The sequence below is a fragment of the Drosophila mojavensis genome, unplaced genomic scaffold (assembly GCF_018153725.1).
Source record: "Drosophila mojavensis isolate 15081-1352.22 unplaced genomic scaffold, ASM1815372v1 contig_136, whole genome shotgun sequence".
NCBI lineage: Eukaryota > Metazoa > Arthropoda > Insecta > Diptera > Drosophilidae > Drosophila > Drosophila mojavensis.
In genome coordinates this window covers 9,582,144-9,654,232 of record NW_025318667.1, presented here as the reverse complement: position 1 = coordinate 9,654,232, position 72,089 = coordinate 9,582,144, and the positions used below count along the sequence as shown (strand labels likewise).

The 72,089-nt window shown below is 41.1% G+C and overlaps 3 protein-coding genes across 4 annotated transcripts; 2 read left to right on the top strand and 1 right to left on the bottom strand.

Moving 5' to 3' along the window:
* The first annotated feature begins 19,234 nt into the window (after window positions 1–19,234).
* Window positions 19,235–49,826, top strand: LOC6585075. Of its 2 annotated transcripts, XM_032732610.2 has the most exons (11): window positions 19,235–19,436; window positions 36,497–36,673; window positions 40,905–41,117; window positions 42,548–43,366; window positions 43,456–43,635; window positions 43,710–44,105; window positions 44,179–44,659; window positions 46,011–46,535; window positions 47,529–47,630; window positions 47,701–47,859; window positions 48,671–49,826. In XM_032732610.2, exons 1-11 carry the CDS (start codon window positions 19,334–19,336, stop codon window positions 48,882–48,884), a joined length of 3,369 nt encoding a protein of 1,122 aa, XP_032588501.1. In that variant the 5' UTR covers window positions 19,235–19,333; the 3' UTR covers window positions 48,885–49,826. The 2 variants fall into 2 exon arrangements, with proteins under 2 accessions (XP_032588501.1, XP_002010715.3); XM_002010679.4 differs by lacking the exon at window positions 46,011–46,535 and having other exon boundaries at window positions 48,671–49,823.
* Window positions 49,827–50,231: 405 nt separating this feature from the next.
* LOC6585074 (probable 60S ribosomal protein L37-A) lies at window positions 50,232–51,032 on the top strand. The gene is made up of 3 exons (XM_002010678.4): window positions 50,232–50,339; window positions 50,541–50,676; window positions 50,748–51,032. The coding sequence occupies exons 1-3, from the start codon at window positions 50,337–50,339 to the stop codon at window positions 50,888–50,890; spliced, it is 282 nt and encodes a 93-aa protein (XP_002010714.2). The 5' UTR covers window positions 50,232–50,336; the 3' UTR covers window positions 50,891–51,032.
* A 1,698-nt stretch (window positions 51,033–52,730) lies between these two features.
* LOC6585073 (nose resistant to fluoxetine protein 6) lies at window positions 52,731–63,837 on the bottom strand. Its single transcript, XM_002010677.4, has 9 exons — window positions 63,049–63,837; window positions 57,446–57,592; window positions 56,389–56,642; window positions 55,067–55,355; window positions 54,651–54,996; window positions 54,173–54,535; window positions 53,731–54,047; window positions 53,514–53,662; window positions 52,731–53,414 (listed from the first exon to the last, which is right to left on the bottom strand). The coding sequence occupies exons 1-9, from the start codon at window positions 63,536–63,538 to the stop codon at window positions 53,169–53,171; spliced, it is 2,601 nt and encodes an 866-aa protein (XP_002010713.2). The 5' UTR covers window positions 63,539–63,837; the 3' UTR covers window positions 52,731–53,168.
* Window positions 63,838–72,089: the final 8,252 nt, after the last annotated feature.

Genomic DNA, 72,089 nt, shown 5'->3' with positions numbered 1-72,089 from the left:
AAGCAATGCAATACAGAGAGAGAGAGAGAGAGCGAGAGAGAGAGAGAGAGGGAGAGATAGAGAGGCGCAGAGAGAGTCTGAGAGGAATAAAACAGCTAGAGAAATATTTTATTAAGAAAAGCTTAGACTAATGCCAAATTAGAAGTAGAGCCTCACACAGTAAATAGAGGCAGGCGCTAAGGCCAGAAACTAAGAGCGAAGATCAAGGTAAAGTTGAAGGCAGAAGCTAAGGCGGAGACTCTCTAGAGTATATAAAAAGGAGTTCGAGCTAAGAGCTAATGACAGAGACTAAGGCGGAGACTCTCTAGAATCTCTAGAGCAGAACTCAGAGAGACTTAATTAAGCCAAGCCGAGAGACTGAAGTGGAAGCTGAACAGGAATCAGCTGAGTCTGAGGTATAGGTAAAGGTAGAGCTAAGAGCTAATGACGAAGACTAAGGCGGAGACTGTCTAGAACCTCTAGAGAAATCAAAGAGCTTAAGGTAAAGCTAAGAACTAATAACAGAGATTAATGTGGAAATTCTAGAGTCTCTAGAGCAGAACTCAGAGAGACTGAATCAAGCCAAGCCAAGATGCTAAAGTGGCGCTGAACAGGAATCAGCTGAGTCTGAGGTATAGGTAAAGGTAGAGTGAGAAGCTAATGAGAGAGCAAAAATCAAAGAGTTTAAGGTAAAGGTAAAGGTAGAGTTAAGAGCTAATGAAAGAGGCTAAGGTGGAGATTCTAGAGTCTCTAGAGCAAAACTCAGAGAGACTGAATTAGGCCAAGTCGAGAGACTGAAGTGGAAGCTGAACAGGAGTCAGCTCAGTCTGAGGTATAGGTAGAGGCAGAGTGAGAAGCTAATGACAGAGACTGATTCCGAAAGCCTAGAGGCTCAAAATTAGAACAGAATCTGAGGCTAAGGCTGAGCTGGAAGCAAATGCGTATTATAAGACTGAGTCTGTGATGGAGGCAAACTTCAAAATTAATTGCTTAGCTAAGGCAAACAGTGAGGCGGTGCTCAAGCCTCGCGGCTGAAGCAAAGACCAGAGGCTGGCGCTGTAGCTGAAGCTGAGGCTGGGGCTGAGACTGGGGCTGACACTAAGACCAAACGCCAGTGGCAGAGCCATTGACAACTGAACAGCTGACACAGAGACTTGGGCTAGCTGCTCTCATTGTATTGCGCATAGCCAAAGGCGTCATCGATCTCACACCGCTGCAGCCGGTGAGCACCGCTGAGCCACCGCACTTTGCTGCGTAACGGCTCATTTTAATGTGCGCCACACACTTGACGCACAGCTTGGCTGAACTCCAGCTCCAACTGCAGCTGCAGCTCTGCCTGCTGCGCCCCCTCCCGTTCACTCTTTGGATATTTTCCACGCTTTGGCATGCATTGCTGAGAGGAGCCAATTGGCTGGGGCGACACGTTGACAACTGGCGTCGATTTATGCGCCATGCTTTGCCATGAGTTTTCCCGCTGCGCGTGCCTGCCATGCCAAATGCTGTAAATTCTCTCTTCATTTGCCATTTGCCCGATCGCCGATCGCCGATCGACGATCGCCAATCGCCGTTTGCCGCTTGCCAATCGAAACCGAAACGGTAAACGTGGCCCGCAGTCGACGGGGCCAGTCAAAGTCCAGCTGGATGCCGTTGTCAAGGCTCATCCATCAGCATTTGCCTGGGCCATGTGCACAAGAGCCGTAACTTCATAGCTCCAAGCTCAATGCTAAGCCAGTGCTGAGGCCCCAAACGCAGCCCAGTTGACCAATCATCCAGTCAAGCAGCTCGACTGGGTCAAGCAACTGCAACTGACAAAGCGACGGCTGCTGCAGCCAGTTCCAATTGGAGTCTAACTAGACGCAGCGGCAGCTGAAGCCTTTAAGAATATCAAATTTATATAGATCAAAGTAACTCTCACAGATCGTAAAAAGTATTCCAGTACAGCATTTGGGAAAGTCGAAATGGGGAAATGAGAGATGAATAATAAGAAGAGCAAATAGTTGCACAGCTGTTTTTCTCTAGGTATGTCACTGCCCCAACTCGAACTATGAGTTCCATAGATAAAAGACAAGATCATCTTTCCATTCTTGATTTGACTTTGACAAGCGCTGCCCCTATATGCCCTATATAGTCATAAAATATTCTGCAAAAATTTGTGATTTTCATTTTCTCCCATCTCTTTCCGCCTTTCGCTGTTAATGGACTTCATTTATTTTGTTTATTTGCTATAAGCTATCGCTTGTTATTGCTAACAATTTAGCATCATTTATCCAGGTCTTCATATCAACTCCTCGTATTTTCTCCTTTTAATATAAATATATTATATATAAATCATATGATATGATATGTATATCTGTCTTTATCTATATCTATAAATCACTTCCAACTTTAGTTTCTTGTCTCTTTGTCTGCTACTCTCCTTCACTCTTTCGTTCTCTCTCTCTCCCGCTCCCTCACTTTCTACCTTACCCTTCCATTTTCCCTCTCTCTCTATATATATAGAGATATCCCTATATATCTGTCTCTTTTTATTCACTCTTTTTCGTATTCTTTCTCTGTCTATTTCCCTCTCTTTCGTTTTTTCACCGTGTTTAATCTTATTCTCTCTCTCTCTCCCTCTCTCTATTATTCCTCTTGTCTCCCCTCCTCTTGTCTCTCGCTTTATTTCACACACACTCACACTTCAACACATTTTTCCCAGTTAATTATAAAAATTCCATACAAATTCCAAAATATCTCTCATACAAATCCCAAAAAGTATTCTTCTCTTCCATTCATCACTTTCCTTTTTCGATTACCTGTTCATCCGTTTCGCTTTCTTCCACTCGTCGCTTGACAATTTAAAGTTCCTATTTGGATATGAAATATCTTCCATATATCATATTTCTAACTCATCTGCCTTTTTGAACTGCCCCACCCCCGCTCAGCCCCAGCCAACAGCTGGATCCAAAGCTGTTTCGATATACATGAATATTTACATATATACCTGTATACATTTATAAAATCGGGTTGTTTCATCGATTTCCATGGACAACAAGCTCGTGTGAAAAATGCGATTGGGATCGTTAGCATTTGGTTTTATGGCACACTTATGCATACGATGAGCTCTGATGAGATGAATCTGTGTGTTTTATGCTGAGAGGTGGGCAATGGGCGTTTGGGGGAAGATTTCATTCAATTTATGGCATATGCGATAAGAAACTTTCGCATTTTTCGGATTTTTTGACGAAGTGCAACAAGCGAATTCGTTGTTTTTGAATTGTTTGTTGTTGTTGTTGTAGCTGTTGTTGTTGTTGTTGTTGTTGTCGTTGCTGTATCTCAATAAACTTTATGACTAAGCTTTGACCAATGCCTCGATAACTCGACGACTCGGGCGGCAAGGAGGCGTGGCATGTTGAGCTGTTCGTATAGTTGATTGAATCATCGTTTAGCAAGCGGCATCAATTTCACTTTCATTTCATCTTCTTTGTCGTCTTCGTCTTCGTCTTCTTCTTCTTCTTCTTCTTCTGCCTATGCGTTGCTCAATTTCTTTTCATGGGCAGCCGGCACGCCCATTGTTTCACTTTCTTTTGACTCATGCAGCGCCTCTGCTTCGATTTACGTGGGTGACAACATCCACAGAGCGATAAGTGCTGGACTGATCGGGTGTGAGCGAGAGGGAAGCGCGGAGAGCGGCACAGCACCTTTGGTAGACAATGCCCCGGCTCTGTGCCTCTGCTTCTATCTACATCGATTTCATCATCAGCTGCCAGCTGTTGGACATCCGCACTCCCCTACCTCCCTCCCTCTCTCCCTCTCTCCCTCTCTCTCTCTCTCTTTCTCTCTCTCTCTCCTCTCTCTCTGAACACACAATTAATGTGCATTATTGTCGACCCCAAAAAAAAAAAGAAAGAAAGACGGTAACAAATATATCAAAAGACTAGCAAGAAGTAAAAAAGAAGAGTAAATAAATATATATATTTCTTTTTGAGCTGTTGCCGTAGAAATTGTTGAGCAAATATTTTGCCTGGCCAAAAGAAATGAAAGGAAAAATACAACAACAACAACAGAAGCAACAAAAACCTGTCGTGAAATTGAGAAAATTGTTTTTGGGCTGCTTTTTTTTTTGGGTTGTGTGTATTTGCACAGTTGTTTTTGTTGTTGTTGTTGCTGTTGCTGTTGCTGTAGCTGTTGTTGTTGTTGTTGTTGTTGTTGTTACTGCTGGGCAGTGTTTTCGTTTTCATTATGGTTCGCGTTCGCATTGCCAGCGCATGACTCAAAGGCCAAAGCCAAGACAAAAAGCTCAATGCATAGCAAAGCGACTGAGCAGAGTAAACGACTCACAAATACCCTGTAGAGCAGGTATGAATGCTTGAAAAAGTTTACTCAAGGCGAAAATGCAATTTGAGACCTATTTGATATGAATGATGCGGAGGATTGGAGAACCCTTAAAATTGTTTATTATTTTACTTCTGAATAAATTAAATATATTTAAATTGAATTTATGAAACTTAAAAAAACTGTGCAAATTAAAAAAGCAAATAAATAAATAAAAAACAAGAAAAGTCGAATCTGCCTTAATTTGTGATTTATTATCAAACGAGGTTTTGTTTCAATAAATATTTTTTTTTTGTATTTTCAAAGCATATAAACAATATATCTAATATCCAATTACAATGTGCTTAGTTCCAGCTGTAAAGCTTGAATTTATGAAATGTGAATCAAATTAAATAAAAAAAAAAAAAATTAATAAAAAAAAAAATATTCTAAAAATATATTAAAATACTTCTGCTAAAAATATCGTTCAAGCTTAGCTCTTATATTGATATGCTCAAGTTTAGAGCTCTGCCTACCTCACGCACACACTATTTACAGGGTATTGTAAACAAAGTTTGTTGTTTTTGTTTTTGGTTTTTGGCTGCCTTTTCGCGTACGATGGCTGCAGCGAAATTCAGCAACGGAGACACAAAAATAACTTTCTTTCATCCGTGGGCTCAATTCTGGCGACAGTCACGTTCCTTGCCTGCCCTGAATTGTTGTTCCGCCCCGAGTTCATTCGCCGAATTCAATTGCTATTGCTGTTGCTGTTGTTGTTGTTGTTGTTGCTGTTGTTGTTGTTGTTGCTGTTGTTGTTGCTGTTGTTATTGGCTGAGCAAGTGGTCAAGTGGTTAAGCAGCCGCCTGCCTTGCCACAGAAATCATAATTTGCTAATAAATTTTCATTTCCATGTCGCGTCGTCGTCTTCATTTTTGTAAAGTGAAAGTTCCTCCGCTCGCCCCGCCCTGCCCCAGCCTAGCCCTACCCCGATACCTACCTCAGGCGCGCTCGGCCCTCTTGCAATGGTGCCAAGCGCTGTGTATAAGGCGCCGAATGCTGCGCTGGTCAGTTACCTCTGCTGTGCAGGCGCTCAAGAACAAAACAAAAGACTTAGAACACAAACTTGCTGCTGATATTGGCATTTCCGCTCGTTGATTTGCTGTGCTCACAGAGAGCAACACACAGCAGCCTCTAAGGCACGCCAACTTATTTATCACGAGCCAAACTGACGATTTTCTTCATATCCATATTCTCTTCCGTTCGCACTTGGCATGGACTCAATTGAGCATGGGATTTATTAGAGTCGGAGCGTGCAAAATTTCACTGCTAGTTGGCTATAGACGTTGCTTCAATTTCGTGGAAATTCGCATAGACTCTTGAGTCAGTTATTGGATTCAGCTAGGGAATATGACCATAGGGTACAGGGTGCACTCTACAGGACCTATCTGAGCATTGTCCATGATAGATTTGAGTGTGGGGTACTCTCTAGTCGAGCATTCTTTTTCAAATTGTCATTGTATTACACGATAGGTTTCAATAGACGAATCACATTTTATAGGGTATTGTCTAGTCAGGCAAACTCATTTTCAGTTGTCTTTGTTAATTATAATTCAATTATATGTAAGATTTAATGGGAAATACTAAACAGTAGTCGAATGTTGATCTGAGGCTATACTGATAATATACAGGGTATAGTGTAGTCGAGCAAGCTTACAAATCCCACTGCTTACGCGTACAATCGTATAATAAATATAATTTTATTACCATCACAAGATAGATAAATCAAATATAGACAATGCTATTTCAACGCAGGGTATCTTGTAGTCGAGCATGCTCACACTGGGTAGAATTAGCTCAGACGCTACAATAAATATGTGCTTGAGTATAAATATAAATAGGTACAACAGAATAACTATATAAAATGTGCACAGGGTATTCCCAAGTCCATCAACTGCCAAGCTCTGCCCATTTGGCAATAAAATGTTGCTCGTTTGTTCTTGCTGCCGTCTGAAACTACAAATAAAACTATGGCACATTGTCCAGCGTAATTTGCGGTGGAAGATTTCACTCTCGTTTTCCGTTTCGAAAATAACCAGAAAAGAAATGGAAAACAAGCTGAAGAAAAAGATGAAAGACTCAACTCGAATCGTCCAATTGTCGGAATTGAACGGAAACTAGTTTTGCGGTCGGCTCTGACAGTTAGTTTCACTTTTATTAAGTAATTTGAACGAACGGCAACCGCAGCAGCAGCGGCACTTGTCAATTGCTCAGAGAAACAGATAAATATATATACTTATATATATAATTATATATACATATAATATGCTATGAAGCGATATATTAGATACGCGGATGCGGAATGCTGCCAAAGATACAGCAACAATTGAAGAAAGCACGCGGCAAATGGCAAATGAAACAATTAAGCATCGGCCACACTCGAAGCGCAACAGAGGCGGCGGCACGGCTATGTGTGTGTGTGTGTGTGTTAGTCTTAAAGAACGTATGCCTCATGGCTGCACATTTGGCACACTAAAAAATGCCATCGCATTTGAATCAGGGCAGCAAAGCGCAGAGGCTGTGACAGGGCCAGGGGGAGGAAGGGGGGGGGGGGGATGGTGGTGCAGGCCCACGTGAGTCAGTGAGCTATACAGCTATTAAATGTACGTGCACTAGAGATAAATATCATCAGCATAGATTGAACCAATTTCAGGCCAGAGTAAATTTCTATGTGTCTTGCCCCCGTGCACTTTTCCGTCTCTTTGCCCCCCTCTCTCCAACCACCTCTCTCTCTCTCTCTCTCTCACACACACGCTCTTTCTGTCCGCTCTTGTCACAGCTACTCTGCGAACCACATCAAAGTATTTTTGCCGTTACAAACTCTCGTTTTCCAGCACTTTCTTTCGGCGTCATCAAGAGCCCAATCTTAACTCTTCGATCTGCAATCGCATTTTTTGTTTTCGGTATTCTAAGCGAAAGTTTGTTTTGTTTATAATTTCTAAGGCCTGCTCGACTCATAATTTATAGAGCATAATGGAATCAGTTTTGCGCACATTATAAACAAAGTATCTATATATTTGATCGTTAGTTAAATTACACTCAACTCTTTCTTTTTACGTGCTTTAATAGACATATATATAAGTCATGCTTAGGGAATTTCAGATGAACCCAGGCTATGATATGCTCCTATTTACTAGTATTTTAATATATTTAATACCTATAGTACTTGTTTATGATAGAGCTGCGACTCCACCTACATTCCACATGTTCCCATTTTCATCTCAAGTGCTTTATGGAATATAAATCATCTAGTGAGAAGTTCAGAAATTCCAATTTTGTGCCTCTATGCGAAAGAAAAATAAAACTTGTAGACAAATTTCTTTTAGCTAATTGTGGACTTAGCTTTTCACCATCCCTTCATAATTTATGGAGCATATTACGTTGGGGACCCCATGAAAAACTTATTTTTCTCACGCATTTGTCATGATGATGATTTTTTTTTTTTTTTTCATGTTGTTGTTGTGTTTGTTTTCGTTTTTTTTTTGCTGTGCTGTGCTCCCTCTTTCAGTTTTCCAGTTTCCAGTTGTTTCCACTTGTTCGGCTCGTTTTTGCTACAGTTTTAATGAGCGGGTCATCAAGGCGACATTTGGCCATGTCGTAAATTATATTTACTGCATTTCGCATATAAACACCAACACACACGCACACGGACACACGCATACACGCTTAGCAATTGTCACTTGCACAATGTTTTTTTTTTTCAGATTTCATTTTCAGTTTCATTTTTCACATGTGTATTTTGTGGCATTTGCCGCTTTTGTTTATCGCTCCACAGTTCCATCGAGCCCTTCAAAATCGGGCTAGTCCAAATTTCGCGTGCAGCTTGCAATGCCAAGGAGTTTGCCATATAAAAGTCAAATTTTAGCCAACAAAATATATATATATAGCAGCATTGAATTGAGGTCACTTGGCTGGAGACTAACCAGATGGATAAATTGACTACATATATAAATCAGCTATCTCATCCATGGATTTATCGTCTATGCATCGGCTATGGTCTAGGAACGATATATTACTTTATCGATATTGATTGAATATCTATTGATGACGTCATCTTGTGAAAATATAGATTATTATATAGATTGTTTTTCAGCTGTATGGATTATAGGCTGTAGCTTTTCTATTATCTGTGAATCAATATGTGTAATGTATTGATAAGCATTCAGCGATATTCCAAGATGACATCGTATTGCTATGTAATAGACTGAAAGGCGCCAGTTGCTCATCCAAACTCTGTGATAGATCTATTAGCTTGTGTGGCTCTTATCATATGCAAGGTATAACAGTATTAATATAATGCTCATTAATAGTTTGGGCGATCTTTTATTCGATATATCTAAGAAATCGATTAGTATTTGATAATAGTCCATAACCAGCAATTGATGTCGAAAGTCTCTGAATGCGTAGTATCGATATATGCCATTAATCGAATTCTAGTCATGACTATTATAAATTTGCTATAGCATTCTTTTGAATATACATGATTGAAATGACTTGATAATTATCGATAATTACCGATAGTTGGCTAAAAGACAGATATATGATATATGAGAAGAAGTGAATCAATTTATGTATATGTATATGTATATGCTCTTACACAGCTCCATTTGTATTCGAGGCACAGTTCTCGGAGATCATCAGCAGACATCTGATGTAATTCGTGTAGAGCATCCACTGTGCGTTGCATTCGCATTATTTCGTTTCTCATTTTCATCTCCATTTCGGCTGTTATTGATATTGCAATGATAAGAGTTGCAGCTAGTTAGTGCAATTGTTGGTGCCGTAGCTGTTGCTGTTGGTGCATTGTTGTCGCTGTGTTGTCTGTGTTTGTCTTTCCCAGCATTTAGGGTCTTCGAGGCGAACGTATGCGCAATTGCCGAGCGGTGATTGCGGCTGGGAATGGCCTGGCTGTGGCAAGGCGCTAAGCGAGGCCAGGGCGGAGCTGGTCGAAACACGTTGACATTTTGGCAACGGGATATTTTGCATCTGACCTTGCGGCCCATCTTCAGCTGCAGCTTTCACGGCTGCCGATGCGGAAATGTTGCAATCACAATTGCTGCTGCGGCTGCTGCTGCTCCTCCAGCTGGCTGCACTGGCTGCACTTCCAGGCCATTCGTCACACGTCTCGATTCGCTGACAACTTGCAATCCTCGGCGCAGCAGCAGCTAATCATAATTTTAGCCAATTTAGCGACAAGCAACAAGTGTTTGCTGTTGTTGTTGCTGTTGCTGTTGCTGCTGTGCAGTGACTTTCTCCCGACCTCGTTTAGTTCGACGCGATTCCAATTCCGATTCCTAAAATAAATTATTGACACACAAATTGTTGTCGCTGTCGCTGTCGCTGCTGATGTTGCTGTTGCTGCTGTTGTTGCTGTTGCTGTTGCTGTCGCTTGACGTGCGTCTATTGACCCGCAGCAACAACAGCGCCGAAAAAGCAGCTTTTAGAAACTCTGTGGCTTATGTTGTTGCTATTGCCTTTTGGCCAGGCCATAATCATAAGTTCCAAGTAGGCAGCAAGCAGCTAAGCTCGCCACGCACACACACACGCAATATCAAAATTATTTGCATATTTCTTTGTCTGCCCCCTTTTCATAAACATTTGAAATTTTACAGGGTATACTGATGCATATACAGATGCCCTCAGTTCCCTCCCAGCTATAAGCGCTCATTGCACTTCACCTACAGGGTACAACCTCGTCAGGAATTTGTATATGCCTTGGTACCTTTCTATAGGGTATGATGTAGTCGTACATATATAGAACTCAGTGTTTAGTCTATAAATAAATGAGCACTCAGTAGGCACGCTCAACAACACAGTAATTAAAAACTCATACCCAATAAATAAACTATACGGCATTGTTGAGTCTAAACACCCTCTAAACAGGGTATTTCTTAGTCCGTCTCATATTTTTCATTGAATTCATATACCAAATGCTTGTTTCGTGTTATAGAAATGGTCCCAGTCTGTCATTCATACATACAGGGTATGAGTTAGTCGTGCATACTCTGTCAGACACATTTGTCTTGATGACCTTTCAACATATATACATAGCTGTAGATAGCCTACATTCTTAAATTTCTTAAAGCTGAAGCTCATTATAGGGTATTACCTAGTCAGGCTACTCTATAAAACCAATATTTCTTATTTCTTGCCAGAGCTAAATTCATCCACGGTTACTCTCACTACATCTGCCACAGATTGCCAGCTACAGAGTATCAGCCCGTCATGCACACTCCGCAGAGTGCACTTGCTTTGATTTCATAGCGTTTTTAAGCAAATGCTGAGCGCTCAAGAGAAACATGGGCGGGGGAGGCGTGCCGGGCAGCCATATGGGGGCACGGGTCACTGGGCAATGCGTGGAATGCGTTAATTGCCCGGCCAGTTGGCCAGAAACCAAGCCAGAAAAAAAAGAAATATACCAAATAAAAAACGAAACGAAATGAAATGAAAAGAAATGAAGAAACAGAAAAAAAGAAATGAAAAACAAACAGTTAGGCTGCAGAGCTTGAAGCGCGGTCAGATCGCATCAGGTGTTGGCAGTCCAATAACTCAGCTCTGGGCCCAAGCACTTACCAGCCTAACGAACCATAAATTCTAACTAGGCACAGCAACAACAACACCAACTACAACAACAATAACAACAACAACAACAACAATTTGGCAACGAAAGTTCTTACAGAAATTGCACGAAAAATTTCTAAAATAAGTGAAAAATATTTTCATTCCACCAAATTGAATTAAACGAAATGAAAGTTTGGCCGCAAGTCGACCGATCCGCACGTAGGCAACATCAATAAAATTGTCAAATTGGCAACAGCCGTGGCGCACATAGGGGTTAAACGGTTAGCTGGCACTTTTTTGGGCGTGGCACACGTGCCCGGCATGAACAACCAGCTAGGCGCGCCACAAGGAAAAAAAAAATCAAAGTATGAAAATAACAAAAGACTGAGGCAACGAACTTGCGCGGAACGAGCCTACGCCGAACTCAGCTGGCCAGTTTCCTGGCCAGCCAAAGAACCGCAGCAATGATTAAGGCCAGTGCCAGAGCCAGAGCTAAGGCCCAAGCCCAGGCCGAAACCAATGCTGCTAGCAAATGCCTCAACTTGTTGCAAGTAACGCAAGTTGCATCGATTTTGCAAGCTGAGTAACGATTGAAATGTCAGAGAAATAGACGGACTATACAAATAGTCCATATTTATATATATATAGAGACGGACTATATAGTACATATATGCATGAACATATGTGGAGTTGAATCATCGAAAAGAGCAAACATGACTGATTCAATATTGGGGAAACTTTTTTTTATCGATAACTTTCTTTCAATTGTATATTAAGCAGCTTTTCTAAGCACTAAGCACTCCAAGTTTGAAGAATAATTTTATAAGATCTCAAAAACTCTAATGCTACATGGAGGAGAAGTCAATTATATAATAAACCAGGGAATGGGCACAGCGCACGTTTATCGATAAATTTAATAAGCAATAGTCAGGAACTTATTATATAGTATTTATAATACAGTAGAACTGAAATATATATGTATGAATATATGTATATATCTTCCATTTTTATAAATTTTATTCTGGCTTAAAGTATGACTATTTATCGATAACAACAAACATAATTTTTAATGAGCCGAAGTCATGAATTTATAATATAATATGTGTATAACAATATAACTAAAATATAATATATTATATATTATAAGTATACACCCATCTTCCACTTTATATAATTTCATATATTTCTCTCTTATAAAGGGCATACGCAGTGCGCTGTTTATCGATAACAAACATCAATTTCAATGAGCATAAATCATGAAATTTTAATATTGTTTATATATAACTAAAATATTATTTAATTGACATATGTATATATCTATGTATTTATTTCTGTTCTATACACAATGGCTATTTATCGATAACAAACATAAATTTTAATGAGCAAAAATCATAAATTTTTATTACATATAAATAAAATATATTTTTATATAATACATTTTTACATATACTTCATCCCTTTCTATCTCTTACTTTCTGGGTTAGGGCATACACAATGCGCTGTCTGTGATTCTTAAATGTGATTTATGTTTTTTTTTTTTTCTTTTTCGTATTTGTGTAAGAAAAACAAAAGCTAACAAAAACAGAAAAGAAAACTAAAAATAAAAAAAAATGTCATCTTTTTGTTCGAAATGAAATGAGTTGCTGTTACAGTTGCTTGGCCCATTATTAACTATGACACAACCAACAACTGCCAACAACAGCAATAACAACAACAAGCACTGCAAAATTTTAAGTCAATCTAGACTCCGACGCAACTTGTGGATTTGTCCAGCCGGCCGGTGGCTCTGCACCACTCTGCACCACTTGTTGCCTACTTTATTTTATGATATTTTTGCAATGTTTTGTTTATTGTTGTCGCTGTCACACGCAATTGTTGCTGCTGCTGCTGCTTGTTGTTGTTGCTGTTGCTGTTGCTGTGGTGGTTTATGTAACACTGTTGAATTCTGCGCTGGGCAGGCATTTCACTTGGGTGGTTTGCCTGCTCGAGTGCCGCTGTCCAAACGCTGAAAATGTTTGCAAATACTCACAACTGTAACAGGCAGCTCGAGTGGCTCAGTGGTGCAGTGGTTGCTGCTGTTGCTGTTTAGGGCCTAGCCAAAGGAAAACAAAAAAGCAAAAAGCAATAATAACATTTTTACTTTCGTTTCATTTCACTTGAATGTGCTTTGTGCAACAATTGCTCTTTAAAGTGCAGTCACTTTTTCGGGTTTTAGCTACACTCTACCCCCCCACCCCCTTCCCCCCTCCCCCTCCCACCTTTTATAAACTGTTTAAGTAATAACCACATTGAGTTGGCTCCACTTTAGCGCACGCCCAGCCACCGGGAAGCTGTGGCTCTGAATTTCAATTTTCATTTTGGCATTAGAAATTTGGCAACACAGCCACAATGCCAAAACGCTTGCCACACATTGTGGGCGCACCGTGGTGCAATGGATGTGTAGACTGTTTAGAGTATAAATTAACTCTTTCAGTTAAATTTGCGATTTTCTAATACAATTCTGAGTAGATATAGCCTGATAGATACCCTGTAACAGGCATAGCTTATGAGCAGCAACATCGATTTAATAGGCGGAAGAAGGCGTGGCAGACACCCATATAGTATATAGATCAAGACGTTGCTCAGTGTCGTTCTATGTCCATCAGTTTGTCCGTCTACCTGTCTATATGTATATGTAGATCCACCAATCTCTTTGCTGTCGGTCTTTCTGTCCGTTTGTTCATTTGAGTAATATCTGTTCTTTACAGTTCTGTTCTTCTATTGTTCGTTCTCCCATTCGTCCTACCGCCTAACCTTCTTCCTATCCTTCCGCCTAGCCTTCCGTTCGTCTTTGTGTTTGTCAGAATTTCTTACTGTTATTCTCTCTCTCACTCTTTCTCTCCCTTAGAGCTCTCTCTCTCTCTCTCTCTCTCTCCTTCTCAGCCACTCTGTCTGTCTCTCTCTCTCTCTCCCTCGCCTTGTCTCTTTCTTTGTCTTTCTATCTCTTTCTTTCTTTACCAGTCTCTCACTATCTATCTAACTGTCTTTCTTTCTTTCTTTCTTTTCACTCATTTACTCTCTCAGACTATCCCTCATGCTTTCGAGGCAGATTCAGGGTATCGTATAGTCGAGCATGCCTAACTATTTCGCTCTAATGCATATCTATCCCTGCTTCTTATTGAGTAATTGACTTTAATAAAACACTGAACACTGTCCATTCAGCATTGTTCAACACTAAAACTTCCATAGTAGATAGAGCTCTCTAAATAAATATCTAATATATATGCAGGAGTTCTTTCTTGCATTGTTCGCTATTTTAATAGCTATGATATAAGCTGCCCCGGGCATAATCTACGATCTATTTGAAATGCACCACAAAACAATTCACAATAGTTTCGATGAGTGTTTTACCCCCTCCCCGGGAATGGAAATGTAAATGGAGCAGACATTGTAAGCCCATTTTTTGTTGTTTTTCTCCGAAAGCATTTGGCTCGTGGCAATGCAGCCAGTGGAGCTACAGGGCAGCTGCTGTTGCACATGCACACATGGGAGAAAGACAAGCTAACAGTCAAGAAGAGCTAGAAGAAGAAGCAGATCTAGAAGCAGATCTAGTAGCAGAAGCAGTCGGAGTTGGGAGCTGTTAGGCAGCGACTCAGAACATTAATCTTCAGACTTTGCTCGAAATTAAAAATAATAAAGCACTAAATAGAAAATGAAGCGAGGATTGGTTGAAAGAGGGGGGACTCACTCTCTCTCTCTCTCGCTCTTGCTGTGTACAGAGGGAGAGAGAGAGAGGGATGGGTAGGGAGAGTTGTGAAGTCAAAAACGGGGCTTACTCTTAATTGAGCATCGTGAACGCAAATGCAGCAATTCGTTGTGCTTCGCCGGCTGCGGCAAAGTCGAGTGGCACAAGCTGGGGCAGGGGCAGGGGCAGGGACTGGGGCAAAGGCATGGAGTGTGCTGCTTGGTTAAAATTCTTAGCCAAAAGATGTTGCGTGCGCAGTTCACTTGATTTCCTGGGTGGGTGTCGATGGGCGCACGTGGTGGACTGCAGACAACCACAGTGACCAACCACTGACCACTGACCACTGAGCGGCACCACCAGCACCAGCAACAGCACCAGCACTAGCACCACCATCTACAGTATACCAAGCGTAACAATTGGGCGGTGGCACCACCAGCCCATCAACAGTGACCGCCCCTGCCCCCCTCAGCCACTTGACTGTTACCAAGACGTTTCCTCATTGTCTAATTAAATGGATCTGCAGTCATAGACACAGTTTGATTAGTTAACTGTTAACTGGGCACTCAGTGTGCCTAACCTCAACCTCAGCGGCCGACAACAGGTGGCGCCACGCACTAGAATCCGCCTAGAACTGCATGCAAATTTATTCCATTGTTCGATTCAATGAACAATCTTTGTTAAATGCCCCATAATCAGATTTTGAGCATAACAGAGCCAAGATAACGACGAAGAATGTGCCTCGTCTTCGTGTGTAAATGAGGTTAGGTACGACTGAAATTGAAATAATGTGATAAGTCGAGCAGTCTCTGTAAATTCTGAAAGAACTTAGATATAAGGCTTTAGCTGGGAAACGTTAAAGCGCCCAATAAGTGAGGTTAGAAACGGTTGAAACGATATGCAATGCCATACAGCAGGTATGATGCGAGTTGATATATTTGTGAAACGGATGAAGATGAAATGTGAATAGCAACATGGATAAACAATGTTTTCTAAGAGTTTGGTGGAGTTTATTGAAGTTAGGAACGATTTGAAACGAAACATTTTGTTGGAAAAGTTTATTATCAGAGTTTATAGAATGTGTTTTTAATATTCCATCGCATACCTTTTGTTTAGGTTAGGAATGCATGGAATGAAATATGTGCAAACTGCTTCATTTTTCAAAAGAAACTAAAATTTTTATTGAGAATTGATTGGCACATGTCAGCCTTATCGCATAAAGTTCAGCATGCTGCACTACAGAGGGCGCCACTTACCAATTGAGGTTGGGAATGAATGGAACTGGGGAACTTATAGTATGGCCCACAAATCGATTGCCATGTTGCTACAGCGAAAAAACTTAACCTTCTTCAATATTGTTCAGCTTAATGTACAACAGGTAGCGCCACTGCGCAGAATGAGGCTGGAATCGAATGAAGAGCAGTTTTTCTTTGTTTGTTTGTTGTTGCTTTTTTTTGTTTTTTTTCGTCGAACTTTAACACTGAAATGGAGCAGCGACTGCGCCCAGTTCTATGGGCAGTCGGACAACTTGATGAGTGGCTGCTGGCTAAACAAAATGTTGCAATCAACGAGGCGATTGTTGTTGCTGTTGTTGTCATCACCTGCGGCAACTTTGTCATTGTGTAGTTTTTATTTTTTCTATGCTTGTCTCGCTGCAGCAGCAGCATTTTAAACTGGGTTAAAAGCACAAACGACACGCAAAAATGTGATGACAATTCGCCAAGCAAGCGACTCGAGAGCTCCAGGCCGAGAGCCGCGAGCTGAGAGCTGAGAGCTGAGACACATCCAAGCGGAGCAAAACTTACTCGACTCAAATCATGATGTGGTTCATTCCTGTTATTAGAACAGATCCAGCAGCACAGAACAGAACAGAACAGCCCATAATATAAACACATTAGCACATTAGCTCAATCAAATGACAGATGATCTCTGAAGGGGGTATGAGTCGGCGCTTTGGCAGCACAAGAAGTTCTACTACGTTTCAGAGTTGCTTATATGGAGTAGCTGGAGTTGTGTGTGTTCTCAATGCGTTGAAGAAGAAGCAGGTGAGGTAATTTACTGTAGCTTGCGAAAAAAAAGAAAAACGACCTTAGACACACATACATATATGCGTCTTGTTTACTAAGTACCTGACAAACCTCCTTGCAAATAAATTAAGCATTAGACTTAGATTTTTCTAACTTGAGAGCATATTATTTAATGGAAGGTTATGGGCAAATAAAATGTTCAAGCTAGGCATATAATTGCTCCTTGCAAACTGACTGGCAAACTGGCTTAACAATATATCAATTATTATAAACATTATAAGCTCTGGAAACTCTGGAAGTGTAGAAGAAAGCAGCAAGAAAATTTAAAGTGTGTAGCATATCCCCCTATAAACTGACTGGCAAACTTCATGGTAAAATAACTAATAGATTGATAATGAAATTAAATCTCCTAAATAGATCGGCTGATTTTAATTGTATGTACATACATATATATGAATAAATGTGTATGTATATATATTTTGTTTTATAGCCTTGGACTAAAAGACGAAGAAACGCTGCAGCTTGAATACAATTACACAAAACTAACATCTCCATCTGCCTTGTAAGTTGTCTGGCTTAGTTACAAATTATCTTGCCAATTTTTCAACCAGTCGATGATTTATACGCTTTAACTGAGAGAAGACGAATCACTTAATTATTTAACTAAAACTTTAAAAGCAAAGGCTATACTATGTATACATATTAGATAATTTTGATTTTTAAATTTAATTTTTAATTTTTGATATAACTAAAATAACTACAATATTTTTTTATTAACTGACAATTTATTTCCAAGCTCAAGTCCCAATCATGTATATGGATATAAGAATATCTTTTCAAAGCAGGGGAGTAAAGACTCATATTCTCCTGTACCTCGAGTTTTAAAGAAAGATGCTCTGCTGAGGCAGCGAGGTAATTAATGGAAGTGTTTCTGATCTATCTAACCTGTACTTGTCTTATATCTTAATCAGTTCGCTTAAAGTTCTAAGCAGCTGCCATTGCCACACTTGAGCCCCAAAAGGCGCTACAAATGCAAGCAACCAAAATCAGTTTATATATGGCCATGCAACATGTTTGGCAACATGTTTTGGTTTTTCGACTACGAGGCGGGGGCATCCATATTAACAGAGGGCGGGTGGGCGAGGGGGCAGCTGGCCCACATACGACGAAAATTGTGCGTCGGTTGAAGCGGGATTTGTGGCACGATCCACTTTGTGGCATCGACGGCTGCTGCTCCAATTTGCTGACCATTTGGCATACTTAAAGCCGTTGTTGTGGCATGCAAATGCTTGTGCAACGGCATCACAGCATGCAGCATGCGGCATGCGGCATGCGGCGGGCAGCATCTGCTAGAGTCCAAGAATTATTTGAGCTGCAACTGCAATTTGGTGCACTTGGCGAGCCGCGGCCACAATTGCCACAGTTGCATAACCTGTATTAGTTGTTATTACCGTTTTGTGGCATCCACGGCAACTTTCTTTGCCAGCGAATTGCCATTGATCGATAGACCAAACGCATCGAAAGCCCTAAGCTTCGTGCTCGCAAGCTTTGCCACTTGCCAAAAAAAAAAAACACACAGAGACAAGACACGAAAAAAGCGCAGCAAGTGGCAGCGCAGCTGGCAGCGCTGCGCCTGCAGTCAGTGCGACGCTTAGAGCTCACAGCTTACAGCTTACAAGACGCACAACGCGACGGCGCAAACTTTCAGTTGCTTTCGAGCTGCACAAGACGACGGTTGGTTTTTTTTTTCTACCAAGCACTAGTTGCCAAACTATATAGAGAGAGCAAGCGAGCGAGTGAGAGAGTCGAGAGAGCGAAACGTGAAAAGTGAAAGAAATCGTCTTCGTCTTCGTCTTTAACTTCGGCTTCGGCTTAGCTGCGGTTGCGCGTGCGTCGCTTCGTCTTAGGCACGTGAAAGAGAGGGAGGGAGAGCTTGAGCTGAGAGCTGCGGCGAAGTCGCTTTAAGCTCAACTTCGACTTCGAGTTCGACTTCGGCTTCGACCACGAATTCAGTTGCCGTGCAGAACGCGAAGCGAACGGAACATCGCGGCTGTTCGATCACAAATTCCATTAATTTTTTTCTTGTTTGCTCATTTTTAACACGAAATTCAATCGCGTCTAACGGTCTGACGCGCCTAACGGTACGCGCCTGGTGATCTACAAATTGTGCTCATTTAATTGCCAATTCTTTTTGTTTTCTTTTTTTTTATATATATAAATAAAAACATCAATATATAAATATATATTTTTTAAATTTTTTTTTTTTTTTTTTTTTGTGTGCCAAGGATAAACGAGTTGAGCGCGAACTGACACACTTTCCAGGTGCGCGCGTACACCTGTTTTCCCAAATTGTACTCAATTTCGACTTATTCCTGTGTTTCTTCCATTTACCAATTCTCTCTACCCAGGCATGTTGAAACATTTATAACATTTGCACATTTAACAACGAGTTTCGTGTAAACAAAGTCAGCGAAAAGCAAAGCAAATTAAATTCTGCAAAGAAAATACAACAACAATAACAACAAATTCATGTGAAAACAAATTGCAAATTCTAAGAAGGAGAAAAGTTTCCCAAAAAAAAAAATTAAATAAATAAATAAATAAACCAAAAAAAAAAAACGAAACTAAAACAAACATCAGAAGAAGAAGAGGAGGACGCAGCAACAGCTGAAGATCAAGTGAAGTGAGCGACAAAATGCAACGCACGCAGTCGCGGTCGCTGCCGCTGCTGCTGCTGCTGCTGCTGCTAACGACAGCACAGACGCAGACGCAGGCACAGGCGCAGGCGCAGAATATAGGTGAGTGTGTCAAGCGAAAGACGAAAAGACGAAAAGCCGAGAAGCGGCGAGACCAAGAAGCAGCTGCCTAGACGCAAAATAACAAAAACAAAATAAGCAAAAACCAGCAACAACAACAGCAACAAAAATACAAAACAAATTTTCTCTTACGGCTGCTGCTGCTTTGGCTGCTTCTGCTGCTTTCGGCTTCATCTTTCTGTTCATTTTTGGGAAGGGGGACTTAAAAAGTCAATTTTTTTGCATACACTTTTGTCGCCGAGTTTTTTTGGATTTCCGGTTCTGGTCGAAACAAAAGCTTGTGCACCTTTTTTCCCACGTTCATAAACCGAGCAGCAGCAACAATAACAACAATAACAACAACAACACCAAGAGTCCAGTCAAGTGCCGGCGACTGGTCAACTTGTTGTTGCTGCTATTGTTGCCGCTCGCTTTATATCGGTCAGCTTTTGTGCTCGTTAATTGTTTCGTGGGATACGCGCGACAAATGAAACGGAGAAACGGCCAAAACTGCCCCGAGACTCATATGCATATTGCAAGTACAGTGGGCACACGCTAGCCTCAAAAAACTAAAAAGAGTTTCACTGAGAGGGAGAGAGAAGGAGCATTCCATTTGGTATATGCGTACAGTAAATATATTGTATAATATAAACATCCTGTAAAACTCAATGTAACTGTTACGGTATATTGACAATATATTGACTATGTTTTCATACTCACTCAAACATGCCAGCAAGTGAGAGACATATTATTTCATAACTTTCCATTCCAATTTGAACTTTTCTTTATATGTTTTATAATATTTCTTGAGTAAACTTTTTATTTAGTTTACTGCACAATTTTATCGAAATCAAATCACCAAAAAAATTGTGAAATTAGAATATATAGACACATTATCTGCAAAAATTAAACAGTGGGATACAAAGAGCTTCTAAAGGTAGTTCAGATGAGACAGTCCTTAGCCTATTTATATATAATATCAATTGAAGCATTTGAAAGTATTCTTTCCATATATAGTATCTCTCTATATGACCTATAGTCTATATCATATATAGTCTCAATTTTAGCAATTGCTCTTTTTTCATCTCTCTCTCTCTCTCTCTCTTTCTTTCCCTCTCTCTCTCTCTCTCTCTCTGTCTCGCTCGCTCTATTTCTATTCCATTGCATATGTAGTTTCAATTGAAATGATCGTTAGTTCTCCTTGCATTACTTTCATCATTTTGTCATTGATATTACGAGTCTCTTGACTGGCTTCTCCTGCCTGCACCAATTCACTTGTTTGTCATAGCCAGTGTATACTGTGCATACTACGTAAGCGCAGTCTGTTTGGCTAGTGGGCGTGCCCGGCAATGTTGACCGCAGGAAACGGATGTTTGTTTGGGTCAGCAAGCAGAAATAGCTGCAACAGCAACGACTCAGAGCTGGACAACCAAATGTGTCACAAGCGAAAGAGAAGGAAAAAAAACAAAAGACTTAGGCAACAAACTTGCTGCTGCTGCTGCTGCTGTCGTTGCTGTTGGTGCTGTTGCTGCTGCACGTGGCAGCGTCACCTGACTGAAAGGCAAGCAGCGCAACCTGTTGTGCCGTTCTTGTCTCCAATTACCAAACCGAGCTGCTGCACGTGGCAACAGATCGAGTTACAGTTAAACGTGCTGCGCGACAGGCAGGGTGGGCGGGGCGCAGGGCCAACGCCTTGAACTTGAGAACAAAGAACAACTTACGATCGCTTCAACTTTTACTGTTATCCACAAAAAAAAAAAAAAAACCTTTTGTTTTCTCTTGTTTTGTTGGGGAGGTTCGTAACGAGTCCATTAAGGCATAACTCAATAGCCGTGGCATCATAAAAGGAAATCAAAGGAACGCTAAGCACACCTCGGGCTGGAACAAAACTGTCCCAAAAATTTAAATGTTATCAGTGAGGCTGAATTACCGTTAGGGGCAGGGAAACGCACAAAAACTAAAACGGTGGGAAATGCTTTGTAAGAGATTAATTTAAATTACAAATCAAAAACAAGAGACGGAAAAGCCCGCAAGAAAATGCTAAAGCAATCAAGAAGAAACAAAAAGAGATAGAAATGAAAAATACAGTGAGCGTTAATAACAACAACAACAACAGCAACAATAACAAATTGTACAAGATATTAAAATAAAATTTACGACCAGCCAAAAAATTTCACAACAACAGAAAAACAGAAGGAAAGAAAAAAGCTTCGGGTTTGTTGTTGTTGTTTTTGTATTTGCCTCAAATGGGAAAGTTTTTAATGTATATGATATATACTAATACATTGATATATATATGTATATGTGTATCTAGTTTTTTTTTCTCAGCACAATTGTATTTCATATTGTGTTGACAATAAGAAAAGTAAAAGTGCAAACAGAGTGAAGTGAAAAGGCAAAAAAAAAAAAAAAAATGAAACAAACGAGGGGAAAAAACATTGTGGAAGAAGCTGCAGCCGAGGCGGCGCATTACGTACCTTCCACATTAGATGATGGGATGACTGGGCTGCGATGGGTCTGTCTATACGATAATGGCCAGGGCTGATGTACAACAGCTCATGCTGATCATTAACGTAATGATCATTAAATTGCATTGCGGAAGCTGTGCGATTTTAATTGCAATGCGAAAAGCGAAGCTCGCAAAGATACATAACTCACAAGAGCTATTATGTTGATGCTCCATGTCGATGCCACGGCTCATTTGTGCAACACACACCACACACACACACATATCGTCATCATCTATTTGGAGGCGTGGCACAATGTGCGCGCATGCGTGCAAGCATCAGCCTTTTGCTTTTCATCATATTATTAATATTATTTTTGTGGTCTGAGGCTAAAAACTCTCCCAAACGAGGCGGCGGCTGCCCGTTTGCCCTTACATAAGCGCGGCCAAACAACAAACTGGCCCAACGAGGAAGTCAAAATAAACAGAGTTGAGGAAGCCAAAAAGGCGGCAACCGTAGGCGTGTATCACGCACTTCAGCGAGACAAACCGCACTTGCGTCTCTCTCCCTCTCCCTCTCCCTCTCTCTCAGTCTCTGTCTCTGTCTCTGTCTCTGTCTCTCTGGCGGCCACCGCAACCCAGACGAGAGCTGGGGATAAGCCTCAGACCAGATGTTAGAGTATCCTTTACCTCTCATCCATTACCAACTAGTTGCTTGCATAAGCCATCTCTTATGCAATGCACAAATAAACATACGCAAAAGTATTAACTATCTGCTTAACATGTTCATAAATTACTATAAAAGTTTCAACAGTTTTCGCATACCGAATTACATGGCTATAACTCACAATATTCTTTCGTTCACTGATCCCGATTAAATAATTGAATCTGATAGAAAAATTTTCAAATTCCACTTAGTATGCATTGATATATCAATATTCAAAACTCTAAACTACAACAGTTTCTGAGTTTCTTGGAAACACTAACTTTTTATTATTAAAATCACAGTTATTATCTGTTTTTCTTCCAAATTATCGTAAAAGTTAAGTTAAATATTGAAATGATACGTCCTACTTTAATTTCCATAGCTTTAGCTCCGATATATGCAGAGTTTCTTGAGAACATTAACAGCTTCAACTGAAAATCTTAAGCAAAATGCAAAAACATCTCCACATCGTATTCACACAAACAAAATTTGATTGCTCCAGCTCAAATAGATGCTGAGTTCTTTGAGAACATTATTTATAATCTCGTGTATTATCACCTGTCCAATAATTTTACAGCACTAGTTATTAACCAATCTTTATACATTACTCACATTCCTCTTTTTCTTAGCTCTAGCTCAAGCAGATCCCGAGTTCTTTAAGAATATTATTGAAAATCATTATATTATCAGTTTTCCAATAAGTTGCTTAACTACATCTCTTTATACGCTATTTAAGTACCAATTTTGATAGCTGTAACTTTAATAGGTCCTCGGTTCCATGAGAACGAACTTGTGTTTAGCTCACTTTGCTCCCTCGTTAACCTTGCACAAGACTTCAGTGCTTTATTTGGGGGAGTTACGTTAATCAGCGCTTAATGAATTTGATTAGTGTTTTCATTGATAATGAGCTCATTTGGGGAGTGCGACAAAGTGTCGAGGGCACAAACATTGCGCAATTGTCGCGCACTTGCTCCATGGAATGGCTCTCAATAGTCGCGCATGTTCGACATCACAACTTTACGCAATTCGAGTTCATTTTTGTTATTTTTCGGCTTTTGAATAAATTTCAGGTGCAATCATCAGACGCCTTGGCACGTAGCGAGGGAGTGGGGCACGCTCTCTGCTGTGTGTGTGTGTGTGTGTAGAGCATGGAGTGTGGAGTGAGGCAAGTATGGAATGAAAATGGAAATGAGACACTGCACAACTTGCGCAAGCTGCAAAGTGGCCTTGCCAGAGACTCCACACCAGGGAAACAAGACGTCACTTATTTAGCTGACGTCTGTGTGGGTCGCTGATTGAGACGAAGAGTTCGTCGAGGGAGAGAGCGAGTGGGATTAGTCTTATGGAGGCTTACAGATCAATGCATGAGATGGCAGCAGGAAAACACTCTAGTTCAATCAAATAAATTTCAGGCTAGACTCTATGAGAAGCCGATCGATCGAAAAGTCAAAGATCAGCAGATTCGAAGATCAAAAGATAGGCATAAAGATCACATTGCTTTTTCGTAATATTCTCTTTTCACACCTGAAACAAACAAATACAAGTTAGACAATCAACGATGAAAGCCTATAAAAACCAAAATTGGACATAATGAAACATTGATCACCGATCAAAAGAATCACGATCAGTCTGTCAGTTCGACAAAAGCTATGCATAGAAATGGGTTAATAAATGAAAACTCGAGCAGTTATACAAATGTAGTCTTTGTTCATGCAGATCAAAGATCACACTAACGATCAATCTTACGTCACGATCCTCAACGGGCCTTTAGAAGATTATATAAACATCATATGTTAGTATAGTAAGACTAAATATATATATATATATATGCATAATTTATAGAATGTAGAAAATTTTTAAATTGACCTCAAGAAACTTTAATAAAATTGTAATTAAAATTTCCCATAAACATTGGAAGAAGAGTATTAAAGATGAACACATCCCGATTGCAAATTTGATAAACATATATAGATATATAAGATTTCTATAGACTGACTTAACGATTATGGAATATTTATAAATAGATTTTCATAGAAATTTCTGGCTTTCATATAATATATATAAACTATTTGCCAGATTATCCGGCAGAAATTTTCTACACAGCTGCAGTTACGTCAACTCTTTAGAGAAGAAGCTTTAATGCATATATATTACTTATATACATATATATTAAATCTGAATACATATAGACATACATTTACATATTTATATACATGAGTTTATGCATTTGCATTCCATCGAGTTTTAGGTTTTTTATTTTGTATTTTTTTGTATTTTTGTGAGGTGCAGCTCATTTGTATGGAATGCTCATTATAGCCATATGAAATATCAGCTGCAGTTGAATATTTATTTCGATGAGCACACACATATGCACACACGCACACCTGCACACAGAGCCAGTGACATATACACACGCATGCATAGTAAAACTTTCGCGTTCGTTGCCTAAGTCATTCGTTTGGCGCTGTGCGAAGAAATTGTAATGTGTGTCGCAGTGAAATGCGCGGAAAGTGAAACTAAGCATCTAATAAATAAATGAAATTGTTTGCTATTAGTAGCGCATTTAAATGACAACAACAACAGCAACAACAACAAGCAGCCATGCCAGCAACATGAAAGCTGAAAGGCAAAAAAGGTGTAGCTAATGTCTGGACGACAGAATTTATGCGCTTTTTAATTTAATTAATTGTAATGAATGTGAGTGTTGCTGTTGTTGCTGTTGCTGTTGCTGTTGTTGGCATTTTGAAATAAGCTGGCAACAATTGGCCCGCTGGCTGAGTGGCACCTGATTCATGACTCGTTTCGCAGCCATCAATGCCACAAGGCGAACGCCATCGAAATTGTTATAAATAATTGCCTTTTGTTAATAACTTTAAATGCTCGCTGTGCGTGTGTGTGAGTGTGTGCGTTTGTGTGTGTGCGTTTCGTCACTGGCCCACTAAAAACTAAAAAATAAAAAATAAATAAACACAAAGCAAAGCAAAGCTGTTGCAATTGCCATAAAATCGACTGCCAAATGCGTTGCAGCTGAAAATTGAACTTGAAGTTGAAGCACTGCAGCTGCCCACAATTATCGATATTTATCGATTGCAATGAATGCATGCACTTGAAGTAAACGAAATCTTGCTTCAATTACCAGCAGAAATTTGAGTCTATTTTTAATTTTTTTTTTTTCTTAACTTAATTTTAATTTTAACTAAAATATTTTATAAGCTGTCAACTTTCGCCTATAGCTCAGTCTCCATTCATTGCCTTCATCTCATTTTTTTCTGGAGCTCAGCTGAATTCGAAAAAATTATTTATATTTAAATCAAATTTTCCCAAACTTCATATTTATTAATGCAATTTTTTACTATGTCAAAATTAGTATAAAAACAAAGCTTTGTTACCTCTAATTAAAAAAAAATGTAGTTTAGCAAGATCCCGCTTGCCACGTAGCTTAGATCTTCAGCGTAAACGTTTAAAGCTCTGTTTATAATTTTAAGATAAATAGCTGTATCTAAATGGCCTTCTCTCTAGTTGAATACTAGTTCTACCTATTGTTTATATTTGTAGAAACAATCAAAACCTATTTCATTCAAAAAGCATTCAATTTCGAATTCGGCAAGAGCTGAGCTCGCCGTTTGTTTTTTGTTTTTTTTCGCATTGCTCAAGATTTTTCGATATCGCAACTTTCACAGCAACAGGTAGCAAAAAAAAAAATCAAATAAAAACAAAAATTATATATTTATACATAAGCACATATATACACAGAAACAATGCGAAGGCAGCGCCCACACTCACACACACACACACACACATGCCAGAAGAATGCTGGGCCGCACTTGTTGTGGGAGAAAGCCAAGCCCATGCCACAGAGCCACACAAACACACACTCACACACACAGAGAGTCGCACACATGGGACTATTATAGACATGGCCATAACTTGATCAAGCATAAGCCAATTGATTTTGCACCACTGTGCAACAGCAGCAGCAGCAACAGCTGCTGCTTGAGCAACTCGGGCTATAACAATAACAATTGCCATAGATTAGCGCCCGAATAGGACGTTGCCTTAAGAAGTGCATTACAGTATATATCTATGGGTATGTGTATAGGTGTGTGTGTGTGTGTGTGTGTGTGTGTGTGTATGCATATATGCCCATGCATGTGCCCGACTAATTGCATAGATGCTCTTGCACTTGGACTCTAGCTAATGCATGGCTAATGCTGAGCAATGGTTCTTGCACTGCAACATCATCATGATCATCCTCATCATCGTCATCATGATCATGATGATTGCTTTTGTTCATTATGTTAGCAAGTTCAATGGCCGTTGGCTTATCCACAGCAATCGGAAGTGTGGATGACGCTGCGCTTCCAATCAATAAACGCGGCAGCAACACTTGCCACACATGAGCAATTGTTGCTGCTGTTGTGGGGCGTTTATGCTGCTGTCTGTTCGGCTGCAGTCAGCCAACAGCAGCGTGTTGTTGTTGATTTCATAATGTTTGCTCTTGTTGCTGCTGTTGCTGTTGCTGTTGCTGTTATTGCTGTTGCTGCCAGCGGCAACTGTCTAGCGGTAAATAGCGAACGATTGGAATGCCAGCAACAGCATGTGGACACAGAAACTGAAGCGCCAGCAACAACAACAACAGCAGCAACAATGAAGACAGCGAAATAACATTTGTTTTATAATCAAAGCACGCCAGCAACACAAGAACAGCAACAACAACAACCACAACAACAACAGCAACAGCAACAGTGACTAAAGTGAAATTTTCATAATAATTCGAAACGCTGTCCGCTGACTGCTAAACTGCTTCTAATTTTCACTCCAAGGCGTTGCCAGTTGTTGCTGTTGCTGTTGTTGTTGCTGTTGCTGTAAATGATATTGCTGTTGTTCATTTGCATAGCGCGCGTTGACAAAAAGTTTTTACTTTATGAACTTTGCCGAGGAGAAAGGCCAACAGCAGCAACAACAAAAACACATTTGTTATATTTATGTTGCTGTTGTGGTTGCTGCTGCTGCTGCTGCTGCTGTTGTTGTTGCTGCTGCCCATTTTTTTCTTCTATTGTAATTCTTAATGCCTTTTGCTTGGCTCTTATGCAAATGATTTGAGCCAAGCTAAGCCAGTTCTACAGCCAAATTCATATATGTTGTTGCTGCTGCTCATTCCCACATTTAAGAAGAAAAAAAAAATAAGAGAAAAAATTTGTGCGGCGGCTGCCAAAACAAAACCACAAAAATGCCAGGAAAAAAAAGCAACAAAAATCAAGAGTTAACCAAAAAAAGTATCCAAGCAACAACAGCAACAACAATGCGAAAAAAATCTTTGCGGCGTGTGCAACAAATTAGGCACAAACCAAAAATAAATGCAAAAAAAAAAAAGACAGCAACATCTAATGATATATTGCTAGCGCGCAGCAGCAACAACAATGCGGCACACACAGCAACTGCAACGAGAACGATTCTCAACAACAACAACAACAACGTCACACACACACACATACATACACACACACACACGCAAAGCACGAGCCGTGAAGTGAGCTGAGCTTAGATATTGCTGCTTTGCTTGCACCGCATGTTGCTGCTGCTGCCTGCCTGCAATTGCAGGTGTTTTCGCAGCTGCTGCTGTCAAACACACACACACACACACACACAACAACACACATACGCGTGCATTTGGGCTCGTCTTGACCCAGTTTGTGTCAGAGAAGGACGAGTGCAGGCAGCAGTCGCAGCCACAGCCGCAGCCGCAGCAACAGTTGCTGCTGCCAACACCTTTCTTTCCGCGCTTGCACATTGATTTGTTGGCTTGACTTGGAATGCGGTCAACTGGCAAACGGCTGCGAGCAGAACCAACAGCATCAGCAACAACAGCAGCAACAACAGCAGCAGCAGCAGCATCAGCAACAGCAGCAACAGCAATCGAGCTTTGGTCAATGTCGTAGCCAATTGTTGCCGTTGCTTGGCCTTGCTTTGCTGCTTTAGCGGCAATCAAGCGTTTCCTTTGGCGGCAAAAGTGCCGCAAAATCGTATCGAACCTGTTATATGCCCATATCCCCATCTCTCTCGCTCTCTCCCTGCCTATCTCTATTTCTCTCTCTCTCTCTCTCTCTCTATCTATCTCTCTCATATTCTGTCTGGGCTCTACTTTCGAGCGAGACCTTGTCAACAGTTGTGGCACAGGTGAAAGATGTTGCTGCTGTGCTCGATGCTGTCATTGTCTATTGCTATTGCTATTGCTGTTGTTGCTGTTGTTGCTGTTGTTGTTGTTGCTGTTGCTGGTTCTTAGTCTGTGCGTTTTATATAACTGTTTAAGCATGAAAAGTTTATTGTTGTTGTCTGCGTCTGGCCGCCTCTGTTGCTGTTGTTGTTGTTGTGCGTACCGTTACATAAATGCCTAGAGCCAGCAGCAGCAGCAGCAACAACAACAATGAAGAAGAAGACGGCTAGAAGTCAAGACAAGTCAGCGCATGTTTATTTAATGCGCTTAACAGCTTTTAGCCGGACAACGACTCTTAGACATGCTACAAAGTGACTAGCTAGCCCTCTCTCTCTCTCTCTCTCAGTCTCTCTCTCTCTCGCTCTCTTTCTGTGTGTTGTTCTCGATTGATGTCTCAATTCTGAACTTGAGCGGAAGTACAAATCAAAAGACTTAGGCAACGAACTTGCAATTACTTGCGCACAAACACAAAGAGAAACAAAAGGCAATTGCGAAATGGTTTTTTAACGAGCTGCTGCTAATTTTTTTGCCCGCCAGCAACCAAATGCAGCTGCAACAGCAACAGCAACAGCAGCAGCACCACCAACCACCAACAACTTCTACTAACTGGGTCAGGCAGCGTCTGCTTCAAGAAGCAACTTAAATGAAATTCTCGAAAGCCGGCCAAGTGAAGCAACGCGCCAATTTATGTAAATCCAAAACCAATCAGCCTCAAACAGGCAACAACAGCAACTGCGGCAACAGCGGCATCAGCAGCAGCAACAGCAACAGCATCGTCATCATTATCATCATTATGAGCGCTGATAGTCTAACGGTTTAAACCGTTTCTGATTTGACAAACAACAACAGCAGCCGCATTCGAAGTGGAATGAATACACAAAGCTGAAGCGCGTAGGAAAATTATTTTCCATATACCCTATAGACTAGTTCTAGAAGGTCTATGCGTGACAGCAGCCGTGCCAAACTAACTTTGTGATATTCCGCCTCAAGCACATTCGACTCGTTAATCAGTTCGAGTTAACTTAATTCGCTCAGAGCCCATTGACACAATGTTCTTATATAACTCGCAGCAGTTAATGGAGAGCTCCCAGTGTTAACTGTCGTGGCAAGCCAAGAAGAAGAGTTGCCCGAATAATTAGGCCAATGAAAAAGGAGCAACTGGTTCGCCAGACTGCCTCATGGATGTATGTAGTATTATATAAACTGAAAGCTAGGGGCAATAATTGGGATGATAATGAAATTAGCAATGATGATGATAATCTCAATGGAGATAACAATGAGAATGATAATGAAATTGACTGTGAGAAGGACAATGATATGATATGGATATTGACAATGACAATGATACTGATAGATAATAATAATGATTAAGTTTGTGGTAATTATGACTTTGATGATTGTCAATTTAATAATGATAAACATATTGATAATTACCAATTATGCTAATAATGATAATGATAGTGAAATCCAGTCTGAGACAATAATAGATTGAAATTGACGATGATAATGACGCTGATGATAATGCCAATGCAAAGTATAATGAATTTGGAATTAATAATGAAAATATTAATGATTATGATAATGACTATAATAATGAAATTGACAATGACAATCGTAATCGTAGTGATAATGATGATGATAATGAAATAGCCAATGATATATCTTAAAGCTGATGATTATTAATGCTAATTAATCCTTTTCGTAGTTCTCCTAGGGCATCCGCTAGTCAGGCATGCCTGATGCCAAGCTGCTCTGCGCGCGCAGCTCAGCACGATATCTTAAAAATTAGTTGGCCCATGAATCATTGCGGCTTACAAGCAAAGCTCCCTCTGTTCCCTGGCCCGAATTCGTAGCTGGCCCCAGCTAAGCAGAGAGCCGACTGTGGGCAGCCCAGAAAAGAAAAGGGAAAACCTTTGTAATGAGCGCATCTTTTTGGACATGCTGCGCTTTTCACTTGCCGCCGCCGTTGCTGTTGCTGCTGCTGCTGTGTGTTACTGTTGCTGTGTGTTGCTGTTGTCGTTTGGCTGTTGCTGCTGAACTATCTCAATTGGGTCATCAGCCAAGGCAAATGTTTGCTTTCCTTTGGCCGCACTTGCACTTTTCAATTTCGTAATTGAAGCCAGCAGAGAAGAAACTGAAGCACACAGCGAAGAAAACGATAACAGAGAGACGCAGAAGACGATGAAGCTGAGGCAGCGGAACTGAAACTTTTTTGTGCTGCTTCTGCAGCAGCAACCGAAGCGTGGGCGTTGAGCAATCAGCGCATGACGCGACCTACTGCAAGTCGCACAGCAGTTGCCCTCAGTTCGACACACACACACACACCCCCCTCTCTCTCTCTCTTTCTCTGTCTAAGTGGGTCCCCTATCTTATTAGCCCGCGAGCAGTGTGTTGAGGTGGGCGTGGTCAAGCGAGCTGACAAATTCACACGCTAACCGAAGACAGCGGCCAGAAAATATGCTAATTGCAAAGCAGAGACAGCTCCACTTACCCCTAGCTCCCCCACTGCCCCTGCCCCCGCCCCCGTCCATTATGCACTCTGCAGGCAATTAGGCTGAATTTCTTTTATTGCTGCTGCTGCTGTTGTTGTTGTTGGAATTTAGCGACCCATACGCAAATTGTTGTCGTCGTCGCACGGAATGCGAATTGTTTTGTGCATCTCTGCCACAAGTTGCATTGCCCATTTGGCTGCAAATAGAAAGCGTCGTGCAGCCAGCAATTAGCTTATGAAGTGGTTGCTATAGGAGGGGAGGAGGAAGGGGGGCAAAGAAATTGGGGGATAAATGGCTCTAACCACACAGCTGCTTATTAAAGTTCAGCGTTCGTTGCTCAGAAAATGCTCAAAAATGCAGACTGAGGAGTGGCTGTTGCCTAGTCAGCTTGAGATAAAAGCTCAAATGAACTAGTTCATCTGCTCAATTCGTTGTGTTCTGAGCACACAATTACGCTAAATTGCTTATATTTCTTATACAGATTCGTTTTGCTTTAAAGTCGAACTGGAACTAGCTCATTATAGTAAGTTAGTGATAGAACTAGTTCATTAGTTACATATCCAAGCTTAGAAAGATCATGAACTACTTCATTTGCATAAATTTTGGTTCATTTGCCCAAACCAGTAAAGCTGCCAAGTTTTAATCTTTGGCTCATATGAACTAGTTCATTTGCATATACTCTTGGCAAACTAACTGTGTGGAAAGCTTGTGACTCTTCCGCTAAAACCTTTTGCCTAAACTAACTAGTATGCGAAATATCATATTGTTCAACTAAACTAGTTCTTCGTTCTAGCTCCGTTTTAGGTAGTCTGAACTTGGAGTGAGCTTAAGACATTTCATTGCTTAGACTGACTGAGTGAGTCATCATACAACTGGTTGTGTTTCACACAGTTGGGCGCATAGTTCATTGAACTAGTTCCACAGTTCACACTAATTGACTGACTGATCAACGTGCAATTCAATTCACATGCAATTAACATTTCACCTGCGAAAAGAGCAACAGCAACAGCAACAGCAACAACAACAACAACAACAACAACAACAACAACAATGGCAACAGCTATAGCTATACACACTAACAACACACCCTTTACGCCCCTTTGGCCACTCCCCCCCTTGCGACCCCATGTTCTGCTGCATTGTTTGTGGCCTTGCTGACCCGGCTGGCCGGTGTGCGAAGCTTTCGCTTTTTATTTGTGCTTCTCTAGCTCGATGAATGCTTTTTATCTGTAATTTGTTTAACTGACTGCCCAGTGCCCAACCCCCCCTCCCCCTATACCCTCCATCCCTGCCTGAATACTCACACACACACACACACGCACAACTTATTTTGGGCTTGTGCAAACAATTCGATAATTCGAAGCAACTGTTGCTGATGGCCAATTTGTAACAACAACAACAACAACAGCAGCCACAGCTGCCTCTAACTGTTATATTTTGATGGCTCATTATTATTGTTAGCATGATTAACATTATTATGACGTTTATTGTGTTTATTATGAATAATATGCGTTGATTTTTATTGCATTTACGAAAAACTCGAAAGAAAAACGTGGAAAAAGAAAAAACGTTGTTGCTGCGTCTTTTGTTTTCTACAAATTGCTCTTGTTGTCACTGCCCACTAGTGTGTGTGTGTGTGTGTGTGTGTGTGTGTGCCTGTTTATATATGTCTATATTTATATATAGTTATAGCTTTATATGCGGGGTATCACTTTCACTAGGCTGGCGCACGTAGAAAGCCAAACGAAAGCAAAGGCAACAAACGAAAACCAAACAAAAAGCTGACAACAAAACGTTGCACGTTGCGGCAGGTAACAACAGCAACAACAACAGCTAGCCCTATGAAGCACGTATATATGTATATATATGTAGATGTATTTATAAGTATGTATTGGTAGACATATATCTCTTCACAATTTCCATGCTTGGCTGACGCCTTGGCTCAACCTTTTTCCTAGCTCACATCGGGAAGCAGTTCACCGGCTCCAGCTTCAGTTCCAGTTCCAATTTCTTTGCGCTTTTTTGTTGTTGTTTTTCTCTTTTGTGTGTGTGTGTGTGTTCGGCTCGTTTGAGCGCACAGCGTGGGAGTTACAGTGAAGCCTGGCTGTGTAACTGAAACTGAAATTGAAAATTAATTCATGAACTTGATTTCTTAATTTTGTTGTTGCTTTTGCTCAGTTTCTCCCTCTCTCTTTCTCTCTGCCCCTCTTTCGCTGTATTTTCCGCTATATTTGGCTTTGTTTTGTTTCATGAATTTAAATTTAGCTGCACTGATTTGATTAGTGCCGCCAGCAACAAGCAACAAGCAACAAGCAACAGGCAACAGCAACAGACAACTTGCAACAGCAACATGCTGCATTGGGTAAGGGGCAGGCAAGGGGCAATAGGCAACCGTTATGATGAAATTGCTCGACATTGATTGTATAAGCAGCGGCTGTCCGCCACTTGCAACTGGCCATAACACGCCAGCAACAATTGCTGCTGCTGCGGCTGCGACTGCGGCTGCAGCTGCTTGGAAAGTTGCATTGGTCAAATGATGCTGCAGTTATTCGAGCATTTATGGCATGACTGAATGCCCAAGACTGTGCACAGTCCATAAAGCAAGCGCTGCCTAATGAGCTGCCAGCTGTGTGCAGCATGAAATGACATACACAGCAGCAACAGCAACTGCAACAACAGCAGCAACAACAACAACAACTGCTCAGAACTTCAGCTCACTGTCTGCATCGGTTGAATGATAATGTTTAGCTTGGAATTTGCAGTCGACACGACAGCAACATCTAACTGACTCACATATGGAGCAGCAGCAGTAACAGCAACAGCAACAGCAACAGCAACAACAGCAACAGCAACAACATCATGATCTATGGCCAGCGGTCAGCAACAATTCAAAGCCAAATGATGAACAGACGCCTCAGACGTCATGACATGCAAATGCGCCTGGGAACTAACTAAATTGAAAATATAATCACTGAATAGCAATAGCAATAGCAACAACAACAACACCAGCAACAATTGTTAGATATTTTGCATACATTACGTTGTTGGCAAATCTCACAGCTTTTAAGTTATTCAGGCTGGTTGCTGGCTGCTGCTTGCTAATGAAGTAAGAAAGGTTTTTATTTGTTAAAAACAGCAACAACAACAACAACAATAGCCATGCAATTTTAGCTTATAACACTTGATAAGACGCTAAGATTAATTGTCAGTCAGCATTAAAATTTACAATTTGCCAACAATAAAATTTGCTGAGATCAAAACTCTCTTGGACTTGTCGAACTACCACTTAAAAGCGTGGAATTCAAATGGAATTTATTACAATAATTTGGAAAAAATTTTTAATAGATATTAGAGATACCCTATATCTCTTATCAAAGGTCTTAGTAAATAAATGATTAGTATAAATTATTATTGGAACTCTCTTAGAATATTCATGCTGAATTTGAAGTGAAAATGAAACTCTTTAAAAATCCATTCAATTTCAGGTCCTTATTTAGTGCGAGTTTCAATAAGAAAAAACTTTCAAAGTTTAGCAAAAATGTGTTAAGATATTACAAGCTAAGCACTGACTATACTTTTAACTAACTAAAGCTACAGCTAAAGCTTCAGCTGAAACTATCGATTAACTGTTCTCATTGAACTTCTAAGACAGATGTGAAACTCAACTGATCGGAAAAACTCGAAATCAATTTCAATAAATACTTTATCACAGTACGGCATTCCCTCACAACAAGCCCAGTTGATCTCTCTTATTTTTACAGGGTATATTCAGCTTAGATCATTTCAATTCCACTCAAGTATCGTTCGATATGTGAATATGTTCAATGAAGTGAATCGAACACGAATATTTAATGTTTCTAATGTATGCAATCATAATTCGCTCCAGCCACGCCCACACAGCAGCCCTATTCATATGGTGTCTAACAGAGTACTGCACTGTTGGAAGCTTTCGCCTTGTGCTTGACAATTGTTGTTGTCACTGTTGTTGTTGTTGTTGTCACTGTTGTTGTTGTTGTCACTGTTGTTGTTGTTGTTGCAGCTATATTCTCACGCTTTGCATTGACAGCAATTGCAAGCGGACAGCAACGGCGAGCTGAGAATATTTTGCAATGCTGAATTGTTGGCATTTTTGAGGCGTTTCGCTAACGCCAGCGAGTCGGGCTACAAAATGCCCAACAACAACAGCAACAACAACAACAACAAGAACAGCCAAACTGGAACGAAACTTGCTTAATTGCCCAGCGCAAAGCCATTGGGGAGCTCTGGCCACAGTTAGCCAGTTTGCTTGGCCAGCTTGGCTAGCTTGGCTAGTTGGCCAGCTTGGGAATTTGACAGGTTGTTGGCCGACAAATGTCGACATCGTCGCATTTTATGAGTTACCCACAGCCAAGCTAAGCCCGTAGGATCTGCATTGGAAATGCATTTGAATGCCGAACACCTGTTGAAATAATATCCGCCATGAAATTAGCTTCGCACAACTTGGGTTTTTGTTTGAACGGCAACTGAAAAGTGTTAATTGATCTGCAGTTAAGACTTTATGCAGCTGAGCGGTCCAACGCGATGCAGTTTCCATTGAGCTGATTCTCATTTTGCATTTCAAATAACAAAGCTTGGTGAGGGTAGAGGCAGCTCTGCTGTGCTATTGTCTGAGATCGAAGTTTTCCTCGAAGATGGAATGTTAAATCATCCATGTGAAATATGCTTGAGCAGGCTAAGGTCTAGATTAGCTACTCAACTTGATGGGCTAACCTGAGGGTCAAGTTTAATGCCTGGCTTATCATATCAATCGCCCATCTAGATTAAAGATTTATATAAGAGGGATCTTATCTAGATGTGCTCTAGGCTGCCTGAAATGCTTGACCCTTGGGTCAATCAATCAATAATATCTGTTAAAGTTGAGCTTCCCTAAGTCTCCTCTATGATTCCCATAGTAATTTTAATATGAATTCCAATTTAAAATAAGGTTAAACCATCAACTAATCAGCTAAATCAAGAAATCAATCAGAGACCACTAAATGAAACTGTATAAAGACCGCAAGGCCCGAAGACCTTTTTGTTATTGATGAACTTTTAATATGCGAGCCGAAGTTCTCTTGCATAAATGAATATTAATGCTTAATCAAATATTATCAAAATATGCTTCAGCTTAACTAATATCCCCCTCTCTACCTATCTCTCTCCCTCTCTCTCTCTCTCTCTTTCTAGATGAAGGCTGCAGTTTTCCGGGCTCTCCGGCGCACAGCAGCGTTGTCTTCACGAACGCGAATCTAACGCAGGGCACCGTCGCCTCCTACAGCTGTGAGCGTGGCTTTGAGCTGTTGGGACCCGCCAGACGTGTCTGCGACAAGGGTCAATGGGTGCCAGAGGGTATACCGTTCTGTGGTAAGTACAGCTAGACTAACAGTTATCCTACAAAAACTCACGAAGCAACTCAAATAATATTGACTAGCGCTAAAAACTCTAAGACTAATGCAATAAGCCTTCAGCTCTAGGCTACAAATTTAAACTTTTTACCTAACAACAAGACAAGATAATCACTTACCCTATATTCAAGCATAAAGATCCATCAAACAACTAGCCAAGAGTAGACTGTATGATATTACCCCAAATACCTCTAACTTATTGATAATACGGATGCACAGTCGAGCATAGCCACGTATGCAAATAATACAGGGTATGCAGGAGTCTGCTACACGCTTACGTGACCCCACCCTCTAGGCCTTTTCAATTTTGTTAAAGGCTATTGTGAAGTGCCTGCTGTAAACAAAAGACTTAAGACACAAACTTGCCGCAGTCAATTGGCCCGTTGAGCATTTTGTAGCTTCAATTAGCACCTTCTGCTTCATCATCAACATCTTCTTCGACATCTTCAGCTTGGCTGACTGCCCAAAACGAAGGCACATGTGCTCTCCATATGTGCACACAACTTTCACCAACGACAACGACAACGACAACGTTCTCAATGATACACGCGCCATCGGAATTCCAATTTCCAAAAAACACTAAAAAAAAAAAAAAATACCGAAATCCAATTCCAAATGCAAAGTGAAACATGATTAACACGACGCACAATTTGGCCTGTATATGAGTGTGTGTGTGTATGTGTGTGCGCATGTGTGTGTTCTCGATGAAAGGCGGAACATACGGCAACAGCAACATGTCCGATCGAAATGCGAGTTGAACATTGAACGTAACGATTTGACCCACATTTTCAGTAGTTCGTTTGTTGATCTTTTTTCCCATTTTAACTCGTCTCAAACGACTCGAAAAATATGTATAGAAAAAAAACGAAATACAACAAAAATAATGTTCTAAGTGAATTAGACTAGACTGCAACTTCCGCCCGTTAGGCAAACAACGTGAAAATTGATTGACAGCAGCAACGGCTCACGCAAGTCGTGCTCGAATCGAAATTGAAATGGAATACAAAATAGAAATTTCAATTTAAGTCAAACTAGTTTCAAAAGTAGCTTAAGATCGATTAAATTTTGATCGAAACGAAAGCTGCAATTGAAATAAAGTTGAACTGAAATTGAATAAAAATTTAATTCAAATTCAAGTCTAGTGCAAATTGAATGAAATCTAAAAGCAGACTGTAAGAAAATTTTATGATGAAATATTAATGAAAATGGAATATTAATGGCGGAATAATTGTTTAGATTGACAAACTAGACTTATAAATTAAATTCAATTCAATTCAATTGAATAGAAATGTGATTTAATTGAATGACCATTAAATAAAAGATACAAAAAAAAATAAAAAAAAATAAAAACAAATAATAATATAAGCTTAACAGGAAATTTAAATTATGAAAATTAAATTGAAACTAAACGAATGTCGAATAGGTATGGAATTGAAACGGAAATCAAATTTAAAATTTATTGAAATTAAGTTTACATTGAATTGACTCTAAAAATTTCATTAACGCTTCATTTTAAAAATTGATCTATATTACTGTAGACTCACTAATTTAAGTGAGGTAAGAATTGAGTTCAATTTCAATGGAGCAATTGTCTGTCAGCCTTGGCCATTTCTATAGCTACTTAAGCAGCCCATCTGCTCCAAGCACGGGCTCTGACAAATGGTTCTTCACAAAGCATCGTTTAGCTACCGACGCCCACGCAACGTGAAACTAGTTTTTCATTTCCTCATGAATAGTTTACATAACTGTTTGGAGGCATATTTTTGGTCGTCGCTGGGCGAACCTGTTTGGCGTCGCGCTGCAGCTGAATGAAAAGCAAGGCAGGCAGATGATGCCGATGCCAGAGCTTAGAAGAACTAGGGGAAATTCTTTTGGATATCTGGATATATCTCAGCCACTAACATTCACATGTTTAGTCAAGCCAATATCAAGTTGTGCCTATCGATCATCAACTGAGTTGATTGCTAATAGAGGCGATTGGATTCGGTTTTCAGTGAGCTCAAAGTTCGATTTTGTCGGTATGTCAAATGTTGTCATTACGTTTCCCAGATTTGTAAGACTTGAGCGTTAACGGTTTTTTTTTTTTTTTTTCGTTACGTTTTGTTGACTTACGGCTGTCTCTGATTTTCGAGTGGTAAATTGCGCCCTGCAGACAAATTGGCGTTGCTTGCGGCAGCCGGCTGAATGATGGCAGCCCACAGCCGCCGGTACGAATCGTCGGTTTCATTGATTAATTGAACAATGGCTGGATTGAATGGGAATTGAAAGAGCATAGCGCCAAATTGAATGTGAGCGCAATGATTGGGAACCTGATGACACAGCAGGCGGTACTGCAAAACTCCAAAGCTAAGAGCCCAACATCAAATTGGAAATTGTGGTTAATTGAAAATTGAAATTGAAGCAGAAGTAGGGCGCACTTCTACAGGCATTTGTCACAGTTGGAAAGTGTTGAAAAGTGAGTTTAAAGTTGAAAGAGTAGCTGGAGAGGTTAAGTCTTTAAAATCGAACTAGGTCAAAGAATATACAAGTAAATTTAATTGAAGATTGCCGAAAAATCGAAGTGAAAATTAATTGAAATCAAATTAGTTCCAAATGTAAATTGAAATGTGAATTAGGCGTCGACTAGCACGATGAGTAAATTTAATTGAACTTAAATTGTTTACAAATTTGCAATTGAAATTGAATAAATATATAATTGAATCAGCAAATTCAAAACGAGTCTAAAAAAATCATAAAGAAATGAAATAAAATTCAATTTAAATTGATACTAAATTGAAATTGAAAGTCAATTAAAATGAAATTTTAAAAAATGCAAACTAATTGCGTGAGCCACAATAATTTTAAAAGTACTCAAATCACAATGAAATTGAAACGAAATAGTTCAACCAAATCGAATGCGTTTGTCAACAACAAACAACTCGCTTCAACTGGGCACTTAATTAACGCTGAAACTTGAACTTGAAGTTGAGGCTGAAGCTGAAGCTGACGCAGAAAATGGAGATAGAGATGGAAATGGAAATGGAAATGGAGCTGGAAGTGCCACCAAGAGCGGCACCTGCCAGCCAGATAAGCGTAGATAACTCGAAGCAGTTGCTGCTCACTGTAGAAAGTCTGTTGAAATAAAATACAAAATACAAAAAAAGAAAGAAAAAAATAACTACAGAAGATTTTTACGATCTGCGATCTGAGAGCGCGTCATGAGCCGCTGCCTGCCTAGCTGTGGAGCCAAGTGAGCCGGTGTGCCTTCTTTATCCGACAGATGCATCTGATTAATGAATCTCTCAATGCCGCCACACACACACTGACTCACACACACACACACACACACTCGCACACAGTGCGTAGCAATGTAATTAAGACCAGGCAACAACAATTACAACAAAAAGCAGTTGAAAGAAAAAGTTGGTAAAAAAAAGACCAAATTTCACTTTTGCTTAAATAAGTGTGATACCCTGTAACTAATTAAACCAACGGATAAACTGCATTTGAGCAGATGATTTAGCAAAGATTGAGGGCAGCCAAGCAGCGATAAGGAATATAGAAAGGGTAGCTCAATAGAAACGAGATTCACGCAACTTGATATATCTCTTCTTCTTTGATCATAAGAAAAGCCTATCGATATGCTCACATCTTTATACTATCGATAAGTAACGATTATCAAAGCAATGTTCTAGCAATGAGATATTATCGATGCATAAGTCAACCCACTAAATTTGATAGACAAAAGCCTATTTACCCCTACATCTTTCGGCTCTTGCGCCAAAGTCTATTCGATTCGATTCGAGGGTATTTTTATCGTTTGTTTATCTCTTACACACACACACAGGCAATTAGTTTTGGGCCTTGTAACACTCGCTGGGTTCTAACCACTAATTGGTTACTAGCCAGCTAGAAGGTCTGTCGAGTTTGTGACTTTAACTTGACAAATTTTGCAGTTAGAGAGAACTTTTTTATTCTTTTGGTTTTGTATAGGTCTTTGGCTTTTGTTGCCGTCCCGAAAGCGTGTCAGGGCCATGCACAGAGCTAGCCCTGGCCAAACTTCTATGGACCTTGTCTGGGTCTGGGAAATGACAACAATAAGACAAAAGGCTTTGATCTGAGTACCCAACGCACTCTTCGAAGAACCTATGAAATCTTAATTCGCCATCGCTTTAATCTCAACTATCTTGAACTGTTTCTCATCTCGTTAGTGCTAAACGTGGCCGCGGGCAAGGCGCCAATGCAGATATCAACAGAGGGCGCCGGTGCACCACAGAAGGCCATCGATGGCTCCACCTCCGCCTTCTTCACGCCGGAGACCTGTTCGCTAACGAAGCCGGAGCGCTCGCCCTGGTGGTATGTCAATCTGCTGGAGCCCTATATGGTGCAGCTGGTGCGTCTGGACTTTGGCAAATCCTGTTGCGGTAAGTTGTCTGCAAAAAAAAAAATAAAATTAAATAGATTTTACAGATGCGACATTACGACTGAAACAGTTAACGAGAGCTTTAAGCTTGTGCTAGAGACATATAGAAATTTAGGCTTAGGCAATCGAAATGTCATAGAATGATATCTAAATAAAGTTCTTAAGTGAATGGATAAATCTAATGGATCAATATATGATTAAAGCTTTTACTTGAAGTGTTTGCTGCATTTTAAGCATTTAGCTGAGCTTTTAGTTATAAGCTTTAATGTACTTTGGAAGCTTTTATATTTATGTTGAAGTAGCTGTAGAGTAAGAGATTATAATTATAGAAATATATTAATGGCTGATTGACATTGGGATTTTATAGCAGAAAGCTATGAAAGTAGATGAATCTATTTAATGAATGGTTGGTAAAGCCAAGCAACATATTATCAATCACTATATTTATTTGAGAGCTTAAAACATGCTCAAGACTTGAATGGGTTTTAAACCTATAAAGTAGAAGTGGCTTATAGAGCAATGAGAGTTGAGCTTAGAGTTGGAGTTGGGGCTATTAATGAAGAAACTTTCAACAAAGTAGAGCAGAGCGAAAAAAGAGTCAGACAACTGAGTAAGCTATATAGTTAAGCTGACTATATGAAAAGAAGAAAAACTATATGTATTTCATAGATAGATCATTCATCATGGTAGAAGTATATAATAGAGTAAGAAGTCCAGAAGTCTCAGCACTCTTTACAGAAGTAAAATGAGTTCCTTGGCAGAGAAGTATTATGTCTATTGCCACGATTAGCTCGATTAGAGTATTCTAATTTGAATTCAAGGCGAAATTGAATCAACTTCAAGTGGAGCACAGCCAGGCAGATTGAGTGCTCACTTAGCTGTCCGATTTCAGTTGGTTTTTTAGCCAAATGGCGAAGGCGAAGGCGAAGGCGAATGCGGCACGAAGTCGCCTGACGGGTTCGCAGGTTCCACAAAGGGTAGCCCCCAAAACCCACGGCTAAGGCAAACAACTGTCAGAGGTAGAAGAGATGGAAGCAGAGAGCGAGAGGGGGAGGGGCAGAAAGAGTGGCAGGGAGAAAGGGTAGACAAACAAGTCAGGCAAATGCTTTCACTTGGCTGCAACAAGTTGTGGCAGCCGCCGAGAAGACGAAGAAGAAGAAGACGAAAAAATGTGTTATGTGATTTTGCAATGGCTCAGTGGTGCAGCTGGCTGGCAGGGCCTGGCTGTGACGTAGGTAGGGGAGGGGAGAGAAGGGAGGTCGGTGGGGGAGGGGGGGGCCAAATGCAAGCCGAATATTTATGATTACTTTCACTGCGCACTGAACTTGGCTGACCCGCCACATGCTGTATGCCACATGCCGCATGCTGCATGCTGCATGCCACACACTTGCCCATCTGATTGTGTCTGCTGCTCTGCTCTCATTGCCACAGGCAACAAACCGGCTACGATTGTGGTGCGCGTTGGCAACAATCGTCCCGACCTGGGCACGAATCCCATATGCAATCGTTTCACCGGCCTCCTCGAGGCCGGCCAGCCGCTCTTCCTGCCCTGCAATCCGCCCATGCCGGGCGCCTTTGTCAGCGTGCATCTGGAGAACAACACACCGAATCCGCTGTCTATATGCGAGGCATTCGTCTACACGGATCAGGCGCTGCCCATCGAGCGCTGCCCCACGTTCCGGGATCAGCCGCCCGGCGCCCTGGCCTCGTACAACGGCAAGTGCTACATCTTCTACAATCGGCAGCCATTGAATTTCCTCGATGCGCTGTCCTTCTGTCGGTCGCGCGGCGGCACCCTGATCAGCGAGAGCAACCCAGCCCTGCAGGGCTTCATCAGCTGGGAGCTGTGGCGTCGCCATCGCAGCGACGTCAGCTCCCAGTACTGGATGGGCGCTGTGCGCGATGGCAGCGACCGCAGCAGCTGGAAGTGGGTCAACGGCGATGAGCTGACCGTCTCCTTCTGGAATCATCCGGGCGGCGACGAGGACTGCGCCCGCTTCGATGGCTCCAAGGGCTGGCTCTGGAGCGACACCAATTGCAACACTCTGCTCAATTTCATCTGCCAGCACCAGCCCAAGACCTGCGGCCGGCCCGAGCAGCCGCCCAACTCGACGATGATCGCCCTCAACGGCTACGAGGTGGGCGCCCAGATCAAATACAGCTGCGATCCGAACCACTTGCTGGTGGGACCGGCAACACGCACCTGCCTCGAAACGGGCTTCTACAACGAGTTTCCACCCGTCTGCAAATGTAAGTAGAGCCACACATCAGAATGGCCCTTCGCTGTCTGGTCGATCATGCCCGCCATACCCTAGACTCTAACACCGTTCACGTTGCAGACATTGAATGCGGTCTGCCCGCCAGCATTGCCCATGGCTCGTATGGACTGCTCAATGGCACCGTCGGCTACCTCAGCCTGGTGAAATATGCCTGCGACGAGGGCTACGAGATGATTGGACGCGCGCTGCTCACCTGCGACTTTGACGAGCGCTGGAACGGACCGCCGCCACGCTGCGAGAGTAAGGCTCATCTCTACCTCTACATCTGTGTCCCACTCACTCACTCTCTCTCTCTCTCTCTCTCTCTCTCTCAGTTGTCGAGTGTGATACGCTGCCGGGCAACTACTACAACACGATCATTAGCGCTCCGAACGGCACCTACTACGGCTCCAAGGCGGAGATCAGCTGCCCGCCTGGCTATCGCATGGAGGGACCGCGTGTGCTCAGCTGCTTGGCCACGGGCCAGTGGAGCAGCGCTTTGCCGCGTTGCATCAAACTGGAACCCTCCACGCTGGCCACGCCACCCGCACCGCCCTCGACGGCCTCGACGTCCTCGCTGCCGCCGTTTAGGCCCAAGATCACGGCCAGCACGAGTCGCACGCCCGCCTATCGGCCGCCCATCAGCACCAGCAGCAGCAGCAGCAGCGCCACGCCCAGCACAGTCGCCAGCTATCCACACAGCACGCCGCAGGTGGAGATCAATGGCGAAGGTGAGTGACAGCAGAGAACCAAAGAAAGAGAGAGATAGAGGTAGCATCATCTGTGCTTTTCCTCCCATTGCAGTCGATTCCGATGAGGACATTGTCAATGTGCCGGTGCCGGGTACTGTGCGCGAAGAGTTTCCGCCCCGGCGCACCATTCGACCCGTACTCATACCCAAGAAGCCCAGCAGCACGCCACCCACCAGCTACAGCACCAGCAGCTCCAGCTCGAGCAGCAGCAGCACCACCCAACATGCGCCTGGACCCGTGTCCACCTACGCCCCGACGCCGGCGCGTACTCGACCCACGCTGGAGACGACCACGCGGAATACGCAGCAAATCATCCTCAACTCGCATCCGCAGGACAATGAGATTGCCGACAGCGTCAACATTCGCCAGAATCAATCGCCCAATGTCAACGTTCCGTTTGCCGTCGACAATCCCGATCGCAAGGAGACCAAAGAGGCCAAGCTCAATCTTGGAGCGATTGTGGCTCTGGGTGCCTTTGGTGGCTTCGTTTTTCTGGCTGCTGTCATCACGACGATTGTCATCCTGGTCAGAAGGTGAGTGCCAAGACAGTCCATTGAAACTTGATTGAAATTCGAATTCGAGCAGAAAAAGCAGTCGAAATTGAAGGCGAAATTGAATAGATATTCAAGTTGAAGGCGGAAAGAAGACATTGAAGAGCAGAAACTAAAATACGAATTTTCATTTTGCAGCTCAAATTTTAAAGTCGAAATGGAAATTGAAAGCAGATATTGAATATAGATATTGAATGCAGAAATTGAATACAGATATTGAAAGCCGAAATAGGAGGCATAAATTGTAATGCAAATTGAGAGCAGATATTGAATATAGATATTGAAATTGAGAGCAGATATTTAATACAGAAATTGAATGAAGAAATTAAAAGCCAAAGCTGCATTTTAAAATTGAAATTGAAATTGAAATTGAGAGTAAATATTGATCATAGATAATGAATGCAGAATCGATAAGCATAAATTGAAAGTAGAAATTCAAATATTCACTTTTCAGTTAAAGAGAGAGTTGAAATTGAAATATAAATTGAATGAAAAGCTAAATATTAAAATAAAAACTAATTCAAATTTTAATTGAAATGAAAGTATGAAACAGCTTGAAATTCAACTTTTTGTAGATATTTCTGAAGAAATCTTGAGTCAATGAGAACAAGTTATATGAATATGAAAAGCTCAACTAACCTTAGCTTATTCCATATTATTTGACAGGTCTTACATAAGCAATAGAGAGGCTAATAGACTGCGCTTTGCTAAGATTTTAGATTAGTTTTATTAATATTTTAAGTTCCCTTTTAAAAAAAAAAAAAATTAAATAAGAAACACACAAAAATTGACACCAAACTATATACCCCATTTCCAACTGTATACCCTGTAATTGTAACTGCTTCCACTCCAGTGTTGTTCGCTCACAAACTCAAAATGCGATTTGTTGTTGTTGTCGTTGATGTTGATGTTGTTGTCTTCTCCACCTACTATAACTGGCCTTGCTCTCTCTCTCTCTCTATCTCTCACTCTGGCTGTCTGTCCCCTTTTCTCTCTCTATCATTCTCTATCTCATCCAGCTTTTAAGCTCTCCCTCTTTCCTGCACTCTCTTTCATTTGTATATCTCCCATTTTTGTACATATTCAAAGTGTAGAGCAGAGTTCCCTCTCTCACTCTCTCTCTCTCTCTCTCCTTCTATCTCTCTCTCTCTCTATTTTTCTGTCTCTCAGTCCAACGCACACTTGCACCACTCACACGCACACACATTCACACACACTCACTCACACACACACACATACATCGATACGCTTTCTCTTTCTTTTGTTGTACAACTCTCTTTTTTCGTTTTCGTTTTCGTTCTCTTCTGTCTCTTCGGCAAATATCATTCGTCAGCACCCCGAACAGCAAACGGCGCCACCTCGCCAAACATTTTACCAATTACAATCAACACAACCACCATCACCACCAGCGGCACCATCAGCTCCACCCGCATCATCAGCAGCAGTCGAGATCCCATCCGCACCACAAACGTCAACAACAGCCGCAGTCACAGTCGCAGTCGCAATCGCAGTCGCACCACCGTGCTGCACCACCCAATCGATTGCCCAGCTATGCGACAGCCACAGCCACCAGCGCCACCAGCTATGCCTCGACAGCGCAGCTGACGCGCTGCAGCAGCAAGGGTGGTGCAGGTGGTGCAGGTGGTGCCGGTGGCGGCCTGCTCGGCGGCTACCACATGCGACTCTTCGGCGATGGCTATGGCAGCATTAGCTCCAGCACGCGCTGCGAGGCGCCAGCATCGCTGTGGTACAGCGTCCTCGCGCTCCCCTTCGAGGACCAGAAGCTGGCGAGGCGGGAGCTGAGCACCTATGGGCGTGGCTATAGGGCGCGAGCGGGTCTCTTTAGCAGCAGTCACATGTGAAAGAGACAGAGCGACACAGAGAAAGAAAGAAACAACCTAAGAACAACGAGCGAGAGGGAACTAGCTCAAACCAAAGAAGTGAAATGATGAAATAGAAATGAAACGAAACGATGTGAAACGAAACGAAACGAAACGATGTGAAATGAAGCAACCAATACCGAAGACTACCTGCGAACGTAATGTGAACGTGTGCCAAAGACGAGCTACAATCAATCAAAGCAATTCAATCAAAGCAATTCAATCAATCAAATCAGTCAATCGAAACGAAACCGCAACACGGCCATATTAACACACAAATGTAAGCAGCCAACAACAAGAACAACAACAACACACATACTCTCCACACAATATACAAAACACGCTCAGTCAACAGGCTCAATCAATCAGTCAATCAACAATAGCAAACATGTTTGGAGCTTCGGAAATGAATGCTGTGAGGGCTGCCCGCTATCAGCCAATCATTAATCAATCAATCTATCAATCAATCAATCAATCAGTCAATCAAACTCAAGCTGTTGTCGGGCCACACCCACATATATACACACACACTCATACACACTCATACACTCGCCTGCACTTTCTCTCTCTCTCTCTCTCTCTCTCTGTCTCTGTCTCTGTCTCTTTCTATTTCTCTCTTCGGCTGTCTATCTCTCTCTTTCATACACTGCACGCACTTTCCGTCGTTCTCTTTCATCTCATTTGCATTGCTCACTTTGTTGTATGTTATTTGTATCTAATCTCCTGCACACTCTATTTCCCTCTCTCTCTATCTCACCTACTATCTCTCTGCCTCTCTCTCTCTCTTGCTCTGTCTTTGTGTGTTCTATTTTTCCTTGTCTGTTTTGTGTAACTAACACCCTTTAGTTGTGTTCCTCGTAGCGTCCTCTCGCACTTGTCGCTCTAACTCTGAACGTTAACTAATCAAAATATTTCTTCTCTTCTCTCGTTTTTTTTGTCTCTCGCTCTCTCTCTCTATCTCGCTCTCTTAGAAACCGCACCACACAGCATTATCGCCATCGCGCCTCACCCGACTGCAACACGGTCGCCAGCTTCGATAGCTCCACCTCCGGCTCCCGCAATGGCCTCAATAGGTTTGTTATTCAATCAAACCCACTCGAAATGCTCACCGCTAAAGCGTTTGCCATCTCTCTCCCTCTCTAGATACTATCGCCAGGCGTGGGAAAACCTGCACGAGTCCGCCTCAAAGAACAGCTCACACAATGCGCTGCGCCGCAAGGAGACGCTCGATCCGCCCAGCATGACGCGCTCTCGCGACAATTTGCGTGACAATATGCAACGCTCCCGCGAGAATCTGGATAGGTGAGTAGACTAACCAGAGCATGACAGGTGGCTAAACTGTCAAGACAGCTTATGCTCAGTGCTCTGGATGTGAGCGTTATAGAAGTACTTGCTAAAGTGCATATTAAATTTAAATTGAGGAAGATCTGTCAAAATGCAAAAAAGTATATGTCAAAGTACTTGCTAAAGTGCATGTTAAATTTAAATTGAGGAAGATAGATGATTATATATTTAACTATCTGTCAAAATGCAAAAAATTATATGCAAAGTACTTGCTAAAGCTCATGTTAAATTTAAATTCAAGCAGGTAGATGATATAAAGCTCTCCTACTGGTTTAACTATCTGTCAAAATTATTTTCTAAGTGAATTTTTTCCAAAGTATGTGTCAAGACGCTTACTAAAGCTCATGTTAAATTCAAAATCGAGCAGATAGATGCTATAATGCTTTACTACATGTTTAACTGCCTGTCATATTGCTATTCACACTACTACCTGTTCTTCCTGCACATCCTGTACTACCTCTAACTGCAGATTTAATGTGAATTCCAAAACTATCTATATTAAATTCAAAATGATCAGTTTAACGGCATATTAAATATATTATATTATATTATTCTACATATTAAACTTCATATTAAAATATATGTTAAAGTACATGCTAAGCTTTCAGTCAAGAACTAAATAATACTATCTAAAATAAACATTGACAGACTGGCAAATACCTAATCTGAATGTCAAACTGTATGTCAAAGTGCATGTTAAGCTCAAGGCTACGATTCACACTCATTCACAAAAACTAAAAACTAAATATGTATAACTTATCATTGACAGATGCGGCCGGGACAACTACGGCATGCGCGACAACTCGGAGATGGTCGTCTCGGATGTGTGCCTGAAGGGCGAGAAGAAGCGCCATCATCACCATCATCACAAGAGCAGCTCACGCAACGGCGACTATCGCGATAGGGATCAGTCCGCCGGGCGGCGCGAGCACCACAGGCACAGCGGCGGGGGCGGTGCCGGCGGTGGTGGCGGACACTATTGACCAACCATGATCATCACCATCAGCGTGGAGGAGCAATAGAAGCGATCGCAACTATCGAAGCTATCGTAGCAATCGCAATAATCGAAGCGAACGGAGCCTGAACAAATTTCTATTAATATAACTCATTTTTTTTTTTTTTTGCTTGCAATTTTCTGTCGGATTTCGAATTGAGCTTTAGATTGTAGTTCAAAACTTTCTGTTTATAGCAAAAAAAGAAAAAAACAAAAAAAAACAAAAAAAGGAAAAAGAAGAAAAGCAGAAGTGGGAGATGCATATTAGAGCCTAAGGAATTCTTGAAACTTTTGCAAAAGTCAATAGCTACTATATATATACATATTTATATCTATATATATATATATATGTACTCGAATATCCCTATATATAATCATAACTAGTTTTCGATTGAGTCCCCCCCTCGTTTTTAGTTAAAATTTTTTATGAATTAGTTGATAAAAAGAAACAGAAGAAGCGAAGGTACATGAAGGCGAGGCGAGACGTGGCGCGGTTTTTTATATAACTTAGTATTTAGTTGAAGAGCAGAGTAAGAAGAAGCACCGTAAATAATATACCGAATTCAACCGATCCTTAGACCACAGCAGGAATTATGTGCAACTTGGTTTAGCCTAAGGCGCGAAAGCAATTAGGCCAAATCGACTTGCGCATAGTCGCAACTTCTTACTTAGTTACGTAGCATACCCTATATAGATGCATATCCTATAAAACCCCAACCATAGCTCACAAATCACAAGATGAATAAATAATATTGTAGTACGCGTGCCATTGAAGGCAAGAAAAGCAAACGACAAAAAATATACCACTAAAAGATATTCAAAATCAATTTACATTTATCTCTGCACTTAGTTCCATTTTACACGCACACACATACATTTTCTTTATATAGTTTACTTTTTTCATATATGTAATTAACGTGTTTTGTTTTGAGTGTGTAAATCTTTTTTTTTTTTTTTTGGATTAGGCGAAAGATTTGTATTTTTTTATATATATATTGAATGCAAAAAGCCGCTGAGTATGCAATATTATTTGTATTTCGTGCATTATTTCCAATGTAAATAATAATAATTTATTTCATAAATAAAACAATGATCATTTTAACTAAATTGTCTGCTTGTTTGATTTCTTTTTTTTTTTTAATTTTGAATTGCGCGCCAGAAGCCATTTATCGACAAACAAGCAAATGCAAATTTGAATTGTGCGGGAAATAACACGCCACCTATTGTCCAGGAACTCAAAAATGCGTTCTGTGCTCCAACTAGACTACGCGCACTCATGCGTGCGCACTATCGATAAAAAAAAATATATGGCCGATAGGTGCCGCTCTCACGCTTGCAACCCTGTCAGCACGCCATGTTTATGCGACAGCTGCTGTCAAATTGACATTCGCTTGATTCGCCTCTCTTTCGCTCTTTCTTCTACGAGCGTTCGCCACACAAGATGGTGCGTCAACGAAAATTTATCCACGTTCAAAGCCAAAATAAAATCGTCAATTTCTTTATGCATCCGCGGATATTTTTTAATGAAACCCAAATACATATTTGGTGCAAAATTCGCTTCAAGTGTTTCTATTGAAATTGACGAATTGGCTCAATTACTAATAAAGTGCTGCAACATATTAATTCAACTCCTCTTTGTTTACAGACGAAAGGTACCTCGAGTTTTGGTAAACGCCACAATAAGACGCACACCCTGTGCCGTCGTTGTGGCCGATCCTCCTACCACATCCAGAAATCCACTTGCGCCCAATGTGGCTACCCCGCAGCCAAGTTGCGTTCATGTAAGTCGCACCCGCATCCCAACTCCCCCCACTCTCATATGCCAATACTAATTATGTGTTCATCTTATTAGACAACTGGTCCGTGAAGGCCAAGAGGAGGAAGACCACTGGCACCGGCCGCATGAGCTATCTGAAGGTTGTGCGTCGTCGTTTCCGCAACGGATTCCGCGAAGGCACCCAGGCTAAGCCCAAGAAGGCGCAGTCCGGCAAATAAGGGCAAAGCTAATTGGGCTAGCCGCAAACGCTCTATATAACTACAACAAATTAGCAGCAGCAGCAGCAGCAACAGCAAGAGCAAACAAAATTCTTACTCCAATCATCGGTTGGAGTTAATAAATTTACTTTTTTTTCATTAAGTGAACAAATAGATGTGCTTATTTTTTTCTGTGGATTTGTGTAAAAAAAATGAAATATATCAGGCTCAAAAGGCGCCACAACAACAAGTGAAAACAGCTAAAGACTATAGAAATGTGCTAATTTTATTTGATTAGTTTTTTTTTTTGTTTATATCGATTTGTTTTTTTATTGTGCTTTTTTTTGTACTGTGAACTGCAATTGCACTGTTGTTGCGGCACCCTTTTTTTACCATGCTACGTTTTAAGGGGGCGCAACCTTCTCTGGTTTACAGCTGCACTGGATTAGCAGTCAGAGCTTAAGAGCATGCAAGTTGTGACACGTTAAATAGGAAAACATTTGGGCTGCCTTCCCTAACTGTTGCTATGCCTGGAATGATCCAATTGGAGGCATAAACACATTGCGGCAAACTCTGCTTAAATGTATGTGTGAGCATGTTGTGGAAAGCGATGATGTTGCTTTCTCGCTCGCACTGCTTTAGTGCTTGGATTGCCTCGATTCACTAGGATAACGCCGACGAGTGTTAGAGGAGTGCAGAACGAGCTTTGACAGCATTTACTATAATTCAGTTGGTGCCTTTGCATTCTGATTCGTTGACAATACCCAGTTGGACAATTGCCACCCGATTTAATGGTTCCCTGGTATTTACATTGTAATAAGAGTTTGCCTAAATGGGCAAATCAAACTTACCATAAAAATGTTATCTATTTAGTGAGCTGTATGCCAATATGATGAGAGCAGATAGACGATATAATAATAGGCTGTTTTCTAATACTATATTTTATCAAATAATATATATATTTGAGTGTTATACATTTTTATTCTGTCTAACTACCTATAAACGTTCATGTTTCGATGTAGGTTACTATAATGTATAACTCATGTTTATATCGTAATTCCAATTTGATTATAGACGTGTTGCGTACGGTTTAGTTTTCTAGCTAACGTACGAGGCTAGATCTTTTATTATTTGCCGAGCTCCAGGTTTGTTTTTGGTAGGAACATTGTGATCTCGTTCTATATCCCTGATTTTCATGTACCAATATAACCCAGTGATCTTCCTCAGGCTTTTTACTTGTAGCACACGCAATTTGTTCAAGTGGGTCTTGGCAGCAATACGAAACATTTGGATGAATTCATATAGTATCAGCTTGTTTGTTCAATTTGGAATTGTGACATAGCCTCAAGCTGAATTTCTAGATCTCATTTGATTGTTTTCTTGTTGTATTTATATGCAAGTTCAATGTTATTATTATTTTCAGTTCGAATGCTATGGAAAACTTTTGTATTATATGAGGTGTAATTACCAATATAATATGAAGCTGTGGGCAGTTTATGCTAATATCCATTCGCTTGAACCACCCCTCTGATAACGAATGTGCCTTGGTTCCGAGACAATAATAGCAGATTCAGGATCAGCATAGATAGAAATAGTAGCTCCGCTGTACAAAGAATAGGGTTGATACTTTTATGTATATGCATCGTTGCTTCTCAGGTAGCACCAAAAGCTGTTTTGCCATATAAGAAAGAAAACCTTCAGCTTTACTTGAGAAATAAAGCAAATAAACGACTGCTTGCAAGCAGTGCAAAGTAATATGTGTATATATGTGCGTAAATATCGGACGGCAATTTATAAAATTCGCCCAAAAGTAGACTCCATTGAAAAAATCTCTCGCTTATAGTTAAAAGTACAGTATAAGTACGTGCTGCACGATTTTATTAGAGTAGGAGAAACAAAAAAAGTAAAAATTAAAGTACAATTAAAATAAAGCGCTTTCGACCTGGCTTACAATTAGGTATATCGTACATATATATATATATAGAGACTTTATAGCAAAAGCAGGATGATGGTAAAACAATAAAAAGCAGCGATCGGTTAATTTATGACTATGAAAAAAAAGAATAACAATCTATTGCTATCTCTCTCGTTCTCTCTCTTTTCGGAATGACTAAAAGTACAATTTACAACGTATAAAGCGTTTCACTATGACTAAGGGTAGGGTATTCGGGCAGTGGGTGTATGCGTACAGGAATGGGCGGTAGGGTGTACGGGCGTCGGCTTAGGCGAATTAAATACATTGCGACTAAATGCTAAGACAAATTTACAAAATACAAACACACGCAGATCGATTAGCTGGCTAATCGGCATGCGGATGCGGATGCGAATGCGAATGCGGATCTGTTGTTGGACGCTCCTGCGATTGTGGGGTATCCGTTAGCTGGGAGGCAGTGCTGGACGTCGTCGCCGGCGCCTTCGACTTGATCGCCGGGCTGCTTGATGGGCGCTTGATGAGCAGCTTCTTGAGATTCTGGAAGGGCGCATCGAAGAGCACCGTTAGCGCTACGGAGGCCAGAAAGATCGAGATAAATTCGTTGGTATCGAGCTGGAAGCATGGAAAAAGAGGAAGAGGTTAGTGACTTTCTGATTTTGAGTAGAGAATTGAGTTCAACTAAAAAAATAAATCGATATAGCATATACTCACAATAATCGAGACAAAGTTGTAATAGTGATGTATGTGACGCCTTCGTCCGACGTTGAAGAAGAAGACGGGGAATTGCGTGAGGTAAATGGCGTAGGACAGCTTCGTGGATACCTGAAAGCCGCGCCAGCTGAACAGTCTGGTTAGTTTATCTGTAATACGAGAGGCAGGGTATTGTTTAGTCGAGCAATGTGAGGTGGCTGCATGTCAATTCACTCACTCTTGTAGCCATTGTGTGAGACGAAGACGATCCAGGAGAAGAACAGGCACCAGGCAATCGGCGCAAAGGCTGCATAGATCGCCGCATGGGTCGAGTTGTAGACGTAGCTAATATGCCCCATCGGAGCGGGTCCCAACAGGGAGGCGAGCACACAGACGGTCGCTGCCAGCCAGCCCAGGCGCAACTGCAAACGACTCAGCTGGACGCCTTGGTACTTGCGCAGCGCATAGCCCAGCAGGATGCCCATGATGTAGACCGTCGAGCGGTGCGGGGGGAACGAGTACATGTAGTCCGCGGTACGGAACAGACGCTGAATGCTGACGTAGGCAAAGAGAGAAATGGACAGAGAGGGAGAGAGAGAGAGAGAGAGAGAGAAATCAATATATATAGAGCATAGGAAGGGAAATGATTAGCAATATATATAGGGTTAACCGTTACTCACTTGGTGCCAAAGTATATGTAGTTGGAGAGCTGATTCACAATGGTCGTATAGTAACGTGCCGCCGTGCCTATCGTGCAGAGGAACAGCAGGGCGAGCAGGCCGCGACGTGGCCAGCGCCAGAGCACGAAGATGAAGAGCGGCGCCACGGCGAACAGTTCCGTATCGATGCCCAGATGGTGGGTGTGGGTGAGACACATCTCGCTGAAGCCGAAGTAGTTGTGGATGAAGAGCAGGTTGCGCCACCAATGCTGCTTGCAAATGTCCGCATGGTGCCCCACCACCAGATTCCACTGCGGCCCGGAGCCCCACAGGGGCAGGACGTAGGTGCAGAAGAGTATCAAAGCAGCCAGAGGCGGTACGATGCTGGAGAGGTAACAGAATTACAATAATATGAAAATAAGCATGAGTAGTCGACTAGCAAACACCCTGCCATGCTGAGTACTTGTAATACCCTGTAAATCTTGTCTGCCCAACTTACCGCATCAGGCGACTGATGTACTCGTTCTTCAAGCGTATCGGCTGCTGCTTCATCAGTCGTCCGAACAGCGAATACGACGTCAACATGCCGCTGAAGAGTAGGAACGGGTCCGTGTAGAGGGAGGCGGCACGTCCAATGACCGTCCAGGGCTGGCCCAGGCTCTCCGACATGGCCGTGCGATTGTTGTACGGATTGAAGAACATGGCCATCGATTTGTGCGAGAAGATGAGCATCATGGCGTTCAGGAATCGAATGCCATGCACGGCTTCGATGTCGCCTGGCGAACTGTTCGTGCTGAACAGCCAGCGCAGATTCTTGTCCAGCGAGAAGGCCGTACACCACTCATCTGCACGGATATACGGAAGCCGTGTATATAGTATCAATGCGAATGGGATAGGACGACTAGCTGCACTTACTCTGCTTTGGCTGCGTCTTGGTGCTGCGATCGTACACCGTGGAGAGAACGGCCACGCAGAGCACCAGCACAAAGAAGCGCACCGCCCAGGTGGTGTTGCGGTCCCAGGGCTGGGGATCGCGCACCTGGCACATCTTCGGTTCGACGCGCACTTGGAACGTGATGCCCGTGGCGGTGGTCTGGTTGCGCAAATACTCGGCCACACTGTACTCAACATCGCGATGCGTGCAGCCCGATGGCACGCAGATGCCCCAATTGACCAATGAATAGCGAGGCACACGATGTCCAGGCTGAGAGAAAGAGAAAGAGAATGAAAGAGGCGGATAGTGAGTGGGTCTAGTTACATCCTGTTCACGATATTCAGTTAATCTCCTTTTGAAATCGAAATATTTGCTAATAAGAATGCAAGAGAGAGACATACATACATATAGAATATATGTATAATAATATAATATAATAATTATCATATATGTATGTATGTATATCATTAAGTTTATTGCCCAAGAATTTTTGGATTCTGCTGCTAGATTTACAAGAATTTCCTACAACGCAGAGTCGCAAAACCGTCATCAAATCAGGCTTAGTAAGAAATAGAAACCGCTCTATGAGGTTCACTGAACCTAAGCCGTTTGGCTGGTCGCTGATTAACATATTATGACAATCAGCGTTTTCTCTACTCTGTTTCTATTTAGCTTTTTTGTGTGGCGAAATCAAATCGAGCATTTCGCTTTGCTCGTACTTTTCGCCAAGTTCAATGTCGAACTTGCCGCAAAGCTGTTGCCATCTCGCTCACGCCAACGATGCGGCGAAATTGTTTGAACGAAAGCGCAACTAACTTTCCTGAGGTAATTTCTACCTACGTACATGCATACATATAAATGTCGCCGCACCTAGGCACACACGTATGTATGTATATGCAAGTAAACATACAAATGTGTGTATGTATGTATATGTATGAATGTGTGTATGTGTGCAACTGAGTATAGTCGCCATTAATGGCTTTAATCCAATTGCAATCGCAGTCACGTGCTAAGCGCGCAACTTCGAATGCATCAATTGGCCAACGAACTTGAGCGCTGCACATAAAAGGCATACAAAATATGTATATGTATGTAAGTAGTTATAAGTACTAATAAAAGCCTAGGTTAAGTCCAGATAAGCCGAGATTCTGTAAATGACTCTCATGCCAATATTAAATTGAAATGAGCGTGCGCGCGCAACACTGATCTGTCGCTTTCACTCGCTCAACTGCCGCCAGTCATTTGCATATGTCCCATACACATACATATCTATGTATGTAGTGTTCCCGCTTGCTTTACTTACGTCATTGAATTCGCTGCGGAAGGGCCCGTGCGATTGCAGTAGCTCGAAGAACGCCTGCAGTCGCTTCGATTTGTGTGGCAGCACTGGCTGTGCATACGCCAAACAGTATTGGCCGCGCAGCGGTGAATTCGCCGGGCTGCCATCGGTGCCGTCATCGAATGTTTGCTGTATGCCCATGCACTGATCGAAGTCGCCCGGCTGGTTGATGTTGCCATTGAGAATGCCCGAGTTCAATTTGCCGCTAGCGTCGTGCACTGCAAGAAAGAGCTTATTAGTTGAGACTGCCCCCATCATCACGGGCAACAATAACAACAGCAGCAACAAAGCAGCGACCTTGACTGTGATTTCAATGGGAGCGCGCGAGCGCATCGCGTTCTGATTGGAGATGGACAGCAACACGCACGAGCCGATAGCACGCACGCAAGCAAATAAATAATTAAATAACTAATATATAAATGTAATTAAATATATAGATGTTAATATAGAATCAATATTAGTATATAGAATTAGTAAGTTATTATTTAGTTGTTTTTTTTTTCATTTTGTTTTATTCTGCAACTACGCGATCAATCGTGCCTTTCACGTGTCACGCGCTCGGCTCTAGTTCTATGCAGCCAGCTGGTCGCAGTTTGGGGCCAAGTTCGCACAGTCTTTGTTGTTGCTATGTTGCAGTCGTCGTTGTTGTTGTTGCTGCTGCTACTGCAATTTGCTGCAGTTGGCTTAAATTCAGCTGTTGCGTTTGACATTGGGGCGGCTGTCGCTGCTTGATTCGCGCAAATGTGGGTAAAGTTCGACGCTTGACCTTCACTTTAGCCGCACGACACACACACACACACATGAATATGTGCACATATGTGTGTATGTGAGTGTTTACAATTTCAGAACTTGATTATTTGATTCATTTGACTTTGCACTCTTTCAATTCATGTCGTCGCGTCTGCGATTCTCGCCAGCCTCTTAGCCCGGTTGGCAATGACTCGAATTCTGAGCCGAGTTGCCACAAAACACACACACACACACACACACACACTCATTTACAGTGCACTCGGATACTTACTTTTCAAGGCCCACAGATCAAAATTGTTTAACGCCTGCATATAGCGTCGCATGTGGGCGCGACAAAGGGGCGAGGCATTCGGATTACGAGCGGCATCGAAAGGCTGCGAAAAGGCCAAGAAGCGTTGGCCAATGTTGTACAAATAAACTGTAAAAAATGAATAAAAGTATAAAATTTCAAATGAGCTCCAAGCTAATTCAAATTAGCCGCCCTCTAGCGGCGGGCATTGTAACTGACTGACACTTGCAGCATTCAAGGAGCTGCCAACTTTATCACAGCGCGCCAAAGGAGTTCAAATTTGAATTCAAAAGTTAAATAAATGAATAAACTAATGGCAATTTGCTGTTGAAAAAGCATTTATTACTTCTTTTATGATTCTCTTATATGCGTTACGCTTAGTTCATTGATAAATTTATTGATTGATCGTTAACAGCCTTTTTGGCTAATGCGACGCGTGCCCGCAAACAGGAAGCGAACTGATGTCAGCCGCAGTTGGCAACGCGACGCAGAGTTGCTGCAGGCCAACAGCTGTTGACTGCATAGAAATTGTTGCTAATGAGGCGCCACGCAATTTGGCTGCCATTAAACTTATTCTTCTTCTGCTTCGGCTGCTGACTTCATTAATAATTTGTGTGTTTTATTATTATTATTATTTATTATGTATGGCATGCGTGCGTGCCAACGCTAAACAGATACCCCAGTCCAATTTCTATGCCAATTGAAATTGAATTCCAGTTGGATTGCGATCAGCATGCAGTACGCAATTGTTGAGCTTTGTTCTTATTAGCATTATCATTATCATTGCTGAACTGTCGTCTGTCGATTTTGCTGCTGCTGCTTCTTCTTCTTCTTCTCATTCAGCACAGTTTTTGCTGTTGCTGCTGTTGTTTTTATGCTCTAAGCTTAAAATCTTCAGCGTGCTACTCATTTGCCATTCCATGCGAGTCGCTTCGACAAATCTGTCAGCTATTTTGCTCGCCTGCATCCGTCTTGGGGCTGTCGAAGTCGCCAGGCGTGGCAGCCAACAGAGGGTCTGGGGAGGTGGCAGGCTGGCGGTGGCGTTGTTGCTCAACTGGGCAGTCCCCAAACAGTGAAAATGCGTCAGACACGCGACGACCAGCGAAGACTACGGAATCTTATTAAGCCCCTGTCGTCATATTCTATATGCATATGCGATAATCCGCCATGAAATCTAAAATAGCAGCTGTGAGCCAGACAGACGAATGGACAGACATCCGAGCACTATGCGACTGCAGTATGCCCTGATCCATGGAGTGAGAAAAATGCTAATCGATAGCTATATAGTTATCGATAATTTTATCAATATATAGTTTTAACTAGTTTTGAAATTTACTAGACCTTAGCTCGGCAAATAAACGCAGTTCTTTTAAAACTGTGCCAAGCAAATTACCGATAAGCTGTGACAATTATCGATACATATGTGTATCTAGAAATAATTTTTACAATTTTTAGAAATTTTGTAAAGCTGTGATATAGTTCGATATCTAAGCATATTATTTCTGTTTTCATTTAATTTTCTAATTAATTCAAAGCCCTAGAAATCTGAATTATGCAAACAGTGTAGACATTATGCATGCTCACAATTGTATAATCATTCCCGACTATTTATATGTATGTACATCTATATAGACTTTTAGACAAGGAAGAATTGAGTATTCTATGGCCAATCGGTACTCGTAAATCTTTAGTTTGGGCTGACCGCACGATGTGCCTAGCATGACAAATGCGATCGCTGCCATCGTAGCAAGATGTTAAACCAGCTATTTCTGCCTTTTCATCATCCTCATCTGTCGTCCGTCTAGTCAGTTGAAAATTCAGGCGAAACAAAAGTACTTAAAGAAATGCTAATTTGCTGAGTATAGCAGAGCTTGCGTAATACAGGCTCGATGGATTATTTTCGTTGGATTATTATTATATGTATTATGATATTAAGGAATTTGCATAATCTTAGCAGAATAATGGCATATTTATTTTAGGTCTATATCGATCGATATTTTAAACGTAGCATAAACAGCGATCGCCCTCTCGTTCTCAGCCTCTCTCTATATGTTAGTGTCTTTGTTCCTCTCTCTCTCTCTGCCTCGGTCTCTCTCATATTTTTATCATCTCTTGATTCTTACATTATTTGATTTATGATACAAAAATTGCAAATTCTTTTTAGCAACGGATCATGACAACGCATCTTTGTTTGTTTATCGATCTTCGGACTTATCGAATGAATGAATTTTGTTTTTGCTTTTTTCTCTCTGTTTCTCTTTTTGGTCTTTTCTTGTGTTTTTGTTATGTTGGCTGCCAATTAGCATTACTCCAAAACAGCATATTTACTAAAGAAATTTGCAGTTTGACTGATATACCCTATAAATGGAATTTTTAAAAAATATATATACCTATGTCATTTATTTATATTTATTAAGGTCATATGAACTGCAATTAAAAGATCTATTCAGTCGAAATTTCGTATGTAGATCAAGTAATACGGATCTTGTCCAGCAAAAATCCTAAATACCACATGGTAAACTTGTAGAGAGTGTGGTCTATCTTTAGCAATACTCAATTTGTTATAGCAACTATTACGATCACCATTTAATATGAATGGGCATTCTGAGTACTCTATTTGCAATATCTAAACGCTGATTGATATGGTTAATAAATGCTGCAGTTGATGAGCTCCTGAGTGTTGAGCAACCATTCTGCCAGATCATCATTGCCATCATCATCATAAATAAAATGTTAATTGTCATCATAAACAATAATCAAAGAGTCGGAGACGAAGTACTCTTGGGGCTTTATGACCCGATGCCTGGGCATGCGAATCGAGCGAATCGAGTTTTCAGCTCAAAAGCCCAAAGTCACGATGGCAGTTGCGAGGCTGAGCGTGTGGCTAGCTGCATGTAATGTTTGTCCAGTGTTGTTTAACGCCAAACAGACCAAAAGCTGTTTGCCTGCAATTAGTTGGCCTTTTACGTGACTCACAGCATTTTGTCAACAGCTGAGCATTGAGATTCGCATGTAACATGAGTTTGTTCTTTCAATCTAGTGTTGATTAACGCCAAAAGAGTGGGTAGTGTTTACAAACGAATTTTGTGATTGCATAGGGATTGGAGTGAGACTTAGAGACTCAGTGAGAGAGAGAGAGAGAGAGAGAGAGGAGAGAGAGACCTAAAAATATAGATGTATTTAGAGACTGAAAGAAAGAGACGCAGAGGGAGCTACCGGCTGAAAGAAAGCTAGAGAGCGAGAGACAGCGACAGAGAGAAACTGACAAGCAAAGAGCGAGAGAGAGAGAGAGAGACAGAGAGATACCGAAAAATATGATCGGCTATAATGTCTAACAAGACAGAATGACTTTGACTTTTGTTATATATTTATAGTGAAAGAGAGAGGCAGAGAGACAGAAAGAGAGAGAGAGAGAGAAAGAGAGCTGGCAGTTAAGAATTTCTTAGATGATTTGTTTGCAACCCAAAAGTTGAGCTATACATTTAAAGCGGGGATCGACATATGGACATATAGACAGATAAATATCTAGAATAAACTAAATCCAATTCGGGTCCGATGCACAATGCTTCTTTCCACTGCGCTTATTTGACTTAAGATTTAACAGCGAGGCCGAACCTTTTAGCAAGAATTCGTAGGCAACAATTGAAGCTGAGTGAGACGAGGCTGGAGAGGCCCAGCCAATTGGAGATGTTAAATGAGTGGAGAGCCGTGACGCATCGAGCCGGAAGTTGAGGCCAAACAAGTGGCTCGGCCTACGTACAAGCGTAACTACGTACATCAGCATTTTATCGCGCTTGTGCCCTTTATCATAAACGCCATATCATCTTATTGACAATTTTCGTATATTATGTGGTCTGCCCACAAAGTTATTAAAGAAAAAAAAAAAAAACGAATTTTGTTTATTGTGGCTTCTCGTTTATAACTCGTTAACATCAAGAGCTCGAGCCCTGAAAATTAGTATGCAAATTCTCAAGTACTCTACAAGCATTAAAATAAATACATGCCATATATGCCATATATGCCATATAGACGTCTTGATATATTTATAACTCCGAATCTAGAAGAGTCTTATCTTTGAAATTCGGTATGCCAGTACATAGGAACCTTAGTTGAAAATAAAAACAATTCACATACGTATTGCATAATCAGAAATATATAGAACGTATACAAACCCAACTGTAAGCTGACATAGCTAGAACTCTGAAATCTGATAAATAGCCTCATTAAAACTTTCCGAGTATAGATATCAATAATCTCAGTATAAGTAATCTGTACAAGTATCTACGAAACTTGATTACATCACATGAAAATAAGTGCAAGAATCTACAACCTAAAAAGCGAAATAGCAGAGTTCTCAAGAAATGAACTGGATGACGGTTGCATTTGGCTAACTTCGATTCGCGTAACTCCGATTCATATGACGACGACGAGCTAAGTGTAATTGGACTGTGGGCGGCTCTTGTTCAAGGGTTCGATTTGATCACGTACAGCTGACCCTGGAGGTCTTTGTGACCATTAAACTTGCTTGATGGCGGACGTGTTAGGTCTCTGGTGTGACAAAGACTCAAACAACAAATGGTCAGTCGAAGAGCTGTTGTCTTTCCGACTATCGCTAGCTCTCTTGGATATACGTCCATATATATAATCGAGCAATTGATTTTATTTGACGCACGCGCAACTTTTATGCAACATTTGCGTTGTGCAAAAATACGCAAAGGGACAGCTGAACTCCGCTGATAGCTTTGTCCACTTGAAGTCTGGGCCTATCTCTCTCTCCCTCTGCCTCTCCCTCTCTCTCTCTCTCTCTCTGTTTGTGTAATAACATTAACAGCTACAAATGACAATTGTAACTGAAATCGAATCGCAAACTTCGCCCGCGGCTTGTTGCGTGAAGTGCGACGTGGGTGGCGTGAGAAAGTCCCAACTTTTAGTCATACGAAATATGTTTTTTTTTTAGTTGTAAATCAAAGTGGCAAATGCTGTGCGTAAAGTTACCCTGGAATTTGTCAAAAGTGAATTGTAGCTGAAGCTGAAGTCAGCTTTAGTCATAAGCTCCATAAACATAATCCTATATGTATGCACAGATATATTCCCATTTCCCATTCAAGTCTTTGCATAGAATGATATCACTTGTTCTATAAAAAGTATATTAAAAAAATAAAATAGAAAAAACCCATATACCAAATTCTAACAATACTCTTTCCTGAGTTACTTGGGATTGTCAGAAATTTAACGATTGCATTGCTGGCTGAAGCTGGCGTCATTTAATGAGATTTAACTAAAAACAACTTTGCTCTATGAGAAATGGAATGAAATTTGAGTTTCCATTTAAAAAATATTAAAGACATTAACTAAAGTATATTATATTATATATATAAATATATATAAATTTAAAATAGGTATATAAATAAATATAAATATCGACCATTTCCTAAGAATCTCTATTTAATCAATAAAACAACATCAAAATATCATAAATTTCTCAGGTTTTCAGCTTATAGCTCCCTCTCTCTACCTATCTCTCTGCCTCTCTCTCTCTCTGTCTGTCGCCCTCTCTCTCTTCTAGTTTTGCTTCCACCACTTACCGCGCTCCTCCTCCTCCACCTGATCCTGCTCCTCCTCACGCCTGTCACTCAACTGCCGCAGCGTGTAGTTGCTGATGGCGTGATGATGCAGCTCACTGAGATTGCCCGCAGCGAGCGCATCGTGCAGCACGTCCAGCACCGTTGTTGTTGTGGCGCTGTTGCTGGATGTTGTTGTCGTTGTGGCCGCATTGGCATCATCCGCAAACAGTTTGAGGCTATAGTTGACCTTATCCTCGAAAATGGAGGCAATGTGCGTCTCAACGGGATCACCATCGCCGGCCACCGTTAGAAGATTTTCGCCCAAATTGCAATTATCCTTCAGATTGCACGTGGGGTGTGTAACAGCGGCGGCAGCGCCACCTAGCGCCCAGCAGCCGCAACGCGTGCCCAGGCAGCTGCACAGCAGCGCCAGTAGCGCCAGCATTTGACAGCGCATCCCAGCAGGAAACGAGGCACCGAATAAAGCGCTGCAAATGTGTTCCTTGCGCATGCAATCAGCCAATCAGCTGCACATAACACGAAAACTAATAATATTAAAGTAAATAAATAAAAAAAAATATAAACAAAAATTGAATTGAACACACGCGGCGAGAACACAGGCGGAAAAGAAAATCAACAGAATTTGCCACACAAAACTAAATTGGAATTTCTTTAGCCAAATTCTTCGTCGATTTGAAATTGATATATTTAATTTTGTTCGTTCGATGCGGCGCGGTAGTTGTGGTTGCTGCTGTTTGCCAGCGAATAATTCAGCGACCGCCAAGACCTAACATTCAACGTCAACTGATTGTCCAAGTGCCGCGAAGCGTACGAAGACCGCTCAGCCAAGCGCTTTCGGCGGCTCAACAGGTGTCTTTGTGTGTGCGTGTGTCTCCCTCTCTCTCTCTCTCTCTCGCGCACTCTCTGTCTGTTTGTCTCTGTCTGTGTGTTTTCGCGTTGGTCTTTTTTAGCCGCCAACCGAAAAAAACATTTCAAAACCAAATGCAAACCGAATTTTGAGCGACTGCACATCTCGTCAAGAATCGTCGCCGTCGTCGATTGCATTGTGCTTCGTGACGCGAATGCGAAACTCGTGCTTTTTGCTTATTTTCGTCAAAGCTTCCCCAACTAACCAACTACTCGGCTGGCCAGCTACAGCCCAATCAGCCAGCTGCCCCCAACCCTTGCTCAATGCAATTTTGCATTGATTTCGCTTCATTCTCACAGATCAAGCAATGATAATCCCGCAGCTATTTGTATATATATATATATATATGTGTGTATGTGTGTGCAACACAATAATGGGAGTTTTTTTTTGTTCATTCTACATAGAATAGATACGGGATTATGTTGAGCATACTCTAATCATTTATACATGCTTTGTTTATTATATAACACTTATTACGATTTATTTATTCGATTTCAATTTCATATCTCACGTAAGACACACCTACACACTGGTACTATACGAAACCCTGCTGAAACCACACAATACTAAGGCTTCTGCCACACTACTAAATAGACTCGATGAACGTGATCGAGTCTTAGACCAACAGATCTCGAAGAAATCTGTGAAATTCTGAATCGCCTTACACAGACTTAGAATATCATTAAAATTATTTAGCTATAAATCTCTAGATTTTCTCTTTCGTAAATTAACCTAACATATAACAGTTATCCAAATCGACCCATTTATATCATAAGAGAGCTCTGCCTAAAGGTTCATTCACATTGATATTATTCTTATGGACATAGACACTCATAAAAGCATATTTGGAGATATCATTTGACTGTTAGATGTGATGTACTCAAGCCTCAACTGTTAAAGCTGATATAGCCTGATATTACGTATAATATAGATAATATAACTATAATACTTATAGCTTCAGAAAATCTTCATAATTCAACGTTTTGTCCAGAATAACCAAAATTAAGTCTTAAATAATTTTGCAAAAATTATACTTTGATTCAACATGAGGCATACGGCACCTAATAGAGCTCTATTTGTGTAATTAGACTAATGTGTGACTATTACAGGCACAGCGACAGCTGAAACTCACGCCAGCTAGCCATATTTAGGCCAACTAGAAGCGGGCTGCCAGTTGGAGATTGGAGAATTAGTTCAGTTGAGCTGTGCAAGTTGTCAGACATTAGGTCTCCCCAAGCGTTGATAAGCGATTTGGCAATTGGCCAAAATGCTCGGCTCGGCTCGGCTCGGCTTGGCTCGGTTTGGCTTGGCTTGACTCGCTCAGCTAGCAAAATGCCTACAAATAATTATAGCCAAGATATTGGCTAACAGAAACTAGTTTTTTTTATTTTTTTTTATTTCTGTTTCTGTTTCTTTTTCTTGCGGCGCCTAAGTAGAAGTAGAAAAAACTCCAAGTTCCAATCGAGAAGAGTTATAGGAAACATTTAAGCAGCCACTTGAATACCCTAAGCAATGTTGCATGGCTTATATAGCATAGAGTGTTATATACCTAGAAAGTTCTTGATAATAGAGTATTCATAATATGGTAAACATGTATTTATATACGGTATTATATTCATAAATATATCTATATCTATTACCAACAAACTTCTTCAGCTAACTAACACATGTGACATACAGACTCCCATAAACGATATACCCAACGTCAGGGTATAAGCGATCTGCCAGAGAATCTATGTTGCTTACAAAGTATATTCAACTTCTTTGTCTGCGGGATGACGTTGCGTCTAAGCTGCCTAATTAGTCTTGGGCAACGGGCAAAGTTATAGTAGCTCGTAAAGTGGCAAAATGAAGACGGAGAAGAAGAAGAAGAAGCAGAAGACTACAAAGTAGAAAAGGCAGCAACAGTAGAAGTGATAGTTGGCAGGTGGCAAGTGACTTGTCACTTGTGCTCAATGGAATAACAGAAGTAAGAGTGGTCTAGGTAAACAGAGAATGACAGACAGAGAGAGAGAGAGAGAGAGAGAGAGAAAGAGAGAGTTGGAGCACGACTACTAGATGCCCTGTAAATAACTTTCTTTTTTGTAGATATGTGAGAATGTATATAGAGTTAACCCATATAAAGCACATATATATAACAAAGAGCAGCCCTAATGGCAACTAAGATTTATGGCCAATAAAATCTACTAAAAACGATCAACAATATCGTTATTTATCGTTTTTGCGACAAGCTGTCAAAAGAGTAACTCTTAATCCTAACTCTTGAATGTAAATATTCAAATCAATCGATCTATGAGATAATCTAAAAATGGCATTGAGTCAAAATCGATAATAATCGATATAGTTATTAATGCATAGTGATCCACAGCTAGGCTAGATAAGATTAGGATACTTTCAACTGCCTGTTACATATCGGGACATAAAACTTATATACCCACCGATACGTATATGATATGAAAAATCAGAATTATCTAGCCAAAGTCCAGATCTTCATACAACTGCAACTTGCCTTCAAATAGAAGTTATCTGATCTGATTCTACCCGAGCTGCACGGCCATGCTACCCCATCACATTACAGGGTATGCAAAGAGTCATAGTAATAAACGAAAAACTGACGCAAATCCATTGAAAGTGAGCCTCTGGTTGCCAATATCAAATTACTCAAGCGCCTGACAACAACAATTTGCAGCTCGCTTGGCCATAAAAACGCTAAATACAACAACAACAACAACAACAGCAGCAACAGCAGCAACAGCAGCAGCAATACCCTGTTAAATATCGTTGTCATCGTTGTTGTTGCTGCCTGCTGCCTGCTTGCGACAAGCCAAATTGCAAACGGAACCAGCAACCGCCAAGCCAAGTGAAGCCGAGCGCCAACCGCCAACCGCCAACCGCCAAGCGCCAAGCGCAAGTCTAGCCAAAACATTCTCTTTCTGGCTGCGAATTGGGCCGCAAGAAGGAATGTGGCAATTGCGTGCTCCGAACGCTGAACCAGTTTTTCTTTTCGGTTCCGCGGAACCAGCGACTCATTAAATGCAATCGATGGGGGAACGATGGAGAGGCCGGGGTGTGGAGGCGGTGGTGGGACGTTGGGGCAGTTGGTCGGTCTGCTCAACATGTTGCACACACTTTTTCAAGTGGCAAGCAGCAAGCTGCAAGCAGCAAGCGGCAACAGCCAACGTCCAGTGAATGCAACTGCAACAGCGACTTGATTTAGTTGCGGCCGCATTTGTTGCCAAAGCAAAGCCAGACAGCCGCCCCTCGCATCCTGCCCGGCTAGCCTCCCCTCCACATAAGCTTCTTAAGCTGCCCCTGGCTGCGTATTTGCTGCTTGGAAGGGGCCATGCGACTTGCGTCAGTGAATGTATTGAGCCGCTGTCGGGTAGAGTGCACAGAAATACGCTGTAGAGTCATGTTTGGGTGGCTATAGAGCATTAATTATGTGTATGCAATTTACATATAGACAAAGAATTGCAATGCATTATCTAAGGCTTAGCCATGCCATTTACACAATACTCATATGCCAGGGGCACCATTTGGACTGTTTGAAAATGTAAGATATTTAAGATTTTGCGCATTTCAATCGGAATAGAGTTCCGAGATTCTTTTATTCTTTGGATTTTAGCTGTCAAAAATTTTAGTTGAACATTTTAGTGGAATATATAAGAATTTTTAAAATATTCCCTGAAGCATTTCTTTTTTATTTTAAAATATTTTTTCAAAAACATTACTAAAACAATTTACTTTAAATAGAGATTTAAAAAAAAAAAATCGAAAATTTAATTACATATTTTTTTCTCTAAGGATCCCAGCTTAAGGCCTGCTAGGCTATTGCAATACACTTATTCCATTCACCTTGTATGCCCAGATACCCCTTAAGAGCATCATGTTGACCAGGGTATTCAATATTCTGCTAAAGCGATTCTTTCTTGTTTATTCATGTTTGATTTTTCTCCGTCTTTTTTTTTTCTTAACTGTTAGGCAAGCTGCTATTGCCAATTGAAATAGTTGTTGTTGTCGGTATTTTGTGGCAATTTGCAGTTTTCGGAACTGTCTTTTAAGATGTTTATGCAATTGACCAAAGCGTGTCGCGAGCTTTTCCTCAACTGCAAATCTTCAGCATTTTCGAGGTGGCGGGTGGGGGAGACTTACGCACTTCATGGCCACGCCCCTTAGCTAATAATACATGTTGCGCAACAGCATGCCAAGCTGTCCCAATGCTCGACTCATTGGTGACCTGTAAATAGAAACAATTTGGGAATTGTATATCTATGGACGAACGGTACTTTGTCAGTTCTTGATATGCAATGTAACAAGAACTGAATTATTAGGCATAGAGCACTCTAAATATATAGAGTTACTTTTGTGTTATTGCAATTTCTTCTGTTATGAATAGATCTGTTATGACAGATGAGATAAGATCTGTTAAGCTGAGGATCTCTGAACTCTGGGCAGCTACAGATCTTTCCCACTTCTTTTACCCTATTACTAGGCAATAAGAAGTTACCAAATATCGCACTGCAGTGACAGCTTTAGCTTAGATCAATAGTTCAGTTAGAGGCCTCAATATCAATTGGCGCTCAGCTTATTCTTTTTTTTTTTTTTTTTTTTTTTTGACGACATTATGTGGCTTTTTTATGGCGTTCACAGAAATTCAGTTTATGGCTCGTTGTAGCCCAAATAGACCAAAACAAATTTGCGTGCTAAACTGTTCGCTTACAAGACCACAATGCGCCCCCTGCCTACAGCCCGCCCCGGGAGCCCCAGTTCCGACCTTTTCAAATGCATTTGTGTTTGCTGCTGATGTTATAACTGCTGTAAAGGGCTCAGCATTTGCATTTGCATTTGCTTTTCACGTTAAAAACCTTTTGACCAAAAGCCGCAGCGTGACATGCCGCAAAAAAATATAAAAAAAACCAAAGTATTGCGGGCAGATACGCAACGTGTTAACATTTTGTTTGTTGACTATGGATACCCTGTAAAATGTAAATTTGTTGTTTGATGACTTTTCAAATGAAATTATTAGAAAGACTTAAATTAAAAATTCAATCAAAATTTAGCATTTAAAAAATTCAATTAAATTATATATGGCTAGCGCAGGAAATATGAAACGATGTCATTTGGTAATCCCAAGATGGGCTTAAACTCAAATGAAAAGATGCATAGGAAAAAAAAAAAAAAAAAATACTATGAGCAAAATTATATGTCTAGGCCGCATCAGACTCGATGACGGCCTGTCGACATCCATTGCAAAATCCACAAAAATAGAGACGTTCGAAATGCATTCGAGCTGCAAGCCAAGTGCCAAGAGCCGAAAACACAGAACTTTCGAAACTCAACGTCGAGACGTGGCGACAACAGCTTGAAGCCGTGGGAAACGAGGCAGGGAAACAGCTAGAGGGCGGGCAAGGGGAGGGGGCTGGTGGGATGGTGGGCTCGGCATGTTGTGTGGCATGTGGTGGGATTTGCCCGCCCAGCTGTCTGATAATGGATGCACATCTGGTCAGCGGGCCAACAAGTTGCTCGCCTAAGTCATTTTGCTATCAAGTTGCTCGCTTAAGTCTTTTTGCTGTCAAGTTGCTCGCTTAAGTCTTTTGTTTTGTTTTGCTTTATATATTCGTTTTTTTTTTTTTTTTTTTTTTTAACGAAAGTTTACCGTGCCGGCATTCGCGTCTGCCTGCAATTTATGCATTGATATATATTTATTTGATATGCACATTTGGTATTTTTTTCGATATGTCTTGCAACGACCTTGGCAATTGTTCAGCCATTTATAATAGTCGCGACTGCAATGATTCGTATCTGGAATTTTAAATAGCCCCCAACTCCCATTTGTCGCTGTTCAGTGGTTCAGAGTCGATTGTCCGAGTCGTGTTATACGCTTTATGGAACATCTATCTGGTTGGCTCTTCGAAGGGCATTACGTGTGCTTCAACGCAATCCAGTCCAATTAAGCGGCCCCTCCTTCCCGCCGGAGTCAGCACCCCAGCAGCCAGTCGAACCCAGATGACGTCATAATTGAGCATTGTCTTAATTTCAGCTCTTTGATCAATTAACAAGTCACAGCGATAATACCCATAATTCAAATACAAATCTAAATTGCGCTGCGCAATTAACTAGCTAACTGAAATTAAAATAAAGTAGCTCTTAAAAAAGGCATCCAGAATTTTAAATGAGTTTTCTTAATAGTTGTGCACTGCCTTGACGAAGTTAATTATATGTAATGGGTATGCTAAGGCGAGTCAAATACTTTGTAACGTCAATCCGGAACAACAGTGCTATTGAGGACCACTAAAATGTGTTTCAAGCCGCATAAATAAAGTTGCTGTAATATAGATAATAGTATGTATGTACATATATTAGTAGACGGCTGTACTGAATACTGTGATAGTGTATTATTCAGCAGTAACACTATGCTATGCTTTTATACTCTTATACTGGTATACTGTTGTTTACTTATGCAGCTGTACAGTAATACTGCTATACAGTTATACTGTTATACAGTTATACTGTTATACAGTTATACTGTTATACAGTTATACTGTTATACAGTTATACTGTTATACTGTTATACAGTTATACTGTTAAACAGTTATACTGTTATACAGCTATACTGTTATACAGTTATACTGTTATACAGCTATACTGTTATACAGCTATACAGTTATACTGTAACACTTCTAATTTCCATTAATTTTAATTGATTTTATGGCTATAAGTATAACAGTTTCATGCTGTGCTAGTATAAAGAAATACTAAATATTGCATAAATATTCTATATATTTTAATTAATTTTGAAAGGTTTTATTTCTGTACAAAGTGTCAACTCTCAAGTGCTGCCGGTTTCTGACAGTTAGATTAATTATATAACCATCATAATATCAACATTAAATTATATGATTTCTAGGGTATTAAATTTTCGTAAATCTTATATGAAATGTTTGTTAAATTTAATTACGGATTTTACAGTGGGTTTCTCGAATTAGATACTCATAAATTTAGGAAGCAATTAAATTCAAAACAGATGACGTGTCTCTCAGTAATGGAGCAAATCTGTTGATGCTGTAAATAGAAATTATTGGAGAGAAAGAAGAATATCAAACAGAAAAGAATAACAAAGAACGTGCGACATCCACGTTCAGATGTTTCTTTTACCCTCTCTCTATTTCTCTTTACGTCCATATATGAATTTATAACTGTTTTCAACTATTCACAAATTCGAAATGACATCAATATTGAGCTTAAAGAATGCAAAACTTGTTTAACTTTCTTTTCCAATTAGAAGTTGACAAAAGATATCGGCTCAGATACCCTAGCCTTTTTAGTTCAATGTGGAATCTTAGTACTATCATATAAAAGTCGGTAGCATTAGCTATCATTGCTATAATTGTATTTCATGCTCTATTCCTCATATAGGGACTACTGTTATACAACTGATATATGTCTCTGGAATATGATGGCTAAATGTAACATTTATAAATTCTTCTCTGGTCAGAAACATAGTAGAGTATCTTAAATTCGAGCAGTTTTATATGTCAGCTGGCTTTTTGTTTGAGTGATGTGTACATAAATTGTCCTCAACGGATTTTAGAAGTAGCTGCAGAACCTGTTCAATTAACAGCTACTTTGTCCCCTTTGCTGGCGATTTCCCTAGCTGTTCTTTGTCTTAAGCTTTAGCTTTATCTTTGTGTTTATTGTTTGGATTGTTCTTCACACTTGCAGAACAAGGAAACAAGTGAGAGCACTTGAAGAATCAGTGCGTACAGTCAGTTGCCAGTGCTTCGTTTATAATATGTCATAAATAAAGCTACTATAAACAAATGTAAAATATTTGCAGCAATAACAACCCGAGTCAACATCCATTTGAATGCCATAAAAACGATTTATGTGCGCATATTTAACGCCTCACACACATGCAGAGGTGTGTGTGTGTGTGTGTGTGTGTGTGTGTGTGTGTTGTCTTAAGCATATGCTCATCGCTGTACTAACCATAACTAACCATCGCACCGCTTACCTCCTCCCTCTCCCTAGCTCCTCAACCTGTCCAAGTTCAAGGCAACCGCAACAAAAACAAAGATTTGTGTTTACAATTTGCACAGCGCAAAAAAATCGAGGGGAACAAAATAAAGAAATA

Coding starts and splice junctions, on each gene's coding strand:
- LOC6585073 (XM_002010677.4), bottom strand. CDS start 63,538: ATGCGCAAGGAACACATTTGCAGCGCTTTATTCGGTGCCTCGTTTCCT. Junction 57,593..63,048: donor GGTGGAGGAGGAGGAGCGCG/GTAAGTGGTGGA, acceptor CATTTTTTACAG/TTTATTTGTACAACATTGGC. Junction 56,643..57,445: donor TGATCTGTGGGCCTTGAAAA/GTAAGTATCCGA, acceptor TCTTTCTTGCAG/TGCACGACGCTAGCGGCAAA.
- LOC6585074 (XM_002010678.4), top strand. Junction 50,677..50,747: donor CGCAGCCAAGTTGCGTTCAT/GTAAGTCGCACC, acceptor TCATCTTATTAG/ACAACTGGTCCGTGAAGGCC.
- LOC6585075 (XM_032732610.2), top strand. CDS start 19,334: ATGCAACGCACGCAGTCGCGGTCGCTGCCGCTGCTGCTGCTGCTGCTG. Junction 19,437..36,496: donor GGCGCAGGCGCAGAATATAG/GTGAGTGTGTCA, acceptor CTCTCTTTCTAG/ATGAAGGCTGCAGTTTTCCG. Junction 43,636..43,709: donor ACCGCCGCCACGCTGCGAGA/GTAAGGCTCATC, acceptor TCTCTCTCTCAG/TTGTCGAGTGTGATACGCTG.